The 72,089-nt window shown below is 41.1% G+C and overlaps 2 protein-coding genes across 3 annotated transcripts; one reads left to right on the forward strand and one right to left on the reverse strand.

Annotated features, from left to right (window-relative positions):
• Positions 1 to 14,294: 14,294 nt before the first annotated feature.
• On the reverse strand, positions 14,295 to 16,560 carry LOC133830343 (uncharacterized). 2 transcript variants are annotated; one of them, XM_062260317.1, is made up of 5 exons: positions 16,267 to 16,560; positions 15,810 to 16,055; positions 14,975 to 15,056; positions 14,643 to 14,857; positions 14,295 to 14,497 (listed from the first exon to the last, which is right to left on the reverse strand). In XM_062260317.1, the coding sequence occupies exons 1-5, from the start codon at positions 16,548 to 16,550 to the stop codon at positions 14,494 to 14,496; spliced, it is 831 nt and encodes a 276-aa protein (XP_062116301.1). In that variant the 5' UTR covers positions 16,551 to 16,560; the 3' UTR covers positions 14,295 to 14,493. The 2 variants fall into 2 exon arrangements, with proteins under 2 accessions (XP_062116301.1, XP_062116300.1); XM_062260316.1 differs by having other exon boundaries at positions 14,295 to 14,523.
• A 1,587-nt stretch (positions 16,561 to 18,147) lies between these two features.
• LOC133830344 (polygalacturonase 1 beta-like protein 3) lies at positions 18,148 to 20,490 on the forward strand. The gene is made up of 2 exons (XM_062260318.1): positions 18,148 to 18,319; positions 18,414 to 20,490. Exons 1-2 carry the CDS (start codon positions 18,266 to 18,268, stop codon positions 20,265 to 20,267), a joined length of 1,908 nt encoding a protein of 635 aa, XP_062116302.1. The 5' UTR covers positions 18,148 to 18,265; the 3' UTR covers positions 20,268 to 20,490.
• Positions 20,491 to 72,089: the final 51,599 nt, after the last annotated feature.

The following is a 72,089-nucleotide window of genomic DNA, read 5'->3' on the forward strand; positions in this document are numbered from 1 at the left end:
AATATTCAGGTTTTGATAATATTTTTGACAAAGGATGGATCTCAACATGATTTGGATGCGGTGGTGATTTTTCGGGCTTAAAAAGGCATGAATTGAAAAATTGCTTAAGGGCCGCGACATTAGCACTGTAGAACCGCGGCTAGCCTTTGAAACAGAACCATTGTTTTGGAGGAGAGACTAGAGCCGCGACATGGCTAAGGAGGGCCGCGGCATAGAAGGGCCCAAACCCCAGAAATCAGAGACATGGGCCGCAACATGGCTTTGGGAGAGCCACGGCCTAGCAGTTCAGATCCGTGAGAATTTAAGACACGGGCCGCGGCATGGTACATGTAGAGTCGCGACCCACCTCTTCAAAAACTGAAAAGATTAGGTTTTATGAGGAAGAAAAAAATGAGAAAGAGGAAAGACAGATTTTTGGAGAGTCTTGGAGGCTAAGAAGGCTGGGAGAATTCAAAAATTGCATGTTTTTCATCTATTTTCTTATGTTATTTTTAAATCTCTTTGTGATTAGAATTACAATTATGAACTAATTTGCTATTTAGGATTTTTAATTGAATTACTTGAATCCCTATTATGAATTAATGAAATTTCAATTTTCTTCTTCAATCTCTTTTCAATTCCTTATAGTCTGTTCTTATTGATTGATTATTGATTGGCCATCTATAGTCATTATATATATGTTTTTTAATCAAAATCTGAGAAGTGCGATTTGAATTTGCTTTGGTTATATTGGACATAAGTCTAATTTGGAACGAGAGTATCTAGATTAATTGTGTAACTATTTATTGAGTTGTTGAGATTAATGCTATCTTTGTGATTCAATTTACCATAGAAATATAGGAAATTGTCACTTAGGTTGAGTTTATAATTCATAATATGATTATAAGCTGCTTGTGTCAACTCGTTAATTGAATAGGCAGAAAGAAGAAGAAATTAGTATTTTGTATTAGGGAGTGATAGGGAGGATAGTTGATGAGATTAAATATCCTAATTATTATTTCATTGTTTAAATCCAAGGTTTTGCTGTTATTCGTTGTTTTATTTAATCTTTAATTATTGTTTCTGCATTTTATATTTTATTTTGCTTTGTCTATAAGAATCAAAATTCTAATTGACCAAATATAAAAATAGATTAATTGACTGGTAATTGAGGATTCAGTCCTTGAGGACGATACTTGGTTTTACCAAGATTATTACTAAATTGCGATACGTGCACTTGCGTAGCATATAAAATCCGCAACAACCCGCTACCCCGGATTGACGACTTGTTTGATCAACTTTGAGGAGCGACTGTGTTTTCAAAGATTGATCTACGGTCTGGGTATCACCAACTCAAAGTACGGGAAGAGGATATTCCCAAGACAACTTTTAGAACTTGTTATGGACATTACGAGTTTCTAGTTATGTCTTTTGGTCTTACCAACGCTCCAGCCGCATTTATGGATTTAATGAATATGGTCTTTAAGGATTACTTGGACAAATTCATCGTAGTGTTCATCGATGATATTTTGGTGTACTCAAAGGACGAAGTTGAGCACGAGGAACATTTAAGGATGACCATGTTACGACTAAAAGAGCATCAACTTTACGCCAAGTTCAAGAAGTGTGAATTTTGGCTTTCACAAGTAGCGTTCCTTGGCCACATAGTATCCAAGGAAGGAGTTGCAGTAGACCCATCTAAGGTAGAGGCTGTGAAGGATTAACCAAGACCTAAGAACGCGTTAGAGATAAGAAGTTTTCTGGGACTAGCAGGTTATTATCGGAGGTTTGTAGAGGACTTTTCTACGATAGCCACTCCGCTCACCAACCTGACCCGGAAGCAGCAAAGGTTCAACTGGACGGATAAGTGTGAAGAGAGCTTCCAGTTGCTTAAGGATAAGCTATGCTCAGCACCCGTACTTTGTGTACCGACACCCAACGACAAGTTTGTAGTCTACTGTGATGTGTCGAAGTAAGGTTTGGGTTGTGTGCTGATGCAGAATAACAAGGTAATAGCCTACGTCTCAAGACAGCTGAAGGAATATGAGCAATGCTACCCAGCGCATGATATGGAGTTGGCAATGGTGGTCTTTGCATTGAAAATCTGGCGCCATTATCTTTATGGAGAATGATGTGAGATTTATACGGACCACAAAAGCTTAAAGTATTTCTTCACTCAAAAGGAGCTCAACATGAGGCAGCGTAGGTGGTTAGAATTAGTAAAGGATTATGACTGCGAAATCCTATACCACCCGGGAACAGCAAACGTAGTTGTTAATGCGCTAAGTAGGAAGAGTTATGGAAGTCTAGCAGCATTAGCTGGAATAGAAAAGTCGCTACAGCAGGAGGTGATCAATGCCGGAATAGAAGTAGTCATTGGTAAACTGGCTAACTTGTCCATCCAGTCAAGTTTGTTAGAAGATATACAGATCGGACAAGGGCATGATGACACATTAGTAACACATATGGATATAGTTAAAGAAGGCAAGGCCACAAATTTCTCGATATCAGGACAGGGGTTCTTGAGATATAAGGACCGGGTATGCGTGCCAAATGATCATGGAATTAAGATGAAAATCTTAGAAGAAGCGCACAATACCCCATACTCAGTTCACCCAGGGTCGACAAAGATGACTCACGACCTTAAGGCGTTGTATTGGTGGCCAGGAATGAAGAAAGATGTAGCAGAATATGTGTCTAAATGCTTAGTATGCCAGCAAGTGAAAGCAAAACATTAGCGGCCTGCATGCTTATTGCAACCACTTCGTATTCCATAATGGAAGTGGGACAACATAGCCATGGATTTCGTGACAGGACTACCACGAACAAATAAGCAGCACGACTTGGCTTGGGTAGTAGTAGATAGACTAACCAAGTCAGCTCACTTCCTGCTTGTTAAGACTACGTACATAGTAGATCAATATGCAGATGTTTATGTCTGAGAAATAGTAAGACTACATGGAATCCCTAAGACCATAGTGTCCGATAGAGGATCGATGTTTACATCGAGATTTTGGGGAAGCTTGCAGCAAGCTATGAGTACCAAGTTAAGTCTTAGTATGATATTTCATCCTCAGACCGATGGTCATTCCGAGCATAGCATACAGATTTGAGAGGATATGTTGCACGCTTGTGTACTTGATTTCAGAGGATCTTGGAGTAAGTATTTGCCACTGATAGAATTCTCCTACAACAATAGCTACCAGTCAACAATCGAGATGGCACCCTATGAGTTACTTTATGGAAGAAAGTGTCGATCACCGATACATTGGGACGAGGTAGGAGAAAGGCAACTTCTTGGACTTGAAGCTGTTAGAAAAGTTCAGGATGTAGTAGCGTTGATTAGAAAGCGTATGCTCGTTGCTCAGAGCCGTCAGAAAAGTTATGCGGATGCCAAGCGGCGTGATGTGGAATTCAAAGTCGGAGATCAAGTCTTCTTAAAGATATCTCCTATGAAGGGTGTGAAGCAGTTTGGGAAGAAAGGCTAGCTTAGTCCCCGGTTTATAGGTCCTTTTGAGATATTGGACAAGGTGGGAACAGTTGCATATAGATTAGCCCTACCGCCAGCTCTAGCAGATAGCCATAATGTGTTCCACATCTTGATGCTGCGTAGATATGTGTCAGACCCATCTCACGTCCTCAAGTACGATACAATAGCACTCCAGAAAGACTTGAGTTACGAGGAATGATCGGTTAGCATCCTAGATAGAGGGATGAAGGAATTACAGTCTAAGAGTATTCCAATAGTCAAGATCCTATGGAGTAATAGTTCTGAATGGGAGGCAATGTGGGAGTTGGAGGAAGACATGTTAGCCCGGTATCCAAAATTGTTTGGTAAGTAAATTTCGGGGACAAAATTCTTTTAAGTAGGGGAGAATTGTAGTGTCCTAGAATATTTACTTAGCTAGTTAGATAGTAGTAGTAGTTAGTAGTAGTTTGTAGTCAAGCCGGGAATTAGTTGGACACTCATAGCAACAGTTATGGATTTTATAAGTTTAACCTATAGTTTAAGAATATTAATAATAACATAAGGTTTGATTAATATTGCTGGTCATAGATATATATTTATTATAGCTTAAGGTTTAGATAGAGCCAATAAGAGCATGACACTTGTCATAATCATGATTATTAAGGAACTAAGTATTTTTGATGAATAGTTTTAATAAAAGAAAGATCTAGAAGCTCTAGAACCTTCCAGCAGCTGTTAGGATCGTATTATGACTCAGTCAAAGTTGTTTATCCAATTCAAATTATGATGAAAAGTGCAAATACATGTTTGATATATCAACGTATGCCGATATATCGCAGCATAGGGGTCGATATATCGCCTATGGAAGATATAGAAAACACGTCGACTTTGCACGAACGATTGAACGGGACTCGGGAATATAGGGGGAGGCGATATATCGCCTATGGGGGGCGATATATCGGCTCCAAGATGGTTTTTTGAAAGTTTTGTTTTTAATTTTGAAAATTACCCTTAACCACTTAGACCTGCCTTTGAACGATTTTGACCGAATTCTGGGCGTTAGTTGAACAAAAATTCAAATCTTTTTCATTTTATATTTATTTATTTATTCAATTAAAAGGGGCTAGTTTCACTCTTTGAACTCTATAAATATGACTTAGTACTCAACCATTTTCTTCATTCTTCAAGCATTTGATTAGAGCCTCCAAGGTGCTAGTGTTACTGTAGAGAGATACACTTGGGTTTGGGATAAAAGCTTTATTATTTTAAGATTTTCTAAACACTTGGGAAGTGAGATAAAGTGTGATTTTGGTATTGAGGATTGGATCAATCCATAAGATCATTCAAGGTATTATTATTCATAAGTTCAATTCTTTATGGTTCTATAGTTTTCTTTAGTTTTCTTTTATTCAAAAACCTAACTCTTGTTTATGATTCTTGATTAGGTATTTAAGTTCTTGAAACTTAAGGTTCTTCTTGGTAAGTTTCTTTTTGGATGGTTTAGTGTTCTTTTCATCTCTTTTTCTTTAGATTCTCACCATTTTTACTGTTGGTTTATAGGAGTGTTCTAATCCCGTTCTTGTTCCCAATTATCCCGGATTTTGGTAAGGAAAATAGGATAAATTTTATGTGCTTATATGTTATGATATGTTGATGTTATGATATGTATATGTATAATATGTCTTTTAGTCCTTGGGCATATGACTTGTTTAGATAACAAGCCCCAAGAATATGTTTTATAGTCCTTGGGCATATGACTTGTTTAGCTAGCAAGCCCCAAGAATTTATGGGCACATGACTTGCTTAGCTAGCAAGCCCCACAAATTTATGGGCATATGACTTGCTTAGCTAACAAGCCCCAAGAATTTATGATGGCCATTAATATTGTAGTCTTATACGATATATGTTTAATAGTGTACGTTTATGATATAGTCTTATGCTTATGATTTATGTTATATGTTGTTAGTAGATTTTTCCTTGCTGAGCATTAGGCTCATTCCTTTATTTTTAGTGTGATGCAGGAAAATGATTATGGTAGGCGGAAGGATTCTTGGCAGCTTGGCTTGTGTGTTGAGGATGAGTGGACTGCGTGTCGATCGATGATGACGTCATTTAGTCTTTTGAATTATGTTTCTTTTGTAATTCCGCAAATAGTATTTAAACAATTGAATTAAATTTTATGTTTTATGTTTTATAAATAATGGGATCCCATACCATATCACATTTTATTTTATACTTTTATGTTATTGATACAATATTTATTTTGGGTTTTTTTAATAAAGTTATGTTATTTCTTATGTTTGTATCCAAATAGTAGTAGCTATGTCTAGTAGTTTTAATAGTCCAAGGTCTTAGAAATAGTTGGGTCATTACAGGATCACGAAAAGCTCCTGGAAAACTTCTGTATGGCTGGGCATGATGAACAGTTTTGGGGATTCTTGGGAAGAAGAAGGGAAGCTTGAGAGTTTAGAAATGGGAAATTTTCAACTGCAAAGGTGGTGAGGTTTGAAATCTAATCACCCTATTTATACGTAAACTACGGAAATTAATCTGGGCTATCCAATTGGGGTATCTCGAGATCCAAGGGCCAAGATTAAATAGACCAGATGGCGGCAAAAAGTTGACAATACAATAATCGCAGTCCTCGAAACCCAAACAGACGCCAATTGTAGTAGACCACGTGTACAGTACTCGAGTAGTAGGCATGCGTGGTTTTATGTAGCAGAAGTCTAAAAGCCCCAACTGCGTAGGTCAGAAAATGACGACATCATACACGAGCAGGAGCTTGGGGGGCAAATGTTGTATCCTAATTTTAGCACGAGTTCATTTACTCAACTCAGGTACAGCTGGCAGATAAATACATGGAAAAATAACCAAGCATAATATCTGCTTATTATCCATGTGGACAGCTCGGGATTCATAAATATCAGACATGGTGTTAGGCATTTTGAGTTTATCACGAACTAAGAACATGATGGTTGTTAAGCACAAGCTCGAAATCAGATAACTATCGAAGCACGAGTTTGGAGGAGATATCCAGCTCGTGACGATTCAACTATAATGCATATTCTGGGATCCCCAGAGACTCGAGATATGTTTATACATTTATTTATGACCAGGCTGTCATATTTATTATTCGAGATAGCAGGAACATATTTATTCTGTTATCAAATCATATCCCCATATCAATGGGAATTATTTGTATTGATATAGACATTATGTAAATGTGTGATTGAATCACGCGGTTACCCAAACATGTCCATGGAATTCCCCTATAAATACTGGGAATGTTGGATAGGAAAGGGGAAATTTTTCTGTAATACCGAAACTCTGCCAAAATAGTGAGAGAAACAGTAATAATAGTGACTCGTGGACTAGGTGGATTTTAACCACTGAACCACTTACAAGTTATGTGTTCTTGAGTGAATTCTTGATATTTTCATTACGGTTTACCATTAAGCACTAATCTGCCCTTATTATTTCTTAATACACTATTGGCGAAAAACCGCGTCAACACTTAGGTTTGATGAAATAATCAAAACCTATGGATTTGATCAAAATATTGATGAGCCTTGTGTTTACCAACTAAAGGCAAATCAAATAGTGGTATTCCTGGTTCTTTATGTAGATGATATCTTACTCATTGGAAACAATGTTAAGAAATTTTCAGATGTGAAGAATTGGCTGAACACTCAATTCCAAATGAAAGATTTGGGTGAAGCAAGTTATGTTCTAGGTATCCAGATCATTAGGGATGAAAGAACAAACTCTTAGCTCTATCTCAAGCAACTTACATAGATAAGTGCTTGAACGTTTCTCAATGACAAATTCCAAGAAAGGACGTTTACCGTCCCGCCATGGAATTCATCTTTCAAAGAAACAGTCTCCCCAGACTCCTGAAGAGGAAGATGCAATGAGAAAATTTCCTTACGCATTTGTAGTTGGAAGTCTGATGTATGTTATGTTGTGTATGTTGGGGTTTTATGCCTAATTAAAACCCAAATTCTTTGTAATCTCATTTTATTATCAATAAAATAATAGAAATCATTTTTTGACTTGGTAAATCACTTTGCTCACATGTTTTATTTTCATGATTATTTGTTTAATATAAAATTCTATTAAATCCCGAGCATATAGCTAATCTTATTTATAGTGACGTAATCACAGTGGAATATAAATATGATTATATGTTCAAAATAAGTTAGTCCTAAGATTAGTCAGTGCACCGGATTTACACTGACTTGCCAATCTGCGATATGATCTACTTACACATTACAGTGTTATGTTCTTTCCAGAACATTAGCAAAGTAGATAAGATCGGATGTATATGTTACATCGGACAGGACCGATATTAACAGTTGATAAGATAAGTAAACATGCCGTTATTATCTATTCTAGTCATATCATATAGTTGACCATAGGTCAATTCAATCTCAATTCTGAGTGGTTAGTATTCTAACTGATTGTATTATTTGAGTTCTTTGACTTGTTCGTTACCAGCTTACCCTACGGACTAGCCCATACTTACATCTTGGGAACTCGGTAGTATAATTGAGTGGGAGTGTTAATCATAGATATGAACATCTATAGCTTCTGATAAAGAAGTGAAACGATGGTTTCCTTTTAGTTTGGTTCGAGGTGTTAAATGATAGAGATCTCATTTCAGTAATTAAATTAGTTTACTGAAATATCATTTACAAGGAACTAAGTGTTTTAAGGATAAAATACAATGAGGGGTAAAACGGTATTTTAGTCCTATCTCATTGTAGACCGTCTATAGAGGATTGAGTGACAATTATGGTTGTAACAATGGATAATTAATAGCGTATCTATATTTGTTATAGAGCGTTCTATGAATTCAAGAGTGCAATTCCAAGTCTATAGTGGAGTCACGAGGAATTAATAAGTTAGTAAATTTATTTGTTAGATTTATGATAACTTATTGGAGCTTGATTTCATAGGCCCATGGTCCCCATTGTACCTTGGATAAAATCATCTAGATAGTCTCAATTAATTGATTTAATTATCAATTAGAATTATCAAAGTTGACCAGGTCAATTTTGGATAGTTTCATAGAGTTGTGTAATTTTGAGAAGAAAAGAGAAATTATGGCAGATTTATTAATTAAGATAAATTAGTATTTAAATTAATAAATAAATTTAAATCAATGTTCAAATTATAAATAATTAATTTGATAAAGGATTTAAATAATTATTTAATTAATTAAATCAATAGAAAATAATACAGGCCTTGATTTTAAGTCCAATGAGCTTATAATCAAATGGGAAATTTCACGGGCCTATAGCCCATGATAATTTCGACCTAGGGCTTCAAAATGGCTGTTATTTTATTGATTTTTTAATTAAATTAAATGGCCTAATTGAGTCTATAAAAGGAGTGCTTAGAGAGAAGATTTAAGAGACGACATATAAGTCACAAGTCAGATTTTCTGATAGTTTTATATTCTCTCTAAACACAAGTCCTTTTCTAAGCCACTTTGTTATTTTCTCTTCTTCTCTCTATATCTATCTCATGTGTTGAGAATTGCCCACACTAGTCTAGGTGGTTCTAAGGATACATTGGAAGATTGTGAAGAAAATAGAAGATCGGTTCAGTTTCTTGATAATACTCTGCGACAGAAAGGATACAAGAGTTAGAGAAACTGAAGGAAGGACTCTTAATTCCGCTGCGTATACTGTAAGTATTATATTCTTGTTTCTCTTTGAATTCAATTTTATAAACATGTTTTAGGCTATCTCGTATTAATTTGTTTAATATTAGATATACATGAAAATAAATAAAGATCCTGTATAAGCTTTTTCCAACAGTGTACTAGACCATATATCTGCTATGCAATGGGAGTAGTGAGCAGGTATCAGTCAAACCCAGGGCTGAAACATTGGATAGCAGTTAAGCATATCCTGAAGTATTTAAGACGAACTAGGGATTATATGTTAGTCTACTAGGGTGGAGTTCTGAACCTTGTAGGCTACGCCGATTCAGATTTTCAGACTGATGTCGATGATAGGAAGTCTACCTCTAGAATGGTGTTTACTCTTGGGGGTGGAGAAGCGTAAAGCAGTTTGCGATCTCAGATTCCACCATGGAGGCTGAATACATAGCTGCGTCTGAAGCAGCAAAAGAAATTGTCTGGCTAAAGAAGTTCTATTCAGATCTTGGTGTTATTCCAAAAATGGATAAACTGCTTGTGTTGTTTTGTGACAACACAAGAGCGATAGCCAACTCGAAAGAACTCCGAAGTCACAAAAGGAGTAAGCATATATAAAGGAAGTATCACTTTGTTTGAGAATATGTGGCCAAGGGAGATATGAAGGTTATAAAGATTGCATCTGAAGACAATCTTGCGGATCCGTTTACAAAGACACTACCAGAAGCTATATTTGATAAGCATATTAAAGAAATGGGATTAGTAGAATTAAGGCATTAGTTTCAATTAGTGCAAGTGGGAGTTTGTTGGTGTTTTATGCCCTAATTAAAACCTAAATTTCTTTGTAATCTCATTTATTATTAATAAAAGAATAGAAATCATTGTTTGACTTGGTCAATCACTTTGCTCACATGTTTTATTTTCATGATTATTTGTTTAATACAAACTTCTATTAAATCCCGAGCATATAGCTAATCGTATTTATAGTGACGTAATCACAGTGAAATATAAATATGATTATATGTTCAAATATAAGTTAATCCTAAGATTAGTCAATGCACAAGATTTACACTGACTTACCAATCTATGATATGATCTATTTACACATTGTAGTGTTATATTCTTTTCCAGAAAATTAGCAAAGTAGATAAGATCAGATGTATTTGTTACATCGGACTGGACTGATATTGATAGTAGATAGGATAAGTAAACATACCGTTATTATCTATTCTAGTCATATCATATAGTTGACCATAGGTCAATTCAATCTCAATTCTGAGTGGTTCGTATTCTAACTAATTGTATTATTTGAGTTCTTTGACTTGTTCGTTACCAGCTTACCCTACAGACTAGCCCATACTTACATCTTGGGAACTTGGTAGTATAATTGAGTAAGAGTGTTAATCATAGATATGAACATCTATAGCTTCTGATGAAGAAGTGAAACGATGGTTTCCTTTTAGTTTGGTTCAAGGTGCTAAATGATAGAGATCTCATTTCAGTAATTAATATTAGTTTACTAAAATATCATTTACAAGGAACTAAGTGTTTTAAGGATAAAATACAATAAGGGGTAAAACGGTGTTTTAGTCTCATCTCATTGTAGACCGTCTATAGAGGATTGAGTGACAATTATGGTTGTAACAATGGATAGTTAATAACGTATCTATATTGCTTATAGAGTGTTCTATAAATTCAAGAGTGCAATTCTGAGTCTTTAGTGGAGTCGTGAGGAATTAATAAGTTAGTAAATTTATTTGTTAAATTTATGATAACTTATCGGAGCTCAATTTCATAGGTCCATGGTCCCCACTGTACCTTGGATAAAATCATCTAGATAGTCTCAATTAATTGATTTAATTATCAATTAGAATTATCAAAGTTGACTAGGTCAATTTTAGATAGTTTCACAGAGCTATGTAATTTAGAGAAGAAAATGAATATTAGAAAAGATTTATTAATTAAGATAAATTTGTGTCTATATTAATAAATAAGTTTAAATCAAGGTTCAAATTATAAATAATTAATTTGATAAATGATTTAAATAATTATTTAATTACTTAATCAATAGAAAATAATACGGGCCTTGATTTTAAGTCCAACGGGCTTATAATTAAAAGGGAAATTTCACGGGCCTAAAAGCCCATGATAATTTTGACCTAATGGCTGATATTATCTATTATTTTATTGATTTTTTTTAATTAAATTAAATGGCCTAATTGAGTCTATAAAAGAAATGCTAAGTGGGAGTTGAAAAAAGAGATGTTTAGATTACAGAAATATCTAGTCTTAATGCTCTAGGTTTTAGATTCTCTCTACTGCATAAGTCATTCTAAGCCTCAATATTCTTTTATCTTCTTCTCTCTGTATCTATCTCATGTGGTGATAATTTCCCACTCTAGTCTAGGTGATTCTAAGGATACTTTGGAAGGTTGTGAAGAAAATTGAAGATTGGTTCAATTTCTTAGTGATACCTTGCGACAGAAAGGATACAAGGGTTATAGACACTGACAGAAGAACTCATTCATTCTGTTGCATATAATGTAAGTGTTCTTATCATTTTTTCTATTTGAATTTAATTTTAGAAACATGTTCTAGGTTGTCTCATATTAATTTTTTTAATATAAGATTTACATGAAAATAAACAAGAACCTGTATAAGTTTTCCCAACAAAGTGCACTTTTTGGGTTATTAAATTTATTAGTCCTCCGCTTGTAGTTGCTCCTAACTCAACCGTTTCTTTTCAGGTCCCTTCCGCCGCACACCTTTCGTTGATGCCTAAAATGAAAGGTTCAAGAAAATGAATGCACTACCCGAGGAAAAGATGAATCGTGGTTTCCTTGTCACCGAGACCCATCTTCGGTAGTACGGCCTGCTTCAGGAAGATCAAAGGATAAGCGTCGTGACACTCACAAGCTTTCGTGACTTGAAGAAATCACTTAACAAGGCGAGGCTCCACACGCGGTATATCGCGACGAAGACCCAATACGAGTATGGACATCGTCTCCACAAGGAGCGTATAGAGAGCATACTCGCGATCCAAACCGCCACGGAGGCGAAAGAAGACGAGGAGCTTGAAGCTGAGCTCGAGGCTCGGATCGAATCATTATGTGCATACATATATATATATATGTACATATATATATGATCAGTTATAAGTTGCATTATAGAAAAAATGTATAAAATAAAATTAAATATGCACATGATAAATATTGATAATCTCGTGATAGTTTAGTTATTAATATTAGAAAAATATAGGTAAGAATTTTTTTTAATAAAAAATTAATTTAATTTGTAAAACTATTAAATATTTTTTTTAAAATGTTATGAAAATATATATTTTTTCAATGTCATGTTTGGTATTGTAATAAATTAAATTGTTCATTTTTTTTAAGATTGATTTATCATTTTTTATATTTTATTTATGTATTTTGAAAGAAAAAAAAAAGGGATATTGGCGGCGATAATACTTAAATTTTTTCAAAAGTTACACTTTAATATCAAAATATTTTTTTGCGGTAATAATACATAAATCTATAATTTTTGTGCAACCGTTAGTACCCACCGTTAACTGCCTGTTAAGTATCCACGTGATACATATTTATACTCGTAAATTTAGGTAAGAAAGTGTAACTTTTGAAACGATTTGGGTATTATCGCTGCCAATATTCCTAAATTCTTTAAATACTATAAAAATCATTTTAAATTTTAAAAAATCTAAAAGATTATAAAAAACTAATTAATAAAACTAAAATTTGCAAATTCGAAACAACCCAAATTAAAATTGAAACTCAAATTCATCCCAAAATCTATATTATTAATTAATTTTTAATAACATTTTAGATTTTTTTAATATTTAAAATGATTTTTATAATATTTACAAAATTTAACTAATTTTGTCTAAAATCATCTCAAAATCCATATGTGTCATGGGGATACTTAACATACAGTTAACAGTAATACTAATAGTTGCACCAAAATTGTAGATTTATGTATTTCTGCAAAAAAAAAGGCATTAAAGTGTAAATTTTGAAAAGATTTTGGTATTATTTATGCCAATTAGACTAATAAAGATATACTACGTGGATACTTAATAAACAGTTAATGGTGAGTACTAACGGTTGCACAAAAATTGTAGATTTATGTATTATTATCACAAAAAAAAAAAGATTTAGGTATTAAAGCGTAACTTTTGAAATTTTTTAGGTATTACTGCTGCCAATATAAAAAAAAAACAACATTTAGGGACATAAATGATACGGTTTGAAATGATTTAGGACCTAATTAATACAAAATCAACTTTTGAGACCTAAGTGTTACAAAATATAAAGAACGATTAATGCAGTTGAAAAAACATTTGCAACTTTTTAAAGCAATAACTTTTCTTTTTATGTATTGCTGATACAATCATTGTATTACAATGTGTGGAGAATAAAAAGAGATAAGATGGAGAAAGAAAGAAAGAAGAAAGAAAGAAAAAGAATGGAGCATGAGAGAAGAAAGGGAGAGTAGAAATCTTTTCAAATTGTTGGGTAGAAAGAATATCAATTTAGAGTGTGATAAATTATTATTTATTTATAAAAGTAATATATTATTTTTTTAGTAATTTTTATTAGTATTGTATATTTCCACAAATGAAAAGATTCTAGATAGTGGACCTATAAGAATTTTTTAATCCTCCACGTTTTCTCTCTCTCATTATCTTTCTATTTTGCCAAACAAACAAAATCATATCTTCAGTAGGGAAAAATTACTAATTTAATAATAATAATTCTGACTTTTTTTAGATAAATAATAATTCTTATTTGTGGATGCTGAAATTTGGACAAAGGGATCATCTCAACTGTTGGGGTAAATAACAGTCTGAGTCCCAATTTTTTGTTGAGGACATTTCTTAGTTATAATAAAATAATTTGTAACATTAAAATCATAATCATCATCATCATCATTGATAATTTATTCTATTTAGTTATAGTAAAGATCTTAATTAAATAGTTTGCAGTTGCAAAATAGCATTGAAGAGGATTGAGATTTGAAGAAAGAGGGGATTTAAGTATAGGTTTTTTTTCTCCTTTCTAATATGATTAAGTCCCATTTAATAAATAAATTAGATGGTTAAAATTACATGAGAAAAAATAGAAAAGAGCAAAAGAGAGTGCCTTCCAAAGATTGAGAAAGTCCCAGAAAATGCATATCTTTACTAAATTATCAACTAAGACGTATCATTTCAAGGCAAGAAAGTTGTCATTAAATTTTAATAACAAATAGCACAAAATAGAGAGAATTTTAGTTACAATTTGGTAACTTTATACATTTATATACAGCAGATGCTGGTTGCTTGTAAGTAGGTATGCTAGTTGTATCAACAAACCTAACTTCACCTGGTGCAAAAGAAAGTTCATTGTGCCTAAAATGTAAGATCAAACAAAGAAAGGTGCTTAGAGTAAGAGAGAGTATTCACTATTCATAGTTTGAAACTTGGAGATACCACCAGCAAGATCAAGATCAAGATTGAAACAAATTTACCTTCGCAGATCAAGGCCGATCAGACCAGCTTGAAGGATTGTCAAATTGTCAGAATCTGGTGAGACAATAATCACAGTATCACCAGAGTATTGAGTCTCAAGAATGGACATGAGTTGTGTTACCCGAACAAACACATCTTTAACACTCTCATTTGGTGTTCCATCATTGATAGGAGGAGGCTTTATGGTTGGAGAGATACTATCTGATTCATAAACCTGAGATACACATAATAGCCACACCACACATTCAAACGCCACAATACTCAATTACAATTCCAATGATTGTGAATAGATTATGCTCATCAAATGTGAAAACAACATGTATATTATTACTTCTGAAACCGCCTCCAACTTTCTTCCTTCATAAGCCCCCAATCCGCGAGCATCCAGAAAGCTGTACTCAGGAACAATATAGCTACAACAACAAAGATAAGCAAAGTATTTAAACAGAAATCTCTTCCTTTTTTTTAACCAATAAAGGCAAATAGAGCAAGCCATTTAAATCCCAAGCTAGCAAATCAGCCTCCCTGTGGTTGCTCACTTAGGAGTAATGAAGAGAAGCTCAGCTATCTAATCCTGATTTCCATGATCTTGTTTCCGGGGAAACAAACAGTTCAACCAGATAGTACATGCAAGATTGCTACTTGTGGAAGAGTGTGCATGTGTGTCTGAGTCTGGAGCTTGATCTTAGCTAGTACTTGTGGTTGTGGGGGTCTAACGGTCTAAGTAGTAAGTACTTATTAAGGTCTTCAGTCAGAGAACTAGCTAACATGTATCATTAGAGAATAACTTAATAATTGTTGTGTGCATTAAGTAGAGAAAGAAAGTAATTGTTGTTGGATTTTCGTGTATAAAACTTCTAACTAGGGGTAATCTTTTCTTATTAAAAAGAGGTTAGTCCATGCAAGAGTTATATGCAATACTACAATTCATACTTTACTTTTCACCATATCTAAAAATCCTTCCAGTGATTGGATGTGAAAAAGGGGTTCGATCTCCAGATGAGACTACGGACTAACTATTTAATAGTACATTGCAAGAGTCGAATGTCACAAGACAATTTATACTTTCCTTTCTATTAAGTCTGAAAATTCCCAAACATTTCTATATAGGAAACGTATCTTAAAATATTTATAAATATGAACCAAACTGATATGAAATATCAGACCTTCGACTAACACCATTAACGGCAGCAATGATCTCAGCAGCCTGGTAAGCTCTTTGAGTAATAGAAGGCCAAATCCAACAACCCTTTTCACAAGCCCCCATTTCCTTCAGCTCAAAAGCAGCTCGCACCGTCTGCTTCTTCCCTCTCTCTGATAATCCGTTATCAACAGATGTTTTCGCAACTGGGTTTGTGTTTATTACCCCCAAGCTCTCGAATTCAGACTCCCCTGCCCTCACCAGAAAATACCTTCCAATTCCAACCCCAATACTAAGTCAGTATTATAATTACCATGTTTCACTTTTTAGTAAGAACTAAGTATAATATATAAGTAAGAAACTACACTAAATACAATAATTCAAACTTCATGACAACCAGAAAAAACCCATCTTCCTTTGTCACTTTCCTCCATTTTCTTGGCCACCAAACAAACAAAAACTATCTGGGTTTTGTGACTTACCTGTTTGTCAGCCGAACTGGGGGCATCTGAAAGAGGCCACGGGCAGTGGCGGCCGGAGGAGATATGGGGTTGAGAGGAAAATCTATGAATTGGGAAGTGGAGAGAGTGAGTAAAGTGAGGAGGTTTCGGCGATTGATGTGTGAAATTGATGAATTATGGAGGTTTTTGGACGTTGACAATGAAGGCTGACATGGGTTTAGAGATGAATGAGGAGGAACTATAAGAGAGGAACAAATTATCGGCATTATGGCGGGTATTTGGTGTTTGATAACTAACAACATCATCTTTTGGGACTGGACTGGCTTTGTCCCTGACAAGAGTCTCGATTACCATTTGCACTAAAACGACACGTCGTTTTCACGACAAAATAGTCGATGGTAGTGTCGTTTATGAACAAAGGTCAAGCATTTCCCTGAACCAGCCTTAACGATACTCAAAAAGACATAAAGAAGTGAATGAGTTATGAAAAGGGGTATGTGACTGTGTGAACGTGATTAAAAAATAGAATTGAATGTTTATTTTATAATTTTCATGCTGCAAAGTAACTGCCCCAAAAATACCATCTGCAATAAAAGACTGAAAAGTGAACGTACACAATAGTGAAATTATAGTATCATTTAGTAAAATAAAAAATAAAAAATAAAAAAATAATTTATTTTCATCTAGTTATGAGAGCTTTAAAGAAGAGAAGAAAAAAAAACACTGAATATGTATTATTATCTTAGCTCCTAGATAGCAGGGTCGAGTGGTTAGTGGCAACTGCATTATATTTTGCACGCCTTACTAGTTTAGTTGGCTACTAAAGTCAAAAACGAAGCATTTTTATTTTCTTTCGTTATGATACCTATAATATTAATATTAATATTAGAATTCGAGATATATATATTTATTTATTTATATTTATAGATGTACGACTTCATCCAAAACCATGCGATTGGCAAAATTTGTTTTCTCTCTGTTTTACTCTATGGTTTTTTTAAATTTTTTTTTTATTACAAGTAGTTTATATTTTAATAATAATTTGAAATGATGAGAATGTGATGAATACTAGTGGCAGACCCATGATTTCATTTAATAATGAGACAGAATAAAGTAATTGCATCATTTAAATGTAATTGACAAAAATTAATATTGGGTTTTGACTGTAGTATACTCGATATTAAAGGGAAAAGAATTTTCCCCTCAAAAAAAAAAAGGAAAAGAATTAACAAAGTCTTTATTTTTATTATAAATACATAAAATAATGTGCTATAATAAAATAGATTTTGGCCCTTAGCCCTGACGAGATTCTCTTTTAAATTCAGAAAATAAAAAACGAATAGATAAGTATTCTTAGATTAGATTAGATTTTGATGTTCGCGCAGTTGAACTATGTCGTGTTTAACTCTAACTACTGTTTTTTACTCCTGATTTAGAACACAATTAATAAGGTTTCAACTTGCTAAGCCCACAGACAATTAAATAATGGTATTGATTACCTAACCCAAATAGTACCACTACTACTTCTACTTCTACGACTCCACAGTCCACATACATTAATCTTTACTACCAATACTACTTTAACTTTATAAGAGAGAGTCACGTAATAATAATAAACAAACTATCCTCACTCTATACTAGGAGTCTTGAAGTTGAATATATACACGTACATAGTATCTTTCATTAATTTAACTTAACAAATGATAGGCTTTTTTTCTAGTTTAAAAAGTAAAAGAGCTATGCATATCTAATATATTAATTCTTACTTAGCCACCATAACTCACTTTTCGTACTATTCTCCTCTATAAGAACCGTGCGGACACACTTTTTCAGTGGATATATACACTTTTATAAAGCAAAAATGTTGCTTAAAGAAAGGAATATAACATTCAAAGTGATGACCCACTTCTCCCTTTATCGACATATATAACATTCATATATGGTCATTTTTACACAATCAAAATAAAAAATCTCTCCCTCCATTGTTGTGTATCTCGAAAAAACTCGACACAAGACAACCATGACAAGCTTCTTGCTCTCATTGCTCCTATCACTCTTCTTATTGTCTCCCAATGTAAGAACTATACCTCATTTTATTTTCTTTTTTTGCACATTTTAGTAATTTTCTTGCTTTTTTTTAACTTCTATTTTTTTTTTGTTTTTTCCAGGTTGGTGGGATTGAAATGAATGAAAACCCATTTACGGCAAAAGCCTCGTTAATCCGTTACTGGAAAAATCACATCTCCAACGACCTTCCCAAGCCCAATTTCTTTCTCTCCAAGGCCTCACCACTCGGCCCTACCGACTCAGCGATTCTCACCAAAATCGTCGACGATCCAAACTCGCTCTCCTCCCGCCTCAACTCGTTCTGTTCGTCCGCTCACTTACTCTGCTTCTCCAACGACGACGTTTCGCAGCAACAAGAAGATCAATCCAACTCCCAAAGCGACGCCGTTTCGAAGGATGCGAACTTCGCCACTTATACGAACAGAAACTTCGCCAACTATGGCTCCTCTCGACTACGCGGCGCCGACTCGTTCAAGAACTACTCCGACGGGTTGAACTCGCCCAATGACTCGTTTCGGAAGTACAGTAAGGACTCTAACTCTCATTCTGAACAATTCGCCAGCTACGCCACCAATGCCAATACCGCCACCTCTTCCTTCACTGGCTACGCCGCCGATGCTACTAGCGGTTCCGGTGAGTTTAAGATGTACCACCAGCAAGTCAACGTTCCGAATCTTCGGTTTAGCTCGTACGACTCCGATGCTAACCATCACCGGTTGTCGTTCGGGAGCTACGGCAGCGAAACCAACTCGGGATCCCAATCGTTCCTGAGCTACGGCAAGAACGGCGATGCCGATCCGAACGAGTTCACCAGCTACGCTGAAGAAGCGAACACCCTCGGGTCAGATTTCTCTGGATACGGAGAGCTTGGTAATGGCGGGAACAATTCATTCAAGTCGTACGGGCTCAACGGAAACAATCCGAAAAGCTACTTCAAGAGCTACGGAACGGGCGGCAAGGCCGGGATCGATGGGTTCACGAACTACCGGAACGGAGCGAACGTCGGTGGCAGCTCGTTCCAGACCTACGCGAGAAATTCAAACTCGGAGAAGGTGACTTTCTCGAATTACGGGAAATCGTTCAACTTGGGAAATGACTCGTTTCGCGACTACGGGAAAGGGTCGGTGGGTCGGACTACAGTCGGGTTCAATTCATATAGTTTGGGCCGGACTTTCAAGGACTACACCCGAAACGGCGTCACTTTCGCCGAGTACAACAATTTCACCACCGCGACGGAAGCAGGAGAAACTAACGGTCACAGTCACAGTGGCAAAGCCGTAAATAAGATGGTTGAACCGGGCAAATTCTTTAGGGAGTCTTCGTTGAAAGAAGGAAACGTAATGGCTATGCCCGACATTCGAGACAGGATGGCTGAAAGGTCGTTTTTGCCCCGGTTTATATTAACGAAACTGCCATTCTCGACTTCCAGAATCTCCGACCTCAGAAAGATATTCCATGCGCCTGTTGGCTCGACCATGGAGCACGTGATTCGCAACGCGCTAGAGGAGTGCGAGCGGGCTCCGAGCCCTGGCGAGACCAAACGGTGCGTTGGCTCTGCCGAGGATATGATAGACTTCGCCGTTTCTGTTTTGGGCCGCAACGTGGTGGTCCGGACCACCGAAAACGTGAATGGGTCAAAGGAAGAAGTTGTGATTGGTAAAGTCAGAGGAATCAACGGTGGAGAATTGACAAAGTCCGTTTCATGTCATCAGACCCTGTACCCTTACCTATTGTACTACTGCCACTCAGTACCTAAAGTAAGAGTCTACGTGGCTGATATTCTTGACGTGGCGAGTAAGGAGAAGATTAATCGCGGTGTCGCCATCTGTCATATTGACACGTCATCGTGGGCTCCAGGGCACGGTGCCTTCGTGGCACTGGGGTCCGTTCCTGGGAAGATTGAAGTTTGCCATTGGATATTCGAAAACGACATGTCGTGGGCAACAGCTGATTGAGTGAAACGAAGACCGTACTTTTAATATATATTTTTTAAAAAAGAAAAAACCTTGCTTTTGTTCTAACACTTTTATTTATTCATAATTGTTGATTAGTATTTTTTTTCCTTTTCCAGTTCAATCGAATTCTATTTGAACTTTTTTGTTTTTTTTGGGATGATTTCTAAGCTATCACGTACAATATGTGTGGACCCAAAAAAGAAAAAGCGTGAATTTTTTTTCTTTTCCTTTGAAATCTGAAATTATACATTTGATTTGAGTGTTAAAGAAATTTTTGTTTGTTTTTAATATGAGATAGTTTACAATGATTATATGAAGATGGTTTTCAATGATTTAAGAAGATATTTCAAACGGAAAAGGTGGAGTCGAAAGAGGTACGTTAGTGATATTATCTTGGGATGTATATATAGTACAAATATATATGTTTTTAGTTTTATTTGTACAAATAGTTAGTTTCTAGTTTTGGCAAGTTGCTCCTTTTATACGTGGAGCTCTTTTGATGCAAATACATCAACAAAAACTAATACTATTAAGAAAAAAAAAACATAAAAAGCTTACGATAGGTATAATAAATCTAATTTGGTTCCTGCAACTTATATTTGTTGGCAAATTGTTCTCCAATCTTTTTTACTTTTAATATATTTTAAACTTTAAATATTAAAAATAGAATTAAAATAAAATCCTTTGTTGATTAATCTTATTCTTTGAACTAATATAAATTAGGTGCAAATGCATGTATTCTTAGTTTTATTTTAAAAAATTATTAATTATTTTTATTATATTTTATGTCTGCCATATCAATTTAAAAAAAAATAATAATATTATATATAAAAAAATGACATAAACATATTAAAAGAAAAATTAAACCAAAATATTGTCTATGATTTTTTTTAAATAAAATAATAATAATATGATAACATTTTATATCACAAACTACTCTATTGAAAGTATAAAATATTTATAATATTATTCAAAACATACATAAATAATTGGAGAAGAAACATGTTTATTCTTAATAAAATAGAAATGTTATTCTAATTTCTTATGTAATTACACATTCACTATATTTCTACACACACGACAAATATATAATGTATTTATAATGTTTGTTGTTATGTATTATATATTAAATAATAATGATATTTATAACATTTGAATTTATATTAATATAATTACTAAATATTTATTCTACCAAAATTTTATAAAAATAAAAATTGTCTATTATATATTATGGAAGCAACTACAACGCATTCATTTTTTGATAACACTGGTGCATCATTTTTTTCCGGCACCTGGATAGATATAATCCCAAAAAAATTTATGTGACAGTATACATTGTAGTTATTTAGAACATCCCATAAATTTTTAAGAAATTATGAATAGTTTACAAAGCCAAAAACAGGGTTCAAACTGTCAAATTTTACTCGCGCACACAAAAAAACAGACACACGTGCAACAGACAGTTTAAACCTTGTTTTCGGTTCCATAATTTATAAATAATTTCTTGAAAATTTGTAGGATGTTCTAGATAACTACAATGAACACCGTCATATAAATTTTTTTTGGGATTATATCTATCCAGGTGCCGAAAATAGAAAAATAATGCACTGGTGTTGTCAAAAAAGTGGATGCGTTGTAGTCATTCCTGTATATTATTATGATAATAATATTTTATAACATTTGAATATATATTAATATAAATGATTAAATATATAATGATATTTCATAACATTTGAATTTATATTAATATAATTATTAAATATCCAGTCTTGTATTAAATAATATTTAATAATAAATATTTTATAATATTTGAATTTATTTTTAATATAATTACTAAATATTAATTCTACCATATTTTTGAATTGATTTTAAAGGTATATTATGTTAAATATTTGTAATATTCTGTTAAAGTTAACACAAAAACTGCGAAAACCAAGAAAAATCGTTAAATACACACTTTTTATATAAAAGATATAAATTTGATTAAGTAATAAAAAAGTAACATAATTTCTTTTTAAATATAAATGATAAATTTTTTAATAAAAATTTAGATTATGTATTATATATTATTATAATAATGATATTTATAACATTTGAATTTAATTATATTAATATAATTATTAAATATGTAGTCTTGCATTTAATATTAATATAATAATGATATTTTATAATATTTGAATTTATATTTATATAATTACTAAATATTTATTCTACTGAAATTTTATAAAAATTAGGATTGTCTATTATATATTATTATGATAATAATATTTTATAACATTTGAATATCTATTAATATTAATTATTAAATATCTAGTCATTTATTGAATATTATAATAACTGTTGACGCCGTTTTTCGTCAATTTAAATTTGAAGAGTACTAAATATGTTGACGCGGTTCTTCGCCAACAGGTAATTAAGAAAAGAAAGAGGAAGAGATTAGTGCTTATGTTGAACCGAAATAGATGATTGATCTTGGAAATGGAATGGTGACACAAAATACGTTTTTAGGTGGTTCAAAGGTTAAAATTCTTCTACTCCACCAGTCAATATTATTGCTATATTTTTGGTATTCTTATGCATGGTATTTCTTACACAATAGAATCCAACCCTTTGTAACTCCCAGGGTCTCCATATTTATAGGAGAGGGCACTTGGGAGTTGGTAAGAAGGTCATCCCGTGACCTTCTTACCTATCATGTCAACTCTGCGACATTCATGATTAATTCCTAAAACCTGACACATAAGTGTGGTCTAATCAATAGGTAAGGGGATAATGGGCCGCACGGCCCAACCCAGTCGTGGGTGTCTGAATACGCACGTTCACGCTGCGTGTCCGAGAAGCCAGGGATATATCAGACACGTGATGTCTGATATATGCACGTTTACCTTGTGTGGTTGACTTTATAAAAGGTCACAGCCTCCAACTCTAGCTCGTACCACGAGCTGGATGCTTCCCTCGACCTGTGGCCTTCAGAGTCCAGACTCAGTCCTTAGTAATCTTGGCAAACCCTTAAGTTACCTCGAGCTAAGGAGGTAGGATCCTACGATGGCAGCTCCGGTCTTGGGGATGTCCACGTGGTAGTCATGATTAGGCCGTATCTCAGCTTGCTAACAGCCCGTGGGAAAATCAGGGTGTACATCTACCCCCCAAGCCCCTGCTCGTGGTATACGGCGCCGCATAGGGCCACAGTAGGGGCTTTTAGGCTTCCCCATGAACTCTTCATATTCCACATTCTACGCAGGCGCCGAATACGTGGAACATCATGGTTGGTGATGGTACGTCTTCCGAGAACCGCATTTAATGGCCTAGCCTACACCCAGCCGTCGTTTCGTCTCTCGAGTGGAGGGCCTTGGATCCCACATCAGGGCAATCCAACGGCCCTCTTCACGTGGCCCTTCACGTATATAAAAGGGGTGGCCACCTTACACATGGGCCACCCGTTCATTTGAAATTTTTAAGAAATCTTCTTCTTCTTCTCTCTTCATTTTCAAAAGAAAAAAAAACCCTCTTCTTTCCGACCACCATTCCTAGTGCTCAAGAAGTTCAAGTGTAAGGGCTCCTTCGAAGCTTTGGAATCAACTACTCCGACGAAGCCCCAACCCAGGCGATCCCTTCATCCTCTTCTCAACCAGAAAATTCTGTAAGTCTCCTGACTGTGCATGTTTTGAAATTAATTTTCACTGTAGCTTAGGTAAATATTCACTGTAGCCGCATGCAAGGGTTTGCTGGTTTTTTGTGGGCATGAAGGGTGAAAGCCTTTTAGGTTAGGGTATCTTTGTAGTAGAAAATCATTTAGGAGCATGGTTTACAGGATGCACTTTCTGGGGAAAATTTCTGGGTAGGATTTTTGGTATACTGGTTAAAGTATTCAGTATTTTGGGTGCAAAACCGGGTAGCTTAGGGGACACGCTTCACATGCGATTTTGCCTTCCTTGCCTACTGAAACTTTCCTTCCAAGGAAAATTCTATCTTGACCCTCCTGACACACAAATTCCGAGTAATCGGGGATCTGTTGGGAGCACAGGCGCGTGTTCATAGAACCGCGTGGTCTCACTCTCCGCGGGCTGGGCTTACCTCAGCTCGTGCAAAGAACACTCTTTTTGATTCTTCCTTATGCTTAGGTCGCCTTTTCTGAAATCTTTTCTTTTGTTCGCTAGGCGACCAGATGGCACCCAAGAAGACCGCTCCAAAGAGGACCGCTGGCAGCTCGGCCTCCCAACAAGATAAAGGAAAAGAGGTGATGGATGAATCCCCGATTCCCAACTTCGGGCCAGCAGTGTAACGAGAGCTTGAGGTGGCCCCCGACGCGTTCTTTGAGGCGGAAAAGATCGTCTCAAAGATTATTGACCAGGCGAGGGTTAACAAAATATTCCTCTCCCATAAAATCGAGCTGGGGAGAGAATCCGTGATTGCCCGACCTCCCGCAGAAGGCGAGCGGAGCTGCGCGCCGCTTGACGAGGCGTTCTCGGCCTGGAGCGACGAACATTTCAAGGCGGGGGCCTTCCTCCCGTTGGACCAGTACTTCGCTGATTTCCTCAACTTCGTGAGGTTGGCCCCATTCCAGCTCCCCCCCAACTCTTATCGTTTGTTGGCGGGGTTAAGATACTTGTTCTTGAAACAGGAGTGGGAGGTCCCCACTCCTACAGATATTCTGTATTTCTTCTGCCTCAAGGCCAGCCCGGAGCAGCGGGGGCGAGGCGACGGGTTTTATTACTTAACCCGGTTCCCCAACACGGCTGCGGTCATCGAGCTACCCAGCCACCCCAACGACTTCAAAGATCAATTCTTTATGTCGACGGGATTCCGAAACTGTGAGCTGCACTACTTCAATCATCCTTGTAAGTGCTTTTCAACCTTAGCTCGTAAGTTAAGTATTGGTTAGCTTCCCCTACATCCATTTCTGACTTAGGATAATTCTGCAGCTATCTTCGCGAGGATAGAGAAGTCTGTGATCATCGGCAGCCAGTAAGAGACACTGGCGGGCTTTCCCCCCCAGTGAAAAGGACTATCGTCAGCTCGTGACAGACGGGACGATGGTGGCCTATAAGCTGATCTCCTCGGGCCAGACTCTGAACCTGAGGAGGCCCCGGGCGCTTCCCCCAACCCGCGATATGAGGCCTATCATCGTGGAGGAGGTCGCGGAGGATGAAGATGAGGAGGACGAAGTGCCCCCCGTGAGGACGAGGAAGCGGGCGTTGGAGGTCGCCCAAAGAACGGACGAGGAGAGGATCCGGTTCGGAGCAGCCGCGGGTCCTTCTGGCCAAGGTAACCCTTACATGTTTAGGAACTTAGATAGGGCTGCTGCCGACCCCCGGCTAGCTAGGTATAATCCTAAACAGATCGTCCAACGCCATCGAAGTGACCCAGACTTAGATGAAACCCTGCTCCACTGCGTTGACTAGCTCGTGTTGGACTACGAAAGTAGCCGCCCTAGGGGGACCATAGCTGTAGACAACACCCTAGCTTTTAGGTCGGTTCTATTCGAGGAGTATGGGACTAACCTTTGGTCATGGCCATCACTCTGGGAGGGCGCCGTAGCTCCGGGTCTTAGGAAATACGTAGAAGAGTCTAGTCCTGAGCCAGCCTCAGATTTAGAACTTGCGCCAGCTCGAGAAGTAATTGACTTAGATCCTCCCGCAGGAGCTCCGGGGCCGATGGTCGTAACCATAGACTCATCTTCTAGCTCAGGGGGTAGGATTCCCTTTAGTATATATATATACTTTAATTTCTCTTTTTCCCCCTTTGTTTTTGTTTTTGCATGACTGCTAACTTGTATACTAACCATATCTTTGGTTTGATAGAAGAGATGTCTCAGCCCGGAGGAAAGAGTCTGCGAGCTGCGTTCACCGGAGGGAACTCCTCCGCCGGGGCTTCTGGGCCCAAAATGAAAAAACTCCGGACGTCGAAGAAAACCGTCGGGACCCTAACCAAGTCTCCTGCAAAGGAGAAAGAGCAGCCCCTAGCTGCCCAGGTCGTGGAAACTGTTCCTCCTGCTGCAAGGGGGAGCAGCATACCCCCACCCCCTCCGCGAGCTCCGGCCTTCGTCCGGGACACAGGGGCGGAGCCCGGGGCTTCGGCAATTGCACCTTCCGAGGTGTGCATCCCAGTTGACCCGCAAGACCTGGAGAAGATTCCAGAGGCCTTCCGGGGGACGGTGTATGAGACGGCGAACTACGCCGTTAGCCACATCTACAAATTCAACGAGAGGGAGCTCAGGGCCATCGAAACAAGGAGCCCGATGGGCGTGCTGGAATCTTCATTGGGCATGGCCCTAACGGTAAGCTGACCTTACCCTTTTATGGTTTTTGATTATCATGCCTTGCCCTGTTTTTCCTTTCTCCCTTCTCTTTTTTTTTCTAAGGCAGTTGCCTCTCCATTTTCGCAGAGCACCGCTGCCCTTCACTGGAGCATAGCCAGGACCAAGGCTCAACTCGAGGATATGAGGAGCGAGCATCAGGCGGCTGTGGCCACTCACCAGACTTCCTTGCAGACGACTAAGGATGCCCTGGCGGCCGCGCAGGCCGAGCTGGAAGAAGCTCGCCCCAAGCTACAAGAGCTCGAGGCTACCAAAGCCGCCTTCGCCGCTGCGCGGGCAGACCTAGACACTGTGAAGGCTGAGGCCAAGGCCGCCCTGGAGGCCGAGCAGGCAGCTTCAAGCACCGCCATGGAGGACATGTTCTACCATTGCTGGGCCTATAACCCGGACGGCCACTTCTCCTTCTTGGCAGCGGACGTCTGGGAGCCCTTGTTGGAGGGGTTCAAAGCTCGCCTCGAGAAAGAAACGCCTTCTGAGACCGGGGAAGTTTCAGGCGCAGCTGAGCAGGGCGAGACGTTGACCTCCAAGGGACCAACTGGTGGAGCCTAGGGCCTTTCCATTTTGCTCCCACTCGTTTATTATTCTTATTTTTTGTTGTAACTTTTGCATGAGGTGTTTCCACCTCGAGACAATTAATTTTTACTTTAAATTGGTTTACTTCCTTTTGCCTCTATGCATTTTAGTTACTATTTTGAAAAACTTAGTTCGCATTAATTTTTACCAATATCTCGTGCTCTTTAAGAAGAACAATGATCAATTGATTTAAATTAACTTCTAAGTTTTATGACCTGGTTATATCCAGGAACTTAATTTGAAAACTTAGTTCGTGTTAATTTTTATCAATATCTCGTGCTCTTTAAGAAGAACAACGATCAATCGATTTAAATTAACTTCTAAGTTTTATGACCTGGTTATATCCAGGAACTTAATTTGAAAACTTAGTTCGTGTTAATTTTTATCAATATCTCGTGCTCTTTAGGAAGAACAACGATCAATCGATTTAAATTAACTTCTAAGTTTTATGACCTGGTTATATCCAGGAACTTAATTTGAAAACTTAGTTCGTGTTAATTTTTATCAATATCTCGTGCTCTTTAGGAAGAACAACGATCAATCGATTTAAATTAACTTCTAAGTTTTATGACCTGGTTATAACCAGGAACTTAATTTGAAAACTTAGTTCGTGTTAATTTTTATCAATATCTCGTGCTCTTTAGGAAGAACAACAATCAATCGATTTAAATTAACTTCTAAGTTTTAAGGCGACCTGGTTAAATCCAGGATAGGACTTAGTTCACATTAATCCCTTATCAATATCTCGCGTTTTTTAAGAAAAACAACGATCAATCGATTTGAATTAACTTCTAAGTCTTTAAGGCGACCTGGTTATATCCAGGTACCATATGCCCCCCAAGTAACTGGGAAAGGGTCTTTCGTGGTTACTTTAGATTACACTTGTAAATATGTACAATCATAAATGAAAAGTTAATTCTCATTGCGTAATACATAAAAAGTGGCCTTTTAGGCCTTACAAGGGAATCATTGATAATATCTCTTCAAATGGATGGCGTTCCAAGTCCGTGGGACCGCCCCTCCATCAAGCCGAGCTAATTTATAAGTTCCCTCTTTAGTGACCTCGATGACTTAATATGGCCCTTCCCAGTTTGGTCCCAAGACTCCATCTTTGGGATCCTTACCGGCCAAGAAAACTCTCCTGAGTACCAGGTCGCCAACGCTAAAGGCGCGCTTTTTGACTTTTGAGTTGAAATATCGAGTGATTTTCTGCTGATAATGGGCGAGCTGGAGTTGCGAATCTTCTCGTCTTTCATCAACAAAGTCAAGGGAAGCGCAAAGTAGCTCGTGGTTGCAGTCCTGGTCATATGACTGGACCCTATGCGAAAGTACCTTAATTTCCACGGGGAGGACTGCCTCACTCCCAAAGGTCAGGGAGAAAGGAGTATGACCCGTAGGAGTCCGATGCGAGGTCCGGTATGCCCATAGAACCTGGGGGAGCTGTTCTGGCCAGACCCCCTTCGCTTCGTCTAGTCTCTTCTTGAGGCTCGCCTTTAGAGTCTTGTTGACGGCCTCGACCTGGCCATTCGCCTGAGGATAGGCCACGGAGGAGAAACTTTTCACAATTCCGTACTTTTCGCAAAATTCGGTGAAGAGGTCGCTGTCGAACTGAGTCCCATTTTCGGAAACGATTTTCTTGGGCAGCCCGAATCGGCAGATAATGTTCTTAACCATGAAGTCAAGGACTTTTTTGGAGGTTATCGTTGCCAAAGGTTCAGCCTCAGCCCACTTCGTAAAGTAGTCGATGGCCACCACGGCTTAACGGACCCTGCCTTTTCCAGTAGGGAGGGCGCCAACCAAGTCGATCCCCCAAACTGCAAACGGCCATGGGGACGAGATCATCTTCAGCTCGACTGGGGGAGCTCGGGCAACTGTGGCAAATCGCTGGCACTTGTCGCACTTCTTGACATACGAGATCGAATCCTTGGACAGAGTGGGCCAGTAATATCCTTGCCTCAGGACCTTTAAGGCCAAGCTTTGCCCCCCAGTGTGATCTCCGCAAAAACCCTCATGCACTTCCTGCAGGATGGCCTTTGCTTCGTCTGGAAGAACACATCGTAGTAGAGGTAGGGAGTGCCCATGTCGGTATAACAGCCCGTCTACCATTGTATACCTGGGAGCTTGATACAGTACTCGCCGCGCATCATTACGCCCTTCAGGTAGCTTTCCCTTGACGAGATACTCAAGGATGGGGGTCATCCAGGTTGGCCTGGCGTCGATCATCTCGACCTCTGTCCTGGCTTCTTCTATACTTGGTTTCTCCAAGAATTCTATCGGCACTAACCCCAAGGTCTCTGTCTCCCCGGAGGTGGCGAGCTTGGCAAGAGCGTCTGCATTAGTGTTCTGCTCCCGAGGTATCTGCTCGATCGAGCCTCGCCCAAACGCGAACAATTTCATTTTTACCTTTGCTAGGTAAGCAGCCATCTTGGGTCCCCGTGCTTGATATTCGCCCAGAACCTGGTTTACCACGAGCTGGGAATCACTGAAGCACTGGACGGAGCTCGCCTTCAGCTCCTGGGCTATCCTCAGCCCGGCCAGCAAAGCTTCGTATTCGGCCTCGTTGTTGGAGGCCTTGAATCCGAATCTCAGCGCTGAGTGGAATCTATGTCCCTCAGGGGATATCAAAATGATTCCAGCTCCGGAGCCGTTCTCGTTGGATGAACCATCCACGAAGATTCTCCACGACGCCTGGGCCGAGGTGACCTGGGGTGAGTCTTCTGCAGGATCCTCCCGGAATCCTGTGCACTCTGCTACGAAATCAGCCAGGGCCTAACCTTTTATAGCAGTTCGTGGGGTGTACAAAATCTCGAACTGACTGAGTTCGAAAACCCACTTTAACAGATGTCCCGATGCTTCAGGTTTTTGCAAAACCTGCCTTAAAGGCTGATCGATCATGACGTGTATTGAGTGGGACTGGAAGTACGGCCTGAGCTTTCGCGAGGCCATGATAAGGCAGAACGCAAATTTCTCCATCAACGGGTACCGGGATTCAGCTCTGAGAAGTCTCTTGCTGATGTAGTAAACTGGTTTCTGAACCCGGTCTTCCTCCCGGACTAATACGGCACTAGCTGCATCCTCTATGATAGCTAGGTAGAGAAAAAGAGGCTCTCCTGCTTTTTGTTTGGATAATACGGGTGGCTCAGCCAGATGTGCCTTCAAGTCGAAGAAAGCGCTTTCGCACTCTTCTGTCCATTCGAACTTCTTATTTCCTCGGAGCAGGTTGTAGAATGGCAAGCACTTATCGGTGGATTTTGAAATAAACCGATTGAGGGCTGCCACCCTCCCTGTCAGGCCTTGGAAATCTTTGCGCGACCTGGGTGAGGGAAGCTCGAGTAGTGATCTGATCTTGTCGGGGTTTGCCTCGATTCCTCGGATATTGACAATGAAACCTAGGAATTTTCCCGATGCAACTCCAAAAGTGCACTTCTGTGGATTAAGCCTCATGCCATACTCCCGTAGTATCTTGAAACATTCTTCCAAGTCAGAAACATGGTTATCGGCAGTCTTTGACTTGACTAGCATGTCATCAACGTACACTTCTATGTTCTTTCTGATCTGGTTGGCGAACATTCTGTTTACTAACCTTTGATACGTAGCACCGGCGTTCTTCAGCCCGAATGGCATGACCTTGTAACAATAAACGTTAGTCGTGGTCATGAAGCTGGTGTGCTCCTGGTCCGCCGGATTCATGGCGATCTGATTGTAGCCTAAGTACGCATCCATAAAAGACATGAGCTCATGCCCCATCGTGGCATCCACCAATTGGTCAATCCTTGGTAATGGAAAACAATCCTTGGGGTAGGCTTTATTCAGGTCAGAGAAGTCGATGCAGGTCCGCCACTTCCCGTTGGGCTTCGGGACCAACACGGGGTTGGCGACCCAAATCGGAAACTTGGCTTCACGGATAAAGCTGCATTTCTTGAGCCGGGCTACTTCTTCCTCTAAGGCTTCAGCCCGGGTTGTTCCTAGGCGTCTTTGCTTCTGGGACTTTGCAGGAACGCTTTTATCTAGGTGAAGGGTGTGCATGATGACACTCGGGCTGATTCCCACCATATCCTCGTGGGACCATGCAAACGCATCCAGGTTGTCCTGTAGAAATTTAGTTAGCTCCGCCTTCCTCTCGCTATAGAGGTTTTTCTCGAGCTTGACCATCCGTGAAGGGTTCTGCGGATCGATGTTTACTTCCTCGAGCTTCTCAATAGCCTGGAGCTCGGATCTGTCCTCGCCTATTCGGGGGTCAATATCCTCACTTAAGACGATATTTTCCCCTTTGGTGCTCTGAGGTTTTTCAATCTCAGGATCAGCTAAGGGTTCCTAAGATTCCTCTCCACCACCTTGGATGGCCATTGCTAGTTGCCCGGGTTTCGATTTTCCCTTCATGGAAATGCTATAGCATTCCCTGGCAGCGAGCTGATCGCCACGGACAGTGCATATTCCCGTGGAAGTAGGGAATTTCATCGCGAGGTGGCGAATGGAGGTGACGGCCTCAAAAGCTATGAGTGTAGGCCGTCCCAAAATTGCGTTGTACGTAGCAGAGCAGTCGATGACCACGAACTCGAGGAGTTTGGAGACTGTCTGAGGTCCTTCTCCTAGGGTGATCACCAGCTCGATAGTCCCTATAGCCGCTGATCCTTCTCCCGAAAAACCATACAGCATCATGGAGGTCGCCTTCACCTCGGCGACAGTCAAACCCATCTTCTCCAATGTGGACCAGAATAGGAGGTTTACCAAGCTCCCATTGTTGATCAGCACCCTCCTAACCCTCTGATTAGCGAGCTGAACTGCTACGACCAGAGGGTCGTTGTGAGGGAGCTGGACATGGTTGGAATCTTCTTCAGTAAAAATGATCGGTTGTCTCTCCAATCGTTGCTGTTTCGACAGACGCTGCTCTGGGACGAACTCCATTCCATTATGCGCCTTGAGTTCGTTTATGTACCTCTTCTGGTCACCTCTGCTCATGCCAGCCATATGTGGACCTCCAGAGATGGTGGATATCTCCCCTCCTATCACGAGAGGAGGGACGTCCTGATCTATCCGAGACCCGAGCTGACTGACCGGGACTTCTGGAGCAGGTCGGCTTGCTGGAACCCTGTTCCGCACGTACTGAGCCAAGGGGCCGGCTCGGATGAGAGTCTCGATCTCATCTTTCAAATGCCTACAATCATTGGTATTGTGGCCAACATCGTTGTGAAAACGGAAAAACTTGGAGGTGTCTCTCTTCCCCTTTTGGTGCTTCAACGGCTCCGGCCTCTTCCAGGGGAGGCGAGTAGAGTTGGCTAGGAAGATATTCTCCCTAGACTGTGTGAGCTCTGTATAAGTCGTGTAGACGGGCTTAAACTTGTCTACGGACTTATTCTTCTTTGGGCCGTGCTGGCTGCCCTCGCCATTCCCCTTTCTTTTGCCTCCACCGAGCTGGTTGCTCTGTGTGACGTTCTGGGTCGCTGCCACGACCTCCGTCCCCACTCCAGCGGGCTGCTCAGGGGCCTGGCTGGTCCCTGCAGCTGAGGCTTCGGCCTCCTCCAAGTTGATCCATTCCTGGGCCCTATTAAGGAATTCGTTCACTGAGCTAACTCCCTTCCTTTGTATATCTTTCCAGAGTTCCCCTCTGACGAGGATTCCAGTTCTCAGGGCCATGAGCTTGGAGCTGTCATCCGCGTCTCTGGCCCGAGCAGCGACGTTCGCGAACCTGCTCAGGTACGCCTTCAGGGTTTCGTCGGGCTGCTGCCTCACGTTAACCAGAGAGTCGGCCTTGACGCGGGCAGCCTGGGAAGCTCGGAATGCCCTTTTGAAATCAGCCGAGAATGTTTTCCAGGAGTTGATTGACTGTCTTTTGCTTTGCTTGAACCACTGCCTGGCTGGTCCAGTCAGTGTGGAAGGAAATACCAAACATCTCAGCTCGGGACCAATGTTGTGGGCCATCATCAGGGTGTTGAACATCCCCAGATGATCCGACGAATCTCCGTCCCCATTGAATTTGGACAGGTGCGGCATACGGAAACCGGGTGGGTAAGCCGTTGCTGCTATGCTGGGGGCGAAGAGCTCCATCTCGTCCCCTGAATCGTACTCATCTTTCTCTTTCTCCGACAGGAGCTTCCTCATCAGCTCCTCCATCTGAGCCAGGCGCTCGAGGGTTTTGTCCTGATTTCCTTGGTTATTTCGGGGCTGTTCAACAGCTCCGGATCCATTGTACATATTTGGTGGGTTATTGCCCCTCCTATCTTAAGATAGGTTATTTGGGGCATTCCCACCATTACGTACTTCGGACAGGTCTCCCCCTGAACGAGCATGGCTGTCACCTCCTACTGGCTCCCCTCTATGAGAGTTAAGGAGATCTCGCAGGTCGCCCCCCTGGGTGGTTTGAGGACTTTGTGCCGAACTTAAACGCTGACGCAGGTCTCCGCCAGAAAGGTCACTCCGGAGACTGCCGGTCCAGTAGCTCCTGTTAGAGAGGCTCGGAGTCTGCCTTTGGTGGTGAGGATCCGGGCTTTCTCTCGGCACCTTGCTACGTTGGGAAGGTCCTGCGGACGGCGGGTTTATCCTGCTACTTCCGTAGGCTGGAATATCTCGGACGGGCCGAGGAGGAGATGGATATCTTACAGGAGACGGAGGATGCCTGACTGGGGAGGCGATCCTGGTTCTGTCAGGGCGGATCAAGTTAGGTGGGGGCCTTTCGGCCCTGCCAACCTGTGGGTCCCGCGCCTGGCGATCTGGATGAGGCGCAGGACATCTGTTGGGGACGGGCTGATGCTGCGAGCCCACCCCAGATCTCCTTCTGGAATTTCCTCGAGCTCTCCTGGGCGTGCTCGAGGCTGGTTGGGAGCTGGGAGTTGAAGTTCTGACCGAACGGCTATACTGTTGTTGTTCGGCTCTAGGCATTTCTTCGAAGTTTGCCTCTCGATGGTGCGATGACGGAATAGAGTTGGCTGTCGGAAGTCTGTCCGAGTGGCTATGCCTGGATCGATTACCCTAGCGGGACTTAGGAGTCTCACCTTGCCTCTTTCCGACGTTAGCGTCGGTTGTAAGAGGGGGTAGTCGGGCCAACACATCCTTGATCTGCTGATTAGCTATTGCTAGCTGGCTCCTCAGCTGAGCATTCTCCATCTCCACCGCAGTGTAATAACCTGGGTTTGGATTAGGTGGCCGGGGCGCCGAACTTCCAGTGTCATCTTGGCCCGCCGGCTGTTTGCCTGGCCGCTGTTGGACTTCAGGAATTTGTTCACCAGGGATGGCGACATGATGAGCCTCCTGCCCATCACATTACCGTGTCTGGATCGAGTAGTCACCATAGTTGGATGTTTGCGACAACACCAATCTAACTTGCTCTCAATGAAAGCACCAAACTGTTGACGCGGTTCTTCGCCAACAGGTAATTAAGAAAAGAAAGAGGAAGGGATTAGTGCTTATGTTGAACCGAAATAGATGAATGATCTTGGAAATGGAATGGTGACACAAAATACGTTTTTAGGTGGTTCAAATGTTAAAATCCTTCTACTCCACCAGTCAATATTATTGCTATATTTTTGGTATTCTTTTACAGGGTATTTCTTACACAATAGAATCCAACCCTTTGTAACTCCCAGGGTCTCCATATTTATAGGAGAGGGCACCTGGGAGTTGGTAAGAAGGTCATCCCGTGACCTTCTTACCTATCATGTCAACTCGGTGACATTCATGATTAATTCCTAAAACCTGACACATAAGTGTGGTCTAATCAATAGGTAAGGGGATAATGGGCCGCACGGCCCAACCCAGTCGTGGGTGTCTGAATACGAACGTTCACGCTGCGTGTCCGAGAAGCCAGGGATATATCAGACACGTGATGTCTAATATATGCACGTTTACCTTGCGTGGTTGACTTTATAAAAGGTCACAGCCTCCAACTCTAGCTCGTACCACGAGCTGGATGCTTCCCTCTGTTAGAAAAAGCTTATACATGATCTTTATTTATTTTCATGTATATCTAATATTAAACAAATTAATACAAGATAGCCTAAAACATGTTTCTAAAATTGAATTCAAAGAGAAACAAATAATATAATACTTACAGTATATGCAGCGGAATTAAAGAGTCCTTCCTTCAGTTTCTCTAACTCTTGTATCCTCTCTGTCGCAGAGTATTATCAAGAAACTGAACCGATCTTCTATTTTCTTCACGATCTTCCAATGTATCCTTAGAACCACCTAGACTAGTGTGGGAAATTCTCAACACATGAGATAGATATAGAGAGAAGAAGAGAAAATAACAAAGTGGCTTAGAAAAGGACTTGTGTTTAGAGAGAATATAAAACTATCAGAAAATCTGACTTGTGACTTATCTGTCGTCTCTTAAATCTTCTCTCTAAGCACTCCTTTTATAGACTCAATTAGGCCATTTAATTTAATTAAAAAATCAATAAAATAACAGCCATTTTGAAGCCCTAGGTCGAAATTATCATGGGCTATAGGCCCGTGAAATTTCCCATTTGATTATAAGCTCATTGGACTTAAAATCAAGGCCTGTATTATTTTCTATTGATTTAATTAATTAAATAATTATTTAAATCCTTTATCAAATTAATTATTTATAATTTGAACATTGATTTAAATTTATTTATTAATTTAGATACTAATTTATCTTAATTAATAAATCTGCCATAATTTCTCTTTTCTTCTCAAAATTACACAACTCTATGAAACTATCCAAAATTGACCTGGTCAACTTTGATAATTCTAATTGATAATTAAATCAATTAATTGAGACTATCTAGATGATTTTATCCAAGGTACAATGGGGACCATGGGCCTATGAAATCAAGCTCCAATAAGTTATCATAAATCTAACAAATAAATTTACTAACTTATTAATTCCTCGTGACTCCACTATAGACTCAGAATTGCACTCTTGAATTCTTAGAACGCTCTATAACAAATATAGATACGCTATTAATTATCCATTGTTACAACCATAATTGTCACTCAATCCTCTATAGACGGTCTACAATGAGATAGGACTAAAATACCGTTTTACCCCTCATTGTATTTTATCCTTAAAACACTTAGTTCCTTGTAAATGATATTTCAGTAAACTAATTTAATTACTGAAATGAGATCTCTATCATTTATCACCTTGAACCAAACTAAAAGGAAACCATCATTTCACTTCTTCATCAGAAGCTATAGATGTTCATATCTATGATTAACACTCCCACTCAATTATACAACCGAGTTCCCAAGATGTAAGTATGGGCTAGTCCGTAGGGTAAGCTGGTAACGAACAAGTCAAAGAACTCAAATAATACAATCAGTTAGAATACTAACCACTCAGAATTGAGATTGAATTGACCTATGGTCAAATATCTGATATGACTAGAATAGATAATAACGGTATGTTTACTTATCTTATCAACTGTCAATATCGGTCCTGTCCGATGTAACAAATACATCTGATCTTATCTACTTTGCTAATGTTCTGGAAAGAACATAACACTGTAATGTATAAGTAGATCATATCATAGATTGGCAAGTCAGTGTAAATCTGGTGCACTGACTAATCTTAGGACTAACTTATTTTGAACATATAATCATATTTATATTCCACTGTGATTACGTCACTATAAATAAGATTAGCTATATGCTCGGGATTTAATAGAAGTTTATATTAAACAAATAATCATGAAAATAAAACATGTGAGCAAAGTGAGTGACCAAGTCAAAAAATGATTTCTATTTTTTTATTGATAATAAAATGAGATTACAAAGAATTTGGGTTTTAATTAGGGCATAAAACCCCAACACCCTCAACCTGTGGCCTTCAGAGTCCAGACTCAGTCCTTAGTAATCTTGGCAAACCCTTAAGTTACCTCGAGCTAAGGAGGTAGGATCCTACGATGGCAGCTCCGGTCTTGGGGATGTCCACGTGGTAGTCATGATTAGGCTGTATCTCAGCTCGCTAACAGCCCGTGGGAAAATCAGGGCGTACAAAACAATATTTAAGAAAAGAATGGTAGAACTTTTACGTGGTTCAGCAGTTAAAATCTGCCTAGTCCACGAGTCAATATTATTGATCTCAGTACTCTCTCAAAACTTTCTCAGAGCAATTCGAAAGAGCATTCTCAGTACCAATTTGTGCATGAAAAATGAAAATTACCAGGTTATTTATAAGCCTGGTTAGGAGAATATCTTACTCTGATTCAGGGAAGTTACAACCAATTATTCTAATATGAAATAAATGTAAATAAATACATTAAATACATAATATCCAATGATAATTGAGATTTAATTATCAGATAACAACAAATCCCCAAGGAATAGGAATCTCCTAACAACTGTTGATTGCAAAACGCGTTGTCGACCTCGAATGCAAGGTTAACGCGCTTTTGAGACCAACATAATTTGAAGCTTGTTATTCCAGTCAACCCCCTCCTCAGCTAGTGGTTTCATCGAACTAAATCTTTGGAGACCAATGCCCTCGAGCCTACAACTAAGGCTCGAACAACACCCATATGTGCTGAAGAAGATTCTTTCGTTCGAGCTTGAAACTTAAGATCGAGTCATTACACTTGTGCTCGATCCCAACAACAACAGGTCAGGAATCATGCATATTTATACAAGTGTTCAACCACTGCTTGCTTTCTTCGAGCTTATGACTGCAGGATCTATCCAAACCATGTCTTTATGTGACCAGGCGAAAACTTCCTTGTTCTTCCTCAAAAATTCCACCAGTGCGTATTTGGTTGTTGTTTCTAAATTTTTGCCGACCTTTACAACTCTGGTCGGAAACTCTTCGTCAAGCTGGACCTCCGCAAGGACCTCGACAGGTCCTATATCTTCTTCAAAATCCCCAAAGTGAGGATCTAAGTCTCTATCCTCACTTTGGGCAACACCCTATTTGGTGACTTCATCACCTGATTGGGCTTGTACATCAATGGCCATCTGCAACTTTTCTGGGGGAGCACTCCTCAACATACCCTTCTTGGCCTTAGTGATTGAGGCATTGTAGCACTCCTTTGCTTCCCTCTGGTTTCCCAATACGCGTCCTACCCCTGCGTCTGTTGGGAATTTCATGGCTAAGTGCCATATAGAGGTGACGACCCGAAGGTCGACCAGTATTGGCCTTCCAATTACAGCAATGTAGGCCGAAGGACAATCAACTACTATGAAAATAGTGAGTAATGTCCTGGTGGCGGGCGCAGTACCTGCTGTTACTGGAAGCCTGATTGACCTTGTTGGAGCGAGTCCCTCACCAGAGAAACCATAAATTGTTTGGTTGCAGGGCTCCAAGTCCTTGACGGACAACTTCATCCGTTCTAATGAAGATTTATACAGTTGTTAATTGAACTTCCTGTATCAACCAGTACTCTTTTCACCATCATGTTGGCAATCTGAACATCCACGACTAGCGGATCGGAATGTGGGAACCGGACATGCTGGGCATCACAATCAGAAAAGGTTATTGCACCGTCCTCTGTCCGAGCCTTCTTTGATGCCCGATCCTCCACAGTCATCATCTCGATGTCCTGGTCATGGCATAGGGTCCGAGCGTATCGTTCCCTTGCCTTTCCCCTATTTCCCGGAAGGTGTGGGCCTTTGCAGATGGTGAGTAAGGTGCCAGCCACGGGGTCAGGCTGTAAAGGTGGCGAGCGTTGGCATGTAGGTGCCTACTCGTTGCCACCTAGAGCCTCTCGTTGGGAAGTTCCCGCGGCCCGCACGTATCTCCTCAAGTGTCCTTGTCTAATAAGGAACTCGATTTCATCCTTCAGCTGGTTACACTCTTTCGTATCGTGTCCGTAATCGTTATGAAAATGACAGAACTTGGTTGCATCCCTTTTTGAAATATCCTTTTTAATGGGAGCGGGTCTTTTGTAAGGCACACTGGAACTTGTGGCCTGATACACCTTTGCTCGAGACTCGACAAGGGCGGTGTAGTTGGTGAACCTTGGCTCATAACGATTGCCCTTAGCGTACTTACTCTCGGAGGTAGAGGGTTCGTTATGGGGCCTCTTCCCCCCATTCTTGCCATTGCCATTCCCATTGCCTTTGCCGTTGGGCTTTGACCCATTGGCGGCTTTGGCAGGGTCTTCAGTCCCCTTATCTTTATTTGGGGTCTTTCCCTCGCTGGCAATTGCATCCTCGAGCTTGATGTATCGATCAGCTCGATCCAAAAATTCTTGGGTAGTTTTAACCCCATGCTTCCTAAGGCTACTCCAAAGAGGCGTACGGTGCCTAACTCCTGCAGTTAGGGCCATCATTTTGCCTTCGTCTCCCATTGTTTTGGCCCCAGCCGCTGCTCTCATGAAGCGCTGGACATAATCTTTCAGTGGTTCTCCTTCTTGCTGGCGTATCTCAACTAGCTGGTTTGCCTCAGTTGGGTGCACACGACCCCCGTAGAATTGTCTGTAAAACTCCTTTACGAACATCTCCCAAGATACAATACTTGCAGGAGGGAACTTAAAGAACCATTCCTGTGCAGCATCAGAAAGTGTTGCAGGGAAGATCTTGCACCGAGCGTCTTTGGACACTTTCTGAATGTCCATTTGTATCTCAAATTTGTTGACATGAGATATCGGGTCACCATACCCGTCAAAGTTCGGAAGTGTGGGCATTTTAAACTTACTGGGGGTTCAGCCATTGCAATCCTTTGTATGAAAGGAGTGCTCCTTCTCCTTTCGTACTCGATATGAGACGTTCTTCCCCCGACCAGCTGCTGCACTGCTTGGTTTAGGGCATCTATTTAGGCCTGAACAACCTCAGGAATTGCTGGGGCTTCTGGTGCCGGGAGAATGTACTCGTCATGCCGTTCTCGGCGGTCGTTGAATACATCCCTTAGATTGTCATCTCTTCGCCGCTGCTCGCTGGCTCCGAGCTGGCTAAAGATGTTGTTTTGTCTGGACTGCCCCCAGCATTATGTCCTTCATGATGATTTTCTCTAGGTGGGGGGATTCTGCCTCCACCTCTCTCCTCATTCCTCCGACCAGCGTTCCCTCTGCCTGAGTCGGCCTCATTGTAGCTGTGGCCATCTCTGAACCTCGATTGGCTATGGTGGGACCGATTGTTTCCTCGGTTGCCTCCTTGGGCTGGAACTTCCCGAGCGTTAGGGGGAGGCCTGTGTTGGTCGGTAGGTCCCCGTGCATTATCATGTCGTGGGGGGCCCCTAACCGCAGAGCCTGTCTTCGAGTTCCTTCTGTTGCCAGAAGAACGCTGCCCCCTGCTCGGTGGGTGCGGCTCTTCACCCCTCGGGCGTCTAGGGCTGCGGGGCTACTGCCCAGCCTTATTCTACCTTGGATGCGGGGGATTGCCTCGACCAGCTTGGGATGGAGGCTACGTCTCAGGGTCCCTAGGTGGGACATCATCTTGAGGCATTGGTGGCTGCTTCGGCCTTTGAGGGCTTGTTGGCTGGAGCGGAGGGCTAGGGTTGGGACCTCTTTGAGGTGGCCCATTTGGGGGTTGGTCAGGCTGCGAGGCAGGCGCAGCCTGATTCCTAGCCAATTGGAGGGCTGCTTCAAGGGCTGCCATGGCATCCCTCTGATGACGGTCCATCTCCGCCTGTCTTTCACTCAGCTCTTGGCGCTGGCGCTCTATTTCTTGCTGCTGTCGCGCCATGGTCTCCGCGGCACTTTCTTGACTAGCCCTCAGATTGGCCAATTCATCTTGCAATACTCCCAGAGTAGTTCTCAGCGTTTCAGAGTCCAGTTCCTCCTCATCAAACTCCAAGTGTGGCTCATTCTCAGCCATGTTCGGAGGAGGAGGTTGAGATGGTGCAGCGTCAGCAGCCTGCCCAGTCTTCCTTGTTGTCTTTGCCATTAGTACTTCAACAACCTTGTCTCAAGCTCTCAATGAAAGACCCAGAATGTTGACCCTCATTTTGGTCAACTGACACGGAGTCAAATGCTTAATGTGATAGAAAGTATTGAAATGAATCTAATGGAAAGAAAAGTAAACGACACAACAAATTATAGTGGTTCGGCCCCACAAATTGGTAATGACCTACGTCCACTTAAGCTATTATTGATCTTAATTCTCAAAGGAGTGATCAAAGAACTAGGGTTCTTCGAGTTTCACAAGCCTTAGAGGGATGAGTAATACAATCGAAAGGTAATAGCTCAAATTCTCTTCTAAAGCATAAAACAAAATTCGCCAAAAGTCCTTCCCTTGAGCTATTTCTTCTCTATTTATAGGCTCAAGGAGGATTACATGAATTAGTTACAAATATTCTTTCCTAAATAATCGGATCATCAGGTATCATGGGAGATAATCTTGGATATGATTATATTTGTACAAGATTATCTCAAGATATACGGAGTACACGACCAAGCTGGTCGTATATAAAATCCAAATGCTGTGTCAGGGGAATCTCCCTGGTTGATGGTCGAACAGAACCTCTGCCAGGTGTCAACCACGTGTTAAAAATGTTTGCCACGTCATCCACACCTGCTTTTTGGATAACATCGCCTTTTCGGGTAGCTGCCAACTTTTTCTCTGGAAATCTGTGATTTTTTTAAAACTGCTAATAACCATCCCACTCTCGCGTGGGTGCACACTCGATGCCCGAACTTTACAATAGTTCGGGATAGACATCCGAGTCAATCTCGCTTTTCCAACCTTTAGGCTCGATTAGGGTGATCTCATTATCTCGAGCTTTTGAGCTCGAGTTATCAAGATTTTAACCCCTTCCTCTTTTATTATTATTATTATTATTTGTAATGGGCCTTCACATTTTTCTTCCTTGCTAGATGTCACAGTACTTTGAGAATTGGTGGGGGCCCAAGTTTGCCATCCCTTACGACCCATAAACTCTTAGTCCTGAATTGCCTTTCACCCGAAATCAGCAATTGATCCGCGAGCACAAAGAACTGTGCAAGCAAGAGGATATAGGAGATCACTTTCGACATCAGATCGACGAGGTCGAAGAGAGAAAAATGAAGAGACTCCGAGTGGCAGCCTATCCCGAACAAGATCCCGAGATCCGACCTATTCCATTAGACCCCAAACTCAAAGTTACCATAGCCTTTTCCCTTGGTGAGCTCGTATTCAGCCTTATGGAGGGTCCTTCTAACCAGCCGCCTAAAGCCCCCAAATCCCTTTCTATCCCGGTCTCGGAGAGTTCTTTCTTCGAGGTTGAGCACTACCAGAGTTCCATTACTTCGACTCGACAAATTTTCAAGCTCCTCTCCTGTCATGGGCTGAAGCTCTTTGGAAAGTTAGTCTGTCGCTCTGCCAGCTTCGACGAGAGGAGCTATTTTGCTCTTGGCGAAGACGATCCAAATAGAAAAGTCAAGCTCGCAGCCTAGAGTTGTGAGCATTTATGAGCTGGGGCTTTACTGCCCGTAAAAGATTACTTCCCGTAAAAGATTACTTCCGAAGCTTTCTAGACTACACGGGCATAGCTCCATTCCAACTCTAGACAAACTCGTACAGGGTTCTGTCTGCGTTAAAGTCGATGTACAAAGAAATGAAATGGGAGGAGCCTACGAAACACGGGATCCTGTACCTCTTCTACCTTAAAAGCAACCCATCCCGAGCTCATGGTGGGGATGGGTTCTATTATTTGTCCAGCTACCCCAAGGAGAAGCGACTGTCCGAGGATATTCTGAACCATCCTCTGAACTTCAAGACTGCCTTCTTCTGGACAGACGATCTCGCTCCCTCCCGATTCTACTCCTTTCGAAGAATTCGTAAGTTCCTTGCTTGTCTTTTCTGATTAAATTTCCCTTTAATTTGTGAGCCCAAATGACTTACTCAAATCTTTTATATAGCCACCTACCATCTTCCCCAGCCCATGGACGCCATGAGGGCTCAGAGGCAGAGCGGGCCGTGGCGCCTCAGGGGAGTGTCGTGGCGTGTGTGTGGTTATCTAGGGAGGCCGAGCCTCTGATTTAGAGGCGAGCTGCGGCATGGGTCCTTAGGAGTGTTTTTAGGTTGGGAACTTAACCTTTTGGGCTCGGGATCGATTCTACTTCTGTGTTGGGTGGAATTTGATGTCTCGGAGGCTAGGACTCAGTCTGAAAGCCTTTAATCACTCGATGTTGATGGAATTCTTTATTATGGTTGTGACTAGGTCATCGCTAAGGGCTCGAATTTGGAATCTTACTCAAAGGGCATGGCTAGTAACTTGCATTTGGATCGAAGGTAAGAAAACTGCACCCAGTATGTGATTGTGTGATTAGAGTTTAGTACATGCTGAATATAGATATGATTAAGGCTTTGGCCCTATTAATGAACATGATAATAATTATGTTTGTGAATTTCTGGTTAAGTACACTAGAATGCGCATAATTATGATTATTCCTATGACTGCTATTTGAATGTATTATAATGCATTGTAATTGTTGATACGTATGTTATATGAGATATGTGATTGTCTGTTGTGATTGGAAAGCTCGGTTTATAAACCAGGAGATTGTTAGGATATTAGTTGGGATTGACTTAGTAGTCGAGGCTACGTTGGATCCTGATAGACTCGACTTATGAGTCGAGGGTCCTAAAGCTTGGACTTAGAAGTCAAAGGCTTGTAAGACTCAACTTATGAGTCGAGGATCAGTAAGACTCGGCTTATGAGCGAAGATTGGCATTATGCACGTGGAGTGTGGGCCACCATGGCTGGGCCACCCTGGGAGTGCGACATGCACTTGACTAGCTCGGATGCCAAACAAATGGAAAGGGAGTGCAACATGCACTTGACTAGCTCAGATGCCAAGCAGATGGAAAGGGAGTACGACATACACTTTGTTAGGAAAAAATAGATTGCCTCAATGGAAATGGTAAGAAAATACAACTCTATGCAATATATTACAAATTAATAATGATTGATTAAAAAGGGAGTGTTACAACTCTATAACTGAAAATAAAAATAAAAGGAGAAGGAGATGTAAGATGATAGAAATAGAAAGTACTACTCTATTACAAAAGATACAAATAAACTAGAAGTGTTTGAACAAAGGAAATAAAAGGATTCCAACTCTTAAACAAAAGTACAAGTAAATAGAACAAGAAGAAAAGCAATAGAAGAAAATAAGAACAAGAACAAAAACAATAAACTCTCACTCACACAACCAAAGTGAAGAGTGTTGGGGATCACCAACTTGAACAATGTTTGAAACCTTTGTCCAAAAGTTTATTTCCCCCTAACTCAAGCACTAAGGGATCTCTCACAGATATTGGAAATGCTTTATGGAATTATCAAGCCTCAAGGTCTTTCTGGCCAAGTGCTCAAATGGATAGAAAAGTTGTGTCTTTCAAGTGAGCTATAGACTCCTATTTATATAGTTTAGAGACACCTTTTGAATTTCAAATTCCACCAGCCCCCATGGCTGTTACCAATGTTTAATTGGATTAATATGGAATTAAAAATGAGATTTGGGAGTTATTTGAGTTTTTGGAACCGTTCAACACATTTGGAAAAAACTGAAAAATTGGCCTGAAATGCACCTGTGGCCGCGACCAGGGACATCAGTGGCCGCGACCACTGCTTTTTGTCCCTCAGGCTGCGGCCACAGCCCAGTTTCAGCACTTGAAAATGTGCTGTTTTTCCAAATGGTTCCAAACCCTCCCAAATGATTTTGTAACTCCCAAAACACATTATTGGGGTTAAAATCATATCTCTAACAGTAATTTCACATATGGCTTTATGAAATTCATCTCAATATTGTGTAACACCAAATTTACACAATAAAGGGTAATATTTGGAAGTTACAAATTTGTAACATCAAATATGTTACATTATTTGGATATATCTCATATATCTAAATATTGTAACTCTCTATTATATGTTACAATATGTGACACTCTTTGTTACATTTATTTAATCTAAAACATTATATTATAATATAATATAATATTACATTATATTATAAAATAATATAACATTCCCCCACTAGATTAAATAGTTATCTATTGTAACACTTATTTAATCAATCATTATATTTTGAAATATAACATATCCCCCACTTGATTAAATAAGAACTCTCTCTTATAGGAGTCATTGCATTAGTGCATAAAGCAAAGTATTTTTCAACTTGAACTTTACTATAGTGTAATTATCACAAAATTTTCAAAAATTTGGTTGCACTAGGCATTGAACCATCTTTTCATGATAACAAATCGGTGATAACACACACACCTTTGCGATGTTCACTTGAGACCTCTATGTCTCGCTTTGCACCGTTAATGGCCATGTGCACTTTCCATTCATGGACATTCTTGAGAATACTCCCAATTCTCATGAGAGGCGACACCACCCCTAGGTCCATATAGGTAGAATTCTTACAGTATTTTGTTACCAAAAATACTTGTCTTCACAAGACTGAATTCTATTAAAAATCCTTTCGGTTTTAACCCTCAACTTAGTAACACAAAAGTACTCAATATCTCAGATGGGACTTGTTTTGATTACAACTAATATTCACTTGATTGACTTGTTGTTACCTATTGAACGTAACACTAGTTGAATAACTAGTGTTAAGATAGGTTACCATCAATCGTGAATCTCTTTAGGGAGTTTAAGTCCCATCCCTCGAGATGATGCAGCCACTAAATCCCTCGTTAGTGGCTTAGTGAAAGGATCCACCAGATTTTCACTTGTTCTCACATAGGATATTGAGATGACTCCTCTTTGAGTCAATTCTCTTACATATCCATGTCTTGGACTAATATGTCTAGACTTCCCATTATACACTCCGCTGTATGCTCTAGCCAATGTCGCTTGGCTATCACAATGTATCGATATAGTAGATACATTATCTTTGATTAGGGGAATCTCTATCAACAAATCCCTTAACCATTCAACCTCTTTGCTGGTAGTAGCTAGAGCTATGAACTCTGCTTCCATAGTGGAATGAGATATACAGGTTTGTTTCTTGGAACCCCAAGAAATTGCACCTCCACCAAGTGTAAATACCCAACCAGTTGTGGACAAGTTGTCCCCAATATGGATATCCAACTTGCATCTGTATATCCTTCTAAAATCGAAGGAAATTTGGAGTAGTGAAGGCTTAGTCCTTTGGTTTTCTTGAGATAACCTAGGACTCTTCCAATTGCCTTCCAGTGATCCACACTTGGATTACTTGTAAACCTACTAAGTTTACTTATCCCAAATGCTATATCAGGTCTAGTACATTGGGCAGCGTACATTAGACTCCCTATAGCACTAGCGTACTCCAATTGAGCCACCGCTCTTCCTTCATTCTTCTCTAGTTTTACACTATGATCGAATGGAGTATTGACATCTTTAACTTTGAGATGGTTAAATTTGTGCAATACTTTCTCAACATAGTGGGCTTGCCCTAACGCAAAACCCCCACTATGTTTCTTTACTTTGATACCGAGTATGGTATCAAATTCTCCAAGATCTTTCATCTTGAAGGTTGATGATATAAACCTCTTCGTTTCTTCTATCCCTTTCATGCTATAACTTAGAATAAGCATGTCATCCACATATAAGCAAAAAATGATCACACATCCCTTACAAGTTTTGGAATACAAACACTTGTCTCCATTGTTATGTCTAAACCCATTAGACATGATGGCTTGATCAAATTTCTCATGCCATTGCTTAGGGGCTTGTTTCAATCCATATAAGGATTTTACAAGTCTACAAACTTTATGTTCATATTTTGGTAGGAAAAACCCTTCGGGTTGTTCCATATAGACCTCCTCATTGAGGTCACCATTAAGGAATGTCGTTTTGACATCCATTTGATGAACATACAAGTTGTGTATAGAAGCTAAAGCGAACAAAATTCTTATAGAAGTTGTTCTTGCAACAGGCGCATAAGTATCAAAATAATCGATACCCTCTTTTTGCCTAAACCCTTTAGCTACTAATCTAGCTTTAAAGGTTTGGATAGTGCCGTCAGTGTGGCATTTTCTCCTAAATACCCACTTACACCCAATTGGCTTAGACCCCGGTGGGAGGTCTACCAATTCCCAAGTGTTATTGGAAAGAATGGAATCCATCTCATCATTGATGGTTTCTTTCCAAAATGCACTATCTCTCGATTGCATAGCTTCTCTATAAGTCTTAGGATCATCCTCAATGAGAAGTACAATAGAAATTTTCCTAATAACTTCCTCTCTATTTCCTTCTACCATGTAGAAAGAAATTCGTTGAGAATCTATCTCATCCACTACTAGACTTTTATGATTTTTAAGCCTTTGACTTCTTCTAGCTTAAAATGGTTGCTTTACATCCTTTTGAGAATTCTCCTCTTGAGAATCAACTTTGGATGTAGAAGCTTGAGAATTGTTATCATATAACAAATTCTCCTTTAGAGATGTTGAAGCTTGAGAATTGTTGTCCCATAACATGTTCTCAAAGAATTCAACTTCTCTAGATTCAATCACAACATTAGACTCTAAGTCTAATAGCCTATAAGCTTTACTATTGTTGGCATAACCAACAAAAGCACACTTTAGGGCTCTTGAACCTAACTTTGTTCTATTAGGTTCATTTTTCTTGCAATATGCAAGACACCCCCACACTTTGAAGTACCCTATGTTGGGTTTTCTTCCTTTCCATAACTCATATGGCGATATCTCATTTTTCTTCATCGGTATTCGATTAAGAATGTGACAAGCAGTTAAAAGCGCCTCACCCCATAAGTTGAAGTTCAACTTAGAAAACACCAACATAGAATTTATCATCTCTAGATAAGTCCTATTTTTCCTTTCGGCAATACCATTGTGTTGTGGTGTATAAGCATGCATGAATTATACCATTTTCTTCACAAAATGTATTGAATTCATTAGAGAAGTACTCTCCTCCTCTATCACTTCTTAGCACCTTAATCTTTTTATTTAGTTTATTTTCAACTTCTAATTTATACAATTTAAAAGCATCAAAAGTTTCATCTTTATGATTTAAAAGAAACACATAGGTATATCTACTAAAATAATCTATAAAAGTAAGAAAATACATTTTACCACCTCTAGTTAAAACACCATTTAATTCACAAAGATCACTATGGATTAAATCTAGTAAATTATATGATCTTTCTACACTAGGAAATGGTTTCTTAATCATTTTTGCCTTAACACATGTTTCACATTTACCATAGTTTTTAATATTGCATGCAATCATACCACATTTTACTAATCTTTTCATGGTTGAAAAACCTATATGCGATAGTTTAAGATGCCACAAAAATAAAGAATCATACTCAACAATATAGGCAGAATTAGCATTTTTATTGATAACATTGAAAGTTACATCATTGGTGCACAATTTAACCATACCCTCACAAGAGTACCCCTTTCCCAAAAATACATTTGATTTGGTAAGTATAAGTTTACCGGACATAAAAACGGCTTTAATGCCGAGCTTGCCAAGCAAATCACCACTTACCAAGTTTCTACTCATTTCGGGAACATAAAGTACATTCACTAATGTAACTTTCTTGCCAGAGGTGAAAAGGACTTCAATGGTACCTTTGCCAAGTACCTTGGATTTTCCCTCATTGCCCATTTGAATCTCATGGTTGCCCTTTGACTCTTCAAAGGTCTTGAACAATGATGTCATAGGTGACATGGACGGTGGCACATGTATCAAAGGTCACCTTGCCTTGGACCGCATTCACCTCACTAAGGGTAGCAACTATGTTTTCCTCTTGAGTTGCGTTCACCTTAGGTCCTTGTTGGTCTTTTCTATGCCTACACTCTCTAGCATAGTGACCCTTTTTTCCACACACGAAGCAAGGACCTTTCTCGCCCTTAAACTTGTTTGGGTTGGTTTTTGGACCCAAAGGTTTCTCGTTACCCTTTTTCCCTTTGTTTTTGGGATGTTTTGGTTGTGACACCGCATTTGCTTTGGAAGTCTCTCCATTAAACCCCTCCACAAGTTTATCTTTACATATCAATTCCTCTTCAATTCAAATATGTTTTTGGATTTCTTCCAAAGAATAATCCTCATTTTTATGAAGGATTCTTTTCCTATAGCTCTTCCAAGTTGGTGGTAATTTAGCCACTATAGCACCAACTTGAAAGGCCACGGGAAGCTCAATCTTTAAAAATTTTAGTTTGTTAACAATTATTTGCAATTCATGAATTTGTGGAAGAATAGGTTTGTAACCAAAAAATTTGAAATCGAATTGAGATATCAAAAACTTTTTGGTACCTTCCTCTTCCGCCTTGAACTTTTTCTCAAGTGCATCCCATATCTCCTTGCCCGATTTGGTCTCGGTGTAGAGTTCATAGAGCCTATCGGATAGGGCATTGAGGATATGACCCCTAAAAAGGAGATTGTCCTCCTCCCGCTTCCTTCTTTTCTCCACCTCCTTGGGAGTGTCCTTGTTGGATGGTGTTGGGAGAGGTTCTAGAGTGGATTCTAGGATGTAGGCGATTTTGAGGGTGGTCAAAAGGAATCTCACCTTGTCTTGCCACCTAGTGAAATTGGACCCATCAAACCTATCCAACCTCACTAGGTCTTGATTCATGATTTTGATGGTCTCACCTTCCATTGAAACAAACAAGGGTAAGTTTTGGAAGTTAGGAAAAAATAGATTTCCTCAATGGAAATGGTAAGAAAATACAACTCTATGCAATATATTAAAAATAAATAATGATTGATTAAAAAGGGAGTATTACAACTCTATAACTGAAAATACAAATAAAAGGAGAAGGAGATGTAAGATGATAGAAATAGAAAGTACAACTCTATTACAAAAGATACAAATAAAATAGAAGTGTTTGAACAAAGGAAATAAAATGATTACAACTCTTAAACAAAAGTACAAGTAAATAGAACAAGAAGAAAAAGAAGAAAAGCAATAGAAGAAAATAAGAACAAGAACAAAAACAATAAACTCTCACTCACACAACCAAAGTGAAGAGTGTTGGGGATCACCAACTTGAACAAGGTTTAAAACCTTTGTCCAAAAGCTTATTTCCCCTTAACTCAAGCACTAAGGGATCTCTCACAGATATTGGAAATGCTTTATGGAATTATCAAGCCTCAAGGTGTTTCTAGCAAGTGCTCTAATAGATAGAAAAGTTGTGTCTTTCAAGTGAGCTATAGGCTCCTATTTACAGAGTTTAGAGACACCCTTTGAATTTCAAATTCCACCAACCCCCATGGCTGTTACCAATGTTTAATTGGATTAATATGGAATTAAAAATGAGATTTGGGAGTTATTTGGGTTTTTGGAACCGTTCAACACATTTGGAAAAAACTGAAAAAATTGGCCTGAAATGCACCTGTGGCCGCGGCCAGGGACATCAGTGGCCGTGGCCACTGCTTTCTGTCCCCCAGGTCGTGACCATCATCATTCAGTGGCCACGGCCACAACCCAGTTTCAGCACTTGAAAATGTGCTGTTTTTCCAAATGGTTCCAAACCCTCCCAAATGATTTTGTAACTCCCAAAACACATTATTGGGGGTTAAAATCATATCTCTAACAGCCATTTCACATATGGATTTATGAAATTAATCTCAATATTGTGTAACACCAAATTTACACAATAAAGGGTAATATTTGGAAGTTACAAATTTGTAACATCAAATATGTTACATTATTTGGATATATCTCATATATCTAAATATTGTAACTCTCTATTATATGTTACAATATGTGACACTCTTTGTCACATTTATTTAATCTAAAACATTATATCATAATATAATATAATATTACATTATATTATAAAATAATATAACATACTTGACTGGCTCGGATGCCATACAAATAAGAAGGAGTGCGATACACACTTGTATAATCCTGTGGTTAGTCTATATATCTGGTTGGGAAAGTTCAGCTTATAAGCTGAAGATTTGTCTGTGTTATTTGACAAAGGGCCTGGCTTAATAGTCAAGGTTATAGCATGCTCTACAGGTTCGACTTATCAGTCAAAGGTTAAAGGATTCGACTTATCAATCGAAGGTTTAAGGAACTCGACTTATCAGTCGAAGATTACGGATCTGACTCATTAGTCTGAGGTTACAAATGCAAATTACCAGTCGAAAAATAAAGACTTGACTTATTAGTCAAAGGTAAAGTACTCGACTTATCAGTTGAAAGTTAAAGGACTCAGCTTACCAGTTGAATTTTAAAGGAATTGACTTACTAGTCAAAGGTTGATGCACCCAACTTATTAGTCGAGAGTTTAAGGGCTCGACCCAGGAGTTGAGGGTGGCGGTAACGTGCCAAACGTTGAACGATAGGGTTAAGCCACTCCAGAAGCGAGGTATACGCTTGAATGCTTCTAAGGTTGCCATAAATGTTAGCATCACACCCTCTTGGCAAGCTTTAGGGTCGATTGTATGAAAGATGGAGATGGGCTCTAGTGTGGCTCTGTAGCCACTCAGCTAAGTTAATTGCATGTGTTAGTAGGATTATTGTTACTAGGCGTGTTAGTTGTAATCTATGATGTGATAATGTACTGCTTATAAGTATGGTTATGTTTTCTTACTGAGCCTTGGCTCACGGGTGCTAGTTGGGGTAGGTAAAGAAAAGGAAAGGTTGGATCAACCATGAGTTGGAGAGCTTCAGGGGTGGAGTGTACATATGCGGCCTGCTCGTCCGCCATGGCTGAGGTTGTTAGTTGGAACTAGAATTGAACCCTGATTTTGCCACGTAGGTCGGCTGTTGTATTTGTTTCTGGGTTTGCAACCATTTTTAATTACAATGAAATTCCATGCAGGGAAGTTAAACATTTTTAATAAAATCGTTTACTTTGATTGAAATTTTTAGTACCTAAACCTATAGTTAGTTTAAACACACGATTTAAACTCAAAATACTCGTTTAGCGAGTTAAGCACTATTTAAACTACACAGTGTAACCGTCCTTATTAGGAGGGCATTACAACTTGGTATCAGAGAGGTTTAGGTTTATTGATTCCTGAAGATTGGCTAGGCATGTACACTCATTGCTGAAGACAAGCTCGACTCAGTGTTCGGTAACTAATTTTGTTAATCCATGTTATCTGCCTAGTTGACGTATGAATATCTTGTTTGCATGCTTGATTAGGAAGCATGGGTTATATTGATAGGGCCTTGCCCTTGACTGTTGTATGTATGATAAAAGATGTGCTTACTAGCACTATTACTATTATGAATACTGGGAAGAATGTGCTTATTAGCACCCTGGTTGAGCATGAATATAAACTGACTTGCTTATTAGCATGATTGTCGTATGTAAAAGTTATTGAAATACTTATAAGTGCTATGATTGATTATAAATGTTAAAGAAACGCTTATTATCTTTGTTAACTGTATGTAGGCCATGAAATGCTTATTAGCACTGTTAATAGCAGCATAGATCAAAGAACATGCTTATCTGTATCGTTATTGCTTATGAATAACAGAAATGCTTATTAGTGTTGCTATTTGGTGATAAATACCAGGAATTGCTTATTAGCACCTTGATTGAATATATTGTCTAGTCGTGTTTATTAGCACTGCATTTGTTTGGTTGTTTTGTTTTGGACCATTGGGCGGCAAGAACTATAGTTATTACTTACTTAACGACTAGCTTGATCACTGTAGAGTGGGTTAGATATCAGCATGTTTCCTCGAAGGTCTGGAAGTTGACCGGCCAAGAGATGTAGGCCAGGGAAAAGGATGACCAGGGCCAGGGCCCATTTCCAGCCCAGAGAACTGGCAACAATTGTTTTCTATTAAGCGAGTTAGGATATTGAAGTAGGAGGATGAGATTTGTCTCTTGAGACATAGCAGGTTCCAGCAGGGAACCCATAGTCCGCAGTACTGGCGGTGTCACAGCCAGGAATACCAGTGGTAATACAGCCCCAAGTAGGGGGAGATGGATGGAAAACCCTGCATGGGAGGTTCAAGAAGCAACACCCTCTAGTTTTAGAGTAGTTCAGGCCCATTAAAGGTTGATCAGTGGATGGTTATGATAACCACCATTCTGGATTTCACGGGGTCAGGTGGGAAGTGGCATCCCAGACCAAGACAGTAAACATTATGGAACGGGAAGAATTTAGAGCTCCGTTCAACGATAAATATTACAATGACGCAGTCAAAGCTGCGAAGGTGGAAGAGTTCAGCAAGTTATTTCAAGGTAGCATGGCGGTGTACGAATATACTTTGAGTTTGAAAAATTAGCTAAGGTTGCTGGCGTTCCGGTGCCCATAAATGGGATTAGTAGGGGGAGGTTCCTCTAGGGGACTATCATCTAAGATAGCTCGGAATGCTCGTGCCACTACTATGATAGAAGTAACTATTGATGCACAGGTCATTGAGAAGACACTCACAACTGAGAGTGCAGAAGAAAAAAAGAAAGAAAGAGAAGATCTGACATTAGAGTACGGCCAGAAGGGATTTTAGGAGGCCGAGACTTCCATTTGTGGGTTTTGTGGAGCCGTAGGCCATTATGACCTTAAGGAAAGGACTCCGGATATACCTTCAGCTATAGGACCAGATAGGAGGCCGCAAGACGTACTACTAGGCTGCCAAGGTGGTGGTAAGACCTGGAGAGCATTTCTTAGAGTGTATTCTGTGCAGGAGGTGCCACACTGGGAATATTATGTAATGGGTTTGGAACCTTGTTGCCTACTAAGGAGTTAGTGGTTATCGGGAGATGGGCCAAGATATTATCAGTGGCAGTGAATGGTAGAGAATTGTCCGTTGACTTGATAAAGTTGACTATGGCTGACTTAATGGTAACCTTTTGGTCTTAGGGTGAGGACCCCTTCTGTAATTGTTGGCACTGTGCATGGACCCTATACCTATGATACATGTACTTAAAGCTAGTGACCGGTTGCAAAGAGGGTGCATAAGAGTCCTAGCTAGTGTGGTGATTGTCACTCAGGTCAAGCCAGTGGGACCATAGTGGACTAGATTAGTCGGTGGATTTTTGGATGTGTTTCCAGTGAATTTGTCAAGATTACCTCTACATAGATAGATAGAGTTTGTTATTAAATCAGTGTCAGGGATGAGGCAATGACTGGGCACCGTATCAAAGAGCTCCAGTAGAGTTGAGGAAATTAAAGATTCAGTTACTAGGTAAGTGGCATTCTCCAAGGTGGATCCTCGATCTGGTTAATACCAGCTAAGGACCAGGGGGGAAATTATTCAGATGGCGACTTCTTATATCAGATGCGGGAATTATGAGTTCTAGATTATGTCACTTGGGTGGACTAATGCCTCGATAACACTTCTGGATTTGGTGAACAGAGTGTTCAAGGGATTTTTAATTCAATTTGTGATCATCTCTATCGATGATATTTTGGTATACTCTCAGTCAGAGATTGTCCAAGGTCAAGGAACGCCCTGAAGACCGGGAGTTTCCTTTGATAGGGCAGGATCTGCTCTGGCCTTTGGGGCTGCTTCACCTTCCCAGGATGTTCATGTTGCTTTGTCCGAGGGGTATTACTAGTGGAGAGTTGAGTCCTCCCATCATCCACAGAGACAGTGGTTTCTCCACCCTCTAGACCTATTTCCTTTAGTCTAGGAAGGGGCACGCTTGATTTTCCTTGTAGCAGGCCGTTCAACACCTCTTGCATATTTTCTAAGGTGGTTTCTAGCCTTTGGTTCTTCCGGTGTAACTCGCGTATCTCCTCTTTGTAAAATTGGGACCTAGAGCTCGAGCTTATAGAATGCACTCGGTAACTCTTGTCCGGCTTGCGCATTGATGGACCTGGATCTTGTCTGTCGGAATTTGGCACCCGAGGTGGCCTTGGGGGCGGAAGCTCTCCGACATCTCTCGTGGGAGCAGCCGCAGATCGCGGATGGTTCTCATCAGGATGGATAGCTGGGGATGAAGCCTCCCTTTCATCTCCAAGAACTGTGGGCCCCTTTGGTGCTTTCACATTTTCGGGTGGCAGAGGATTTCTTCATGGAGGTCTTCAGCTGATCTCCATCGAGGTGGACCTCAACCACCCGTGGTACTTTCAACCGCTTAGAGCGTCTCAACATCTTTTCTACCAGAATCGATGTAAGAACAGTGGCTTGGCACTTATCCATCCCACAGACAGCCCCAAACTGTTGACGGCAAAAACTCATCAATGAAATATAGATGGAAAACTCAAAGAATTAATCAGAACCTAATGAATGCAAAATAACTTGTAGAAAGATGAAGGAAAATTGCAAGTGAACACTAGAAGAAAATCTTGTATATTGCTCTTAGAATAGTCTGATATTACAAGAATTTTCCAACCCCTGAGCTGGAGAGGTACAAATACGTTTATAGTGGGGATCTAATGGATTTTGATACATTGTGGTCCCAGGGGACAAGATTGTACGTATGTACATTGTCAGGATCGTGGCATAGGTCATAGTGGAGCAGAAGGTTGTGGTGTTAGCTTCAGTACATGGTCAGGGTCTGTGGGAGTGCCTCCACTTTAGTACCAGAATGTGCCTCCACTACTTGCTTAGTACGAGTGTCAAAGATTGGTGAGTGAGGACCACACCAGGTACCTCACTCGTACGACCACTACTTGTTTTGCATGTATATTAGGATCAGTCATCTGTGGTCTTAAGGGTTGTACCCCATACATGCTTCGTATCTGTATGATCTTTTTGAGTTATACTTACGATTTTACCTTTGGATATTGAAGTCTTTATGGATCCTATTAAGAGACACGGTCCCAAGGTGCATGACGCGAGGCTCGTCTTGAAGGATGCATGGGGCGTTGGCATGAGGGGCCTGGTGCGTGGTGCATGGCGCGAGGCGCATTCTGACGCGTGCATGGGTTATTGGTGTGAGACAGTGTCCTTGGACCATTGTGTGAGGGTCTCTCACATGGTGTTGGCGAGACGGGGTTGCGAGGCACCTAAGAGGCTCGAGGCAGATGCTGGTGGCGCGAGGCCATGCCTCGCGAGATGCTTGCACGGGACACTACGTGAGGCACGAGGCGGATGCTGGTGGCACAAGACCATGCCTCGCGAGATGTTTGCACAGGACGCCACATGAGGCGCGAGGCGGGTGCTATTGGTACGAAGCCATGCCTCATGAGATGCTTGCACGGGATGCCGCGTGAGGCGCGAGGCCATGCCTCGCGAGACGCTTTCATGGGACTCCGCGTGAGGTGCGAGTAGAGTGCTGGTGGCGCGAGGCCAAGCCTCGCGAGACGCTTGCATGGGACGCCATGTGAGGCGCGAGGTGGGTGCTGCTGGTGTGAGACCATGCCTCGTGAGACGCTTGCACGGGACGCCGTGTGAGGCGTGAGGCAGGTGCTGGTGGCGCGAGGCCATGTATCGCGAGACACTTGCACGGGATGCCGCGTGAGGCGCGAGGCGAGCGCTGGTGGCGTGAGGCACCTGGGCTACGCGCGGAACATGGGTGCGCTGTATCTGGGCGCTTGGGCGAAGTAGAGCATGTCTAGGTACGCGAGGCCATCATGGCTTCTAGGCACCCGAGCGAGACCTTTGAGTCAACTGCGAGACGAGCACCTTGCAGGACCACTCATGTGAAACGACTGTGTTAGGCATGATGCAAGGCCGAAATGGTGGTAATACTGAGACCATGTCTGATTCCCTTTTCACTAAGTCAGTGGTCCAATAGACCAACGAGGCGTTGGTCATGGTGGCTGTGGACCTTGATAGCACCATAAACACGAGATCAGGGTCTTTCACCAGTGTGGAATTTTTAGCATCCACACTATCCACATCAGTAATATGAATCTAGATCACTTGCATCCTGTATGCTTTGTAAATCGCACTAGTAACCATTCATTAAAAATTCCATACTTTAATATGTTATTGACTATTTTATTCATTATATATGATCATATTCTCTCGTACTAATGCAAGATCATATTCTCCTGAATGAATACAGAATTTTATTGATATTATTATATAGTTAATTTAAACAATAATTATAACATTCAAATATAATAAAATTGTACTTTTATTAAAATCATTAAAATTTCTTTACATGCTTTTAGGGCATTAATCCTAACAATCTCCCACTTTCCCTCAAAGCAAGTGAGGCATCTCCATTAATCCTATGTTGCATACATGACCTATAAATGACTTTGTAGGAAGTGTCTTGGTAAATGGGTCTGCCAAGTTCAGTTCTGACGCTATCTTCATAACAGTCACATCCCCTCTGTGCACAATCTCTCTAACCAGATGCTATTTCCTTTCTCTATGATTCCCTCTCGTGTGGCTTCTGGGTTTCTTGGAATTAGCTAATGTTCCACTGTTGTCACAGTACAGGATTAGTGGCTTATCCATATTTAGAACTACTTCCAGATCATTGTAGAACTTCCTCAACCAAACTACTTCCTTAGCTGCTTCACAAGCTGCTATATACTTAGCTTCACCTTATCCATATGGTTGAATTTGCAATACTGGATTGTTTAATACTTTTCCAGACTACATCTCCTTCACCCAAGAGTGAATACTGACCCAGATGTGGACTTACGACTGTCTTTGTCTGATTGGAAATCAGAATCAGTGTATCTAAGAGGGTTTAACTCACCCCTGAATATACAAGAATATAATCTCTCGTTCTCCTAAGATACTTGAGAATGTGCTTTATTGCAATCTAGTGTTCCAAACCTAGAATTTATTGATAATGACTCACAATCCCTACTGCATAGCATATGTGAGACCTAGTACACAACATAGCATACATAAGACTCCCAACTGCTGAAGCATACAAATATTTTCTCATGTCCTCTTCCTCTTGAGGTGTCTTTGGACATTGCTCTCTGGAAAGAGTAATTCCATGTCTGGTCGGTAACTGACCTTTCTTGGAATTCTCCAAAGAGAACCTTTCAAGCACCTTATCTATATTATTAGCTTGAGGAAGTGGAAAGATCTTGTTCTTCCTATCCCTTAGGATTTGGATTCCCATAACATTGCTCGCCTCGCCCAAATATTTCATTTGGAACTTTTCGGCTAACCACTTATTTACCTTTGATAGTGTCTCTACATCATTGCCAATGAGGAGAATGTCATCCACATAAAGAACTAAGAAATACACCAGTTTTTCTTTGATATATTTATATACACACGCTTCGTCGACATTCTGTTCGAAGCCATATGTTTTAATTATTTCATCAAAGGTGATATTCCAAGATCTAGATGCTTGCTTTAATCCATAAATGGATTTCAACAACTTAAACACCTTTTGATCTTCCACATTCTTGATGAACCCTTCTGGTTGTAACATATAGGGCTACACGCCCCAGCATGATTATTAGAATCTCGATATTATCTGATTAGAGCTACAAGCCCCAGCATGGTTACTAGAATCTTGAAGTGATATTCACTTATCTGTTTTATGCTATAAGTCCAGTATGATTATCATAATCATCATTTGTTATTGTATACATGCAGTAATGAGTTTTCTTGTTGAGCCTTGTCTCACGAGTGCTATGTGGTGTAGGTAAAGGGAAAGAAAAGCTCACCCAACCTTGAGTGGAGAGCTTAGGTGGCGATGTGTACATATATGGTCGCTTGACCACCACAGCCAAGGTGTTTCTCAAAGGAACTAGGGGTTAACCCTATATTTTTCCGCTTAGGTCGGCGGGTTGTAATTTTTACACTGTAATGACCATTTTGGTTTGTTAATAAATTGAAAAATGTTTTTATGGGCACATGTACAGTTTTATGTTTTAAATAAAATATGTCCATTCCTTTTGATCGAGATTTTTCACCTTAGCCTATTAATGACACCTAGATGCACGTTTATAACCAAATGACTTGTTTAGCGAGTTAAGCACTGTTTAAAGTCCACAACAACGGTCTTGGAGTAACCAGGGCGTTACAATTTGGTATTAGAACGTGCCAAGGTTTAGGGTTCCTGTAGACTGGCTGTGCATGTACACTCGCCACTGAAGTCAAGCTCGACTCATGGTTTGGTAGCTATTTATGTAGTTATATACTTAACTACTTAAATAAAGTATAAATGCTTTACCTGTCTACATGAAATACATTGATAAGGTTGGGCCTTGACCACTGCATCAGCAGCAAGAACGTGCTTATTAGTACTGATATTGCTAGAACATGCTTATTAGTATTGTTCATTGGGAATTATCAAATGATACGTGTTAAATGCTAAATGCTATGATCATGTATCCATTTGTATATCTGTATAATTGTGGAATATGGGTGATTATCTGTTGATCTTAGATTGTGAGGTGGCAAGAGGTTTAGTTATCACTGCCTAACTGACCGCATTGACTATTGTAGCAAGGTTTAAGTTGTAAGAATGATTCCAAGACAGTCAGATTCATCAACTGGTTAGGATGATCAAGGCCAGAATAACAGACATGGTCAAGAGAATGACCAGAGTCAGATTCTACAACCAGCTCCTGATAACTGGCAGCAATTGTTTATTGACCTGCAGGCCAGAGTATTGAGACAAGAAGAAGACATTCACCTCCTGAGACAACAACAAGTTCCTGCAGAAAACGTTTTGCCTAAGGCACCACCTGTATCGATGCCAACAGTTGAGCAGCTGCCTGAGGCTGGAAGCAAATGGGAACCTCTTTATGAAAGGTTTAGGAAACAACAACCTCCAGCATTTGAGGGCAGTGCAGATCCTACTAAGGCTGAGCAGTGGATGAGTATGATTACCACCATCCTTAACTTTATGAGGGTGTCTGGTAATGAGAGGGTGGCCTGTGCCACATACATGTTTCGGGAGAATGCCTGAATTTGGCTGGAAGTGATATCCCAGACTAGAAACATCAATGCCCTGAGTTGGGAAGAGTTTCAGACTCTGTTCAACGAAAAATATTACAATGATGCCATCAGGGCTGCTAAAGCTGAGGAGTTCATCAGATTACTTCAGGGGAGTTTGACAGTGACTGAATATGCCCTGAAATTTGATAGATTGGCAAAGTTTTCCATGGAGCTGGTTCCCACAGATGGGACCAGAAGGGAGAGGTTTCTCCAGGGGCTACAACCTAGATTAGCCCGGGATGTTCGTATCACCACTGTGGCTGGAGTTACCACTTATGCATAGGTGGTGGAGAAGGCGCTCATAGCTAAGAGCGCAGAGAACAAGATCTGGCGGGACAATGTAGCCAGAAGAGAGATAAGGAGGACATGTCCTCCATTTGTTGGTTCAGGTAGGGGTGGAGGCCCCAGTGATCAGAAAAGGAAGGTTCCTGATACCTTCCCAGCTCCAAGATCTGATAGCAACCACGTGGTATTACAATTGGTTGTTAGGGTGGCAGTGAGGCCTGGAAGACTTATCCAGAGTGCCCTAGGTGTAAGAGGTGCCATTTGGGAGAGTGTAGGGCAACTGTCTGCTTCTTATGCGGAGCAGTGGGTCATTTTAAGAAGGAATTCCCTAAGGCAAGAAAGGAAGAACCCAGAAAGGCGGACAGCTCGACCCCAGCTCGAGTGTTCACATTAACTCAAGTAGAAGCTGAGGCTTCACCCTTAGTAGTTACAGGTCAGCTTCTTAGTGCTGGAACCCCTTATATTGTTTTGATTGATTTTGGTGCTACACATTATTTTGTTGCTAGTAGAATTATTGATAGACTGTGTAAACCATGTAATCATTATGTTGTGGGGTTCAGGACCTTATTACCCACTGGGGAGTTAGTGGTATCCAGGAGATGAGTCAGATCTTTGCCAGTGACAGTGGAGGACAGAGAGTTGTCAGTGGATTAGATAGAGTTAGTTATGACTGACTTTGACATGATTCTAGGTATGGTTTGGTTAGTGAAGTATGGGGCAACCATTGATTGCAGAAGGAAGACAGTCACCTTTGAGCCTGAAGGTGAGGATCCTTTTGTGTTTATTGGTATTGTGCATGGACCTCATATAACTATGATTTTTGTTTTGAGGGCTAGAGATCTATTGCAAGGAGGTTGCATTGGATTCTTAGCCAGTATGGTGGACACCACTCATGTCATGCCAATGCGACCAGAAGAGACCAGACTAGTCTGTGAGTTTCTGGATGTGTTTCCAGAATATTTACCAGGATTGCCACCACACAGAGAGATTGAATTTGTGATAGAAGTGGCACCAGGGACAGAGCCAGTGTCTAGAGCACCTTACAGAAAGGGCCCAGCTGAGTTAAAAGAATTGAAAGTACAGTTGCAAGAGCTGTTAGATTTGGGTTTTATCAGACCTAGTTTCTCACCTTGGGGTGCGCCAGTTCTGTTTGTGAAGAAGAAATATGGTTTTCTGAGGATGTGTATTGATTACAGAGAACTGAATAAGTTAACAATTAAGAACACGTATCCTCTGCCAAGGATAGATGATCTGTTTGATCAGTTGCATGGTACAAGGGTATTCTCAAAGATAGACCTTCATTCTGGTTATCATCAGTTGAGGGTCAAGGAGGGAGACATACCAAAGACTGCTTTTCACACTAGATACGAGCATTATGAGTTCTTAGTCATGTCTTTTGGATTGACTAATGCCCTAGCTACTTTTATGGATTTGATGAACAGAGTGTTCAAGGATTATTTGGACCAGTTTGTGATTGTCTTCATCGATGATATCCTGCCAATATTGAGGCAGTCAGAGATTGGCCACAGCTAAAGAATGCTTTAGAGGTGAGAAGTTTCCTTGGTTTGGCAGGTTATGACAGACGTTTCATGGAAGGGTTCTCTAAGATTGCTACTTCATTGACTGAGCTAACACGCAAGAATCAGAAGTTTGTGTGGTTAGACTGGCGCGAGAACAACTTCCAGGAACTAAAACAGAGGTTGATTACAGCTCTAGTTCTGATTCTTCCAACAGATTAGGAGAAGTTTGTGATATGTTGTGATGCCTCTCATCAAGGTTTGGGTTGTGTTTTGATGCAGGCAGGAAAGGTGATTGCTTATGCCTCACGTCAGTTGAAGGAGTATGAACAGAGATATCCTACTCATGATTTAGAGTTGGTAGTTGTGGTCTTTGCATTAAAGGTATGGATGCATTACCTTTATGGGGAGAAGTGTGAGATTTACACTGAACATAAGAGCCTGAAATACTTCTTCACGCAGAAAGATTTGAATATGCGACAAAGACGTTGGCTGGAGTTAGTAAAAGATTATGACTGTGAGATTTTGTATCATCCAGGAAAGGCCAACGTGGTAGCTGATGCTTTAAGATGGAAGGGTCCAAGACAGATTTATAGTGCGAGGCTGATAGCCAGAGAGTTAGCAGAGGATATGACCAGAGCTGGTATAGAGTTGCTGATGTGCCAGTTGGCCAATATTACGCTACAGTCTACGCTGTTGGAGAGAATCAAGGAGGGTCAGTTGGGTGATCCACAACTGATCAAGATCAGAGAGGATGTTTTAGCTGGAGTGTCCAGAGATTATACAGTGTCTGAGATTGGCTTGTTGAGATACAAGGGTCAGATATGTGTTCTGTTAGACACTGCTATGAGACGAGAGATTCTGGATGAATCTCATACTACTCCTTACTCTTTGCATCCAGGCGCCACAAAGATGTATCAAGATGTGAGATCATTGTATTGGTGGCCTGGGATGAAGAGGGATGTAGTAGAATATGTGGCTAAGTGCTTGACATGTCAACAGGTCAAGGCTGAGCATCAGAGGCCAGTAGGGTTATTGCAGCCTCTAGACATCCCATAGTGAAAATGGGAGGACCTCATGATGGATTTCGTGGTGGGGTTATTCAGGACTGTTGGTCAACATGATTCAGTTTGGGTTATTATGGATCGCTACACCAAATCAGCTCACTTCTTACCAGTGAGGACAACTTATACAGTTGCCCAGTATGCAGATCTCTATGTGAGAGAGATCGTGCACCTTCATGGAACACGGAGGTCGATCATGTCAGATCGGGACCCCCTTTTACTTCCAAGTTCTGGGGGAGTTTACAGATGGCCATGGGGACACAGTTAAAGTTCAGTACTGCTTATCATCCTCAGATTGATGGACAATCTGAGAGGACGATCCAGATATTAGAAGACATGCTGTGAGCATGTGTGCTGGACTTTGGTGGATCCTGGAGTAAGTATCTACCTTTGATAGAGTTTTCCTACAACAACAATTATCAATCGACCATTGGGGTAGAACCTTATGAGATGCTGTATGGTAGGAAATGCAGATCTCCCATTCATTGGTATGAGACAGGTGAAAGGAGATACTTGGGTCTTGAGGCAGTTCAGAGGACTAGTGAGGCCATTGAGAAGATTAGAGCTCGGATGCTTGCTTCTCAAAGTAGAAAGAAAGGTTATGCAGATCCCAAACGCAGTAACGTGGAGTTCCAAGTGGGAGACTATGTCTTCCTTAGAGTCTCGCCATGGAAAGGGGTGAGAAGATTTGGGAAGAAAGGCAAGCTGAGCCCTAGATTTGTAGGTCCATTTGAGATCCTGGAAAGGATTGGACAGGTGGCTTACAGGTTAGCCTTACCACCGGAATTTTCGGTCGTGCATAACGTATTTCATGTTTCACCTCTTCGGAGGTATGTATCTGATGTGACTCATGTCTTGAGTTACGAAGTTCTGGAGCTTGAGGCAGATCTCTCATATGAGGAACAACCAGTCTAGATACTTGACAGAAAGAACAAGGTCCTCAGGAATAAGATGATACCTTTGGTTAAGGTATTATGGAGGAACAGCAAGGTTGAGGAAGTGACCTGGGAGCTGAAGTCAGATATGCAGAGTCAGTATCCCGAGCTGTTCAGGTAAATTTCGAGGACAAAATTTCTGTAAGGAGGGGATAGTTGTAATGCCCCAAAATCCCTAATGAGGTTTAATGGTTGGATTAGTAGGCCGGAGGGCCATAATTGATTTTTCATGCCATTAAATGATTATATGCATGTTTATGTGAATTATATTATTATATAATGATAAATGCATGCATGTGGGTCCACATTTCGTTATAAGGGTATTTTGGTAATTTGGCCCGTTGAGGGTATTGACCCACGATTTAGCCAACTGACACGGAGTCAAAATATGAATGATATAGACGAATGTAAAGAGAATAACGTAATGACAAAAGTAAAGAAAACGCAGTGATTTATAGTGGTTCGGCCCCAGGATCTGGTAATGACCTACGTCCACTTAGAATGATATTGATATCGAATCAAAAGTGTGATCAGAGAACTTGGGTTCAATGAGTTTCAACACTTCTCACAAACAATACAAGTTTACTAGGAAAAATTCTATAATCTCTATGATTCAAAGCTTAACCCATCCAAAAGTCCCTTTCCTTGAGCTATCTCTTGCTATTTATAGGCTCATGGAGGGTTACAAAATATTGTTACAGATATTATCCCCTGAATAATGGGATATCCAGAAGATTGCATGAGATAAATTCGGGATTCACAAAGATCTTCCCATAAATGTTGCCTTGTCCGCGGAACTACCGACCAGACTGGTCGTGGGTAAGACAGGCTTGTCCTGCTTCTGCTGTGCATCCTGGTCGATACTCTAGCAGACGCCTTCCAGGTATCAGCCACGTGTCAAGAGATTACCTGCCACGTCACAAATGCTAATTTATTGGATAACATTTGCCCCCCAAAGTTTATTTACTACGAACAGTAAATAAACTTTGAACGAGCGACTCTTCGGTAACCCCTCCTGACGTGTCAGATCCCTTCGTGTGCTCTTGAAAGAAGCAACCCACTTCTGTCCAATCATGACTTTTTGGTTCCCCAGAAACGATTTCAACGGCCATCACGTTCCCCCATACTTCGAAAAAGGAAAAATAATGATTACACCTTTTTAGTATCAGAGACAAACTTATATAAGACCATCAGAGCCACCTCTTTTATTTTCACACACGCCATTATTCTGCCAAAAACCCTAAAAACCAGAGTTTTAACTTCTCTGGCGAACGTTCTCTTGCGCCTTTCACGACTCAGACGGTGGGCTCCTTAATCTCCGAAGACCTTTCTTCCACCTTCACGACCACTATTCTTGGTAAGTTCCTGAAACCCCATTCTTCTAATTTCTCGTGGTGCATGCTTTTTATGGCGTACTGTTTAAGTCTCTCGACTTCTGGTTTTAGGTGCTTGTAGATAGAATGCTTTGTAGGCAGAGTAGGTTTACGAGTTAGTTTGAAACCCAGGATCATGCTTTTTAGGACGTAAAACCGAAGTAACATTTCGATTTTTAAGCTAGTTGAAAAAATAATTTTTCCCGCCCTAAGGGGAGTTGAAAAAAGCTTTTCAGGAAAACTTTTCACTTTCACCCTTTAATCCGTTTTTCGAACTGTTCGCATAGAAAGATTTAGTTTCTTGTTAGAATGCTGTTGTATAAAGGCTTAACTTTTATACTCGACCAGCGTTATTCTAAAAAACTTTCTAAAGTTCTATCACCTCACCTCCCCATTCTTCTGTTTGCAGATTTTAATGCCAGATTTGTGGGGAGGTGAGAGACCCATCGACGACGACCTCCTCGCTCAGCTGCTCGAGGGAGAAGAACAACCGGCTGATCGTATCCATCAGATACCTTTCTCGCGATCCTCTTCCAGACCACATCCTTTCCCTCCAATGGCCCGCTCCAAGTCTTCTGGCAAGAAGAGGCCTGAGTCTGAAAGTAACACTACTCCCCTTGCCCAGCCTGATTCGCAGGCTAGGGCTCCCTCGACCAGTGGTCGAGAAAATCTTGTTCCTGACCCTAATATCCAAACTAGGGCTCGCCCTCGTCATCAGAATCCGCCTGATGTCGAGTGGTATACTCCCCCAGCCAGTTCAGTGACCATCCGAATGGTTTCTAACTGCTTCAGGAAATTTCCCCTCACGGGGGTAACCATTACACGTCCCACCGCGGACCAGAGGGCTAACCATCCAGGAGGGGCGAATAGTGCCTGGTCCCGGTATCACATTGAGGCGGGAGCTTATCTCCTTCTTCATCCTTTCTTTGTGGGGGTGGCCAATTATTTCGGCGTCGCTCCCTTTCAAATAACTCCCAACGGATATAGGATGCTGGCCGCACTCTATGTTCTGTACAAACTTAACAAATGGCCAGAACCTTCACCCCACGAGGTCAACTATCTTTTTGACCTTAAGTCCAACCCTCAGCACAACGGGACGGGCTTTTTCCACTTCTGCCACCAGGAAACCGGCCAGACGTTCTTGAGTGGTACAACCCATATATCAAACGTGGGGCATTACAACAAGGAGTACTTCTTTACTCTGGACATAACCAGTGACAACTTGGCCTTTGCGAGAGGAGGTATAAACTTGTCTTTGTCTTGGTCGACACTTTAACATAGAGTATTTCCTTTTATTTTCTCCCAAAATTGATCTGTTTTTCAGGCCCTTGGTTACGTCCGACCCCAACACCAAGCATGGTGTCGAGGTCTAACACTCTGGCCAGGATGTCTGATGCAGCAAAATGTGTCAAGACCCTGACACTCGAAAAAAACTTGAGGTCGTCTGGCCTCCTGGCTCCTCGCCATGAAAATAGAGGGCCTGTGGTGGGCGATGCCACTGCCGAGGGGGTTCCCGAGCAGCAACCTCCTGTGCCTCCTCCTAGGAGGAGGCCAACAGGAGTTACGATCAAGGAACCCACGGGCAGCCCTTCTGCCGAAAGGCCTTCTGCTCCCCAAGGCAAGGGGAAAGAAAAGGCCACAGAGCCTGTTGTTGACTTGGGAAAGTCTTCTGATGACAATGGTAACGTTATTTCGCTTTTAAATGGTTTGCCAATTCCCTATCATATGTTTGATGGGGATGGTAACTTTACATATGCTCCTAATCTAGGGCCAGACTTCTTCATGCCAGAAAATGAGTATATGATTAATAGAGTCAATAGTGTAGCGACCAGTAGTTGTAGCTCGGGTATTTACTTTGTTATCTTCTTTCCGTTGTATTACTTACTTTCACCTTTCTCTTTCCTTATTAACCTCTTGTGTTTATTTCCATGCAGATATGTCGACTCCCAATATCTTTGACATGTATCAGGTCGAGGAAGAAGAAGAAACCCCCCAACTCACACGGAAGCCAAAAAAGAGAACTGGTGAATCCAGTCGGGGCCCTCCAGCCAAGAAGAGTCGACCAGAAGACCCTCCTCAGGGCACACCAACTGGGCAAAGTCCTGCGCCAACTGGGCGAACTCCTACTCCTCCTCCAGCTCCTTCTGAACAGCAAACTACTCCTGTTCGGCCGAAGCCTCCAGCTGCGCCTGCTAGGGAGCATCTTTCTCGTGAAGAGGCTCATGGGGCCAGACTTATGAGCTGTGCCATCCGATCCGCCTGAGACCGCCTTGATCGCATTGGTAAAGGCGAGCGTGTTAGGGCCGCAATGGTTCAAGCTGAAGAGCTGCCAGTCGACCAGATCATGAACAGGGCTTTGAACGAAATCTCCAGCGTAAGTGCTTCTTTATTCTTTGAGTCTTTAGTTTTCTAGTCCTCGTGATAAGTTCTGACTCCTTTTTCTTTGTACACAGGCCTTACTTTCTGCCATTACTGCCCGTACCCGAGCCCAGGCTTACCTCGAACAGGTCGAGGCAAAAGCCATCGAGAGGTTCCAGGTGAAAGCGGCCGAGGAGCTCTCGGCTGCTGAGGCTAAGCATGCTAAGGAGTTGGAGGCGGTGATCCGAGAGAAGGATGCAGCGGTGACTAAGCTGTCCGAGGCTGAAGCTGCGAAGGAAGCAGCGGTCAAGTTGAGGCAAGAGTACCGGGAGATCAACAAAACCCAGCTCCGCGAAATCAAGCATCTGCGGGAGGTAGTCAAGACCAAGGATAAGGCTATTCTCTCCCTCGAGGGCAAAGTGAAGCAGTTGGAGCTTGACAACTCCAAGAATCTGGAAAAGTATAAGAGGACAACACTCCGATGTTTCTACAATTTTAGGAAACACAATCAGGGTGCTGACTTTAGCTACCTTTCAGAGGAAGTCAGAACTGCGGAGCTGGCCCGATGTGCTGCCCAACTGGCCGAGGAGGAAGCAAGAGCTGCGACCCCTGCCACTCCAAGCGCTGCTGGTTTGGAAGAAGAAGATGTTGTTGAGGACGTGACTAACCAGGATGCTGCTCAGGACCCTCCAGCCCCGAATGCCTCTTGAATTCTTATTTGTTTTTTTTTTTGATATATACGACCCAAGGGTCGTGGTGTAAAGACAGTAATTTCTTTTTAAACTTTACTGCACGGGCAGTAAATCTTTTTTATTTGAACAGTTACATCCAAGCAGCGATGCTTGCGGTGTAAAAGCTTAACTCTTGGTGCTATAATATTTTATTATAACATTTATCCGTATGACCGGACTTAGCATAGTACTTTGGCATGATTTAACAAAACATAAATTTTGAAAAATACTCTAAGTACTGTAGCATGCTTTCACTTATTTTGTTCATGTGTTTACATACCTTAAGAGTATGCTTTGCAATCGATGTACCTTATATGCCCCCCCAAGTGATCGAGGAGCTTTAGGTCCTTGGTCACTTGCCTTGACCATAACTTGTTCGAACGTTCCTGTTCGTAGTAAAACTGATACTTGTAATACAGCAAAATAACACACGTAATGAACAAATACTTGTAAATATAAATTCACAAAGGTTGGCAAGAATGACTGGCTGAGCACAGTCCCTTATAATCTCGTATTAAAAATGGACTAAACATGTCTTTACGAGTGATTCTGAAATAGAATCTTACATATACGAGCAGTTAGCCATACATCGTGGCTAACCTTCTTTGCAAAACTTGCAAAAATTAAAAAGAGAAATTTAAACAAGCCAGTCCTTTAAGAAGGGCTGTTCATTGATAGTACTTGCGCAGGTGTTCTCCATTCCAATAGCGCGGAACGAGATATCCGTTTAAGCGTGCAAGTTTGTAGGTGCCTGGGTGAAGGACTTCTTCAATCTGGTAAGGCCCTTCCCAGTTGGGTTCGAGCACTCCAGCGGTGGGGTCGCGGGTATTTAAGAAAACTCGTCGTAGCACCAAATCTCCGACGTTGAATTTTCTTTCTTTAACTTTGGAGTTAAAGTACAGGGCGACTTTTTGCTGGTAAGTAGCAACTCGGAGTTGAGATTTTTCTCGTATCTCATCGATCGAGTCTAGGGACTCCATCATCAACTGGCTGTTCACGTCCTGGTCGTAAGTCAAACGCCGATGTGAGGGGAGGTCTAACTCGACAGGTAACATTGCCTCATATCCGTAGGCTAGAGAAAATGGGGTATGCCCTGTTGCTGTTCGATGAGATGTTCTATACGACCAGAGGACTTCAGGCAGCTGCTCCGGCCATGCTCCTTTAGCTTCTTCAAGTCTTTTCTTCAGGGTGTCCTTGAGAGTTTTGTTTACAGCTTCGACTTGCCCATTCACTTGGGGGTGTGCGACTGAAGAAAAGCTCTTAATAACCCCGTGCCTCTCGCAGAAATCGGTGAACAGGTCGCTATCAAATTGGGTCCCGTTGTCTGAAACTATCTTTCTGGGCAAACCATACCGACATACAATGTTCTTGATAACAAAGTCAAGAACTTTCTTGGTCGTAATGGTTGCAAGTGGTTCAGCTTCGGCCCATTTTGTGAAATAATCGACTGCCACAACTGCGTACTTTACTCCTCCTTTTCCTGTTGGCAGTGATCCAATCAAGTCTATTCCCCATATTGCGAAAGGCCACGGGCTCTGCATCTGCTTTAGCTCGTTTGGAGCTGCTCGTGGGATCTTGGAGAACCTTTGACATTTATCGCATCTTCGTACGTACTCCATTGAATCCTCGTTCATTGTTGGCCAGAAGTAGCCTTGTCTTAGAACTTTTTTCGCCAAACTCTGCCCCCCAGCGTGATCTCCGCAGAAGCCTTCATGCACCTCTTTCATGAGTTCCTTAGCATTTTCTGATGTAATGCACCTGAGTAGTGGCATTGAATATCCTCTTCGGTACATAACACCGTCGAGCAGTATGTACCTAGCAGCCCGCCTATGCAGAGTTCTGGCCTTGTTTCTATCTGTTGGCAATGTTCCATTTGTCAGATACTCCAGGTAAGGCGTCATCCATGTATCTTCTACACGAATCTCCATGTTGGCTTCGGCCACTTCAATGCTTGGCTTACTCAATCTTTCTACCGGGACTATGTTCAAGGTGTCAGCATCCTTTGCACTTGCGAGTTTAGCTAAGGCGTCTGCATTCGAATTTTGGTCTCGCGGAATTTGCTGGAGGGTGTACTTTGTAAACTGGGCTAGCAGATCTTTCGTTTTATTAAGGTAGGCCATCATCTTTAATCCTCGCGCTTGATATTCTCCCAGGACTTGATTCACGACCAGCTGAGAGTCGCTATAAATATCGAGCACTTTTATACTCATATCCTTGGCCATTCTCAGTCCAGCGAGGAGCGCTTCGTATTCTGCTTCATTGTTTGATGCTGCGAAGTCAAACCTGATTGCGCAGTGAAATCGATGCCCTTCGGGCGTTATCAATATCACTCCCGCTCCAGTGTGGGATTCATTGGATGAACCATCCGTGAATAGTTTCCACGAAGGAGTCTCGTCTTGAGGCATGGGCGTTTCAGGCTGTTTGCACAGCTCACTGTTGGGGAGTTCGGTGAACTCCGCAATAAAATCGGCCAAGACTTGCCCTTTTATTGCTGCTCGCGGTAAATAAGTTACATCGAACTGTCCTAATTCGACCGCCCATTTTAACAGTCGTCCAGCCGCCTCAGGTTTTTGGAGGACTTGCCGAAGGGGCTGGTCGGTCAGAACTGTGATAGGATGGGCTTGGAAGTACGACCGCAACTTTCTGGAGGCTAGGATTAAGCAATATGCTAACCTCTCGATTGGTGGATATTTCAATTCTGCACCGATAAGCCTTTTGCTGACATAGTAAACAACTTTCTGTATGCCTTCTTCCTCCCGTATTAGTACCGCACTAGCAGCAACTTCGGTAATCGCCAGATAAATATACAAAGTCTCTCCTTCGATTGGTTTTGATAGGATGGGAGGTTGCGACATATGAGCTTTTAAGGCCTGGAATGCTCGCTCGCAGTCCTCCGCCCACTCAAACTTCTTATTCCCCCTGAGTAAATTGAAGAATGGAACGCACTTGTCAGTTGATTTTGAGATGAATCTACTTAGGGCAGCGATCCTTCTGGTCAGGCTTTGTACATCATTGATTCTCTCCGGTGACTTCATGTCGATCAGGGCTTTTATCTTGTCAGGGTTGGCCTCGATTCCTCTTGAATTTACTATAAACCCCAAAAACTTCCCTGATCCGACTCCAAAGGAACATTTGAGGGGATTCAACTTCATCTGATACTTGTTCAACACATCAAAGCATTCTTGCAAATTCCTCACATGCCCTTCTGCCTTCTTGGACTTTACCAACATGTCATCCACATATACCTCCATGCTTACCCCGATCAGCTCCTTGAACATGTGGTTGACCAGTCGTTGGTAAGTTGCGCCTGCGTTTTTCAGCCCGAAGGGCATTACTTTGTAACAATATAAGCCCGTATCGGTCCGAAAGCTGGTATGATCCTCGTCAGGGGGATGCATGCTGATCTGGTTGTAACTTGAATACGCGTCCATGAACGAGAGGATCTCATGTGCTGTAGTAGCATCGACCAACTGGTCGATCCTTGGGAGTGGGAAGCAGTCCTTTGGGCAGGCTTTATTGAGATCTATATAATCCACGCAGGTCCGCCATTTGCCGTTAGGCTTGGGGACCAGCACCGGATTGGAGACCCACGATGGATAAAATGCCACCCTGATGAACCCATTCTCTTTAAGTCTTTCGACTTCTTCTTTCAAGGCTTTTGATCTGTCTTTATCGAGCAGCCTTCTTTTTTGTTGCACAGGTGGAAAGGCTTTGTTTATGTTCAGGACATGGCTGATTACTGCTGGATCTATCCCAACCATGTCTTTATGCGACCAGGCGAAAACTTCCTGGTTCTCTTGCAAGAATTTCACCAGTGCCTGCTTTGCGGTAGGCTCTAAATTCTTCCCAACCTTCACGACTCTGGTCGGGTCTTTTTCATCGAGTTGGACCTCTTCCAGGTCCTCGCCGGGTCCAACATTTTCTTCAAAATCCCCAAAGCGAGGATCCAAATCTATATCCTCACTTTGGGCAACACCCTATTTGGTGACGTTATCACCTGATTGGGCTTGTCTGTCTTTTGTCATCTGCAATCGGTCTGGGGTAGCGCTCTTCGATGCTCCACTTTTTTCCTTTGTGATCGAGGCGTTATAGCACTCCCTGGCTTC

Source organism: Humulus lupulus, chromosome 4 (genome assembly GCF_963169125.1).
Source record: "Humulus lupulus chromosome 4, drHumLupu1.1, whole genome shotgun sequence".
Lineage (NCBI taxonomy): Eukaryota > Viridiplantae > Streptophyta > Magnoliopsida > Rosales > Cannabaceae > Humulus > Humulus lupulus.

Bases quoted from the DNA above. Each gene is read 5' to 3' on its own strand.
- LOC133830343 (XM_062260316.1), bottom strand. From the start codon at position 16,550: ATGATGTTGTTAGTTATCAAACACCAAATACCCGCCATAATGCCGATA. The intron at 16,056-16,266 runs GTAAGTCACAAA...TGGAATTGGAAG, and splicing joins CCAGTTCGGCTGACAAACAG to GTATTTTCTGGTGAGGGCAG. The intron at 14,858-14,974 runs GTAATAATATAC...TGTGTATCTCAG, and splicing joins AGTTGGAGGCGGTTTCAGAA to GTTTATGAATCAGATAGTAT.
- LOC133830344 (XM_062260318.1), top strand. From the start codon at position 18,266: ATGACAAGCTTCTTGCTCTCATTGCTCCTATCACTCTTCTTATTGTCT. The intron at 18,320-18,413 runs GTAAGAACTATA...TGTTTTTTCCAG, and splicing joins TCTTCTTATTGTCTCCCAAT to GTTGGTGGGATTGAAATGAA.